General features: G+C 44.6%; 2 protein-coding genes and 1 pseudogene across 7 annotated transcripts; 1 reads left to right on the forward strand and 2 right to left on the reverse strand.

Moving 5' to 3' along the window:
* Positions 1–4,189: 4,189 nt before the first annotated feature.
* On the reverse strand, positions 4,190–13,989 carry Fastkd3 (FAST kinase domains 3). Of its 3 annotated transcripts, XM_034523686.2 has the most exons (7): positions 13,859–13,989; positions 11,195–12,658; positions 10,913–10,998; positions 8,202–8,376; positions 6,662–6,731; positions 5,518–5,632; positions 4,190–4,595 (listed from the first exon to the last, which is right to left on the reverse strand). In XM_034523686.2, exons 2-7 carry the CDS (start codon positions 12,633–12,635, stop codon positions 4,497–4,499), a joined length of 1,986 nt encoding a protein of 661 aa, XP_034379577.1. In that variant the 5' UTR covers positions 12,636–12,658; positions 13,859–13,989; the 3' UTR covers positions 4,190–4,496. The 3 variants fall into 3 exon arrangements, 2 of the variants coding, with proteins under 2 accessions (XP_034379577.1, XP_076772457.1); XM_076916342.1 differs by having other exon boundaries at positions 4,190–5,632; XR_004608756.2 differs by lacking the exon at positions 4,190–4,595 and having other exon boundaries at positions 5,552–5,632; positions 6,662–6,841.
* A 51-nt stretch (positions 13,990–14,040) lies between these two features.
* Mtrr (5-methyltetrahydrofolate-homocysteine methyltransferase reductase) lies at positions 14,041–35,643 on the forward strand. Of its 4 annotated transcripts, none has more exons than XM_034523622.2 (15): positions 14,041–14,139; positions 15,065–15,229; positions 16,764–16,917; positions 18,522–18,639; positions 20,702–21,074; positions 22,385–22,507; positions 24,708–24,861; positions 25,979–26,067; positions 27,124–27,304; positions 29,615–29,657; positions 30,332–30,518; positions 31,511–31,629; positions 32,091–32,183; positions 32,284–32,466; positions 34,711–35,643. In XM_034523622.2, exons 2-15 carry the CDS (start codon positions 15,101–15,103, stop codon positions 34,853–34,855), a joined length of 2,091 nt encoding a protein of 696 aa, XP_034379513.1. In that variant the 5' UTR covers positions 14,041–14,139; positions 15,065–15,100; the 3' UTR covers positions 34,856–35,643. The 4 variants fall into 4 exon arrangements, with proteins under 4 accessions (XP_034379513.1, XP_076772458.1, XP_076772459.1 ...); XM_076916343.1 differs by having other exon boundaries at positions 14,110–14,549; XM_076916344.1 differs by lacking the exon at positions 14,041–14,139 and adding an exon at positions 14,597–14,736 and having other exon boundaries at positions 34,711–34,898.
* Positions 35,644–36,949: 1,306 nt separating this feature from the next.
* LOC117724058 (small ribosomal subunit protein bS16m pseudogene) lies at positions 36,950–37,514 on the reverse strand (annotated as a pseudogene).
* Between the last annotated feature and the right edge of the window lie 33,384 nt (positions 37,515–70,898).

Genomic DNA, 70,898 nt, shown 5'->3' on the forward strand with positions numbered 1-70,898 from the left:
TTTCCTCCCCTGAGTTGCTTCTGTTCAGAGTATTTTATCATAGCAAGGAAGGGGAATGAGCATGCATAGAAGGCAGGCTTTGTTTGGGGAAATGGCTGCAGGTGTAGGTACTACTGCAATGGGCCTTTCAGCCTGGGATCAAGATCAGACTCAACTACCAAGTCTCACAATGTTCCAGAAACTAACAAGATACACAGGGCATCTCGACAGGTAGCCTTGGCCAGTGAGACCTTGGAGCCAAGGAGCAAGTTTGGTGATATGGCTTAAGAGAGGATATAGGGGATCTGGCTAAACCCACCTGGCAGAACACCTCAAGAATACAGAGCAGGAGGCCAGGAATCCCCTGGGGGATTGTGGATGGTGCAGATCTAGTGAGGAAGGCTGAGCATGGATAGGAGTTGGGGGGGGGGGGGGTCTTGTTACACTAACTTTGGGTTCTTTTGCCAAAACTGAATGGTGCAAGGAAAATGAACAGACTGCCTGAGATGACATGTGGGATGAAAGACAGCTATTGATTCACCTCAGTGAACCAAAGCAACAGTCACATCGAAGCATAACTTGGAGAATAAATGTGTTTACTGGGGTTACTTACAGAAGCAAAGACAATAATCTGTGTCACCGAAAAGCCCAGCCCAGGTGTCAATTCACAGAAGCTCAAACTCTGGAGACCTCTGTGTGACTGAGAGACATCTCCACAGGTTAGAGAACGTTCTCCAGGCAGCTCAACTTACTCTTTTCTCCCCCAGCAGCCTGGCACTGCTTCTGTAACCTTAGCGAGGTGCCCTGTATATCTTGTTAAGTTTCAGGAACTTTGTGAGACTTGGTAGTTGTTTAGGTCCTGAGTTCATGAGCATTTTTCCTTCTTTCCTGGAAGGAACATTTGAACTTAAAACTTTCAGGTCTATAAAGAGACTCCTCTCCAGAACAGAACATTTGAACCCACAGGAAACTGCTAAACAGCAGGAGAAAATTCAGAATTCTGGGCAAAGCTGACCAGACAAAGAATTTGTGACTTTATTAGACTGAAAGCTCTCCACGGTGTGGCCACTTGCACTTTTTTTTTTAAATCTTGGATGGCTCAGGAGGTACTCAGAAAGTACTTGATGACAAATAAAAATTGCTGCTTTAACCAATACCTGACACTATGAATGATGCTGTTATGCTTACAGACAGGAGCATGTTGTCCCTGAGAGGCTCCACCCAGCAGGTAACTCAGACAGATACAGATAACCACTGCCAAACAGTGGGTGGAGCTTGGGGAATAGAAGGATTGCAGCCCCAAAGGGAGTAGGAACTCCTCAGGAAGACAAAGAAAGTCAACTAACCTGGACCCTTGGGGCTCTCAGCATCTGAACCACCAACCAAAGAACATACACAGGCTGGACTTAGACCTCCCTGCACATATGTAGCAGATGTGCAGCTTGGTCTTCATGTAGGTCCAGAACAAATGGAATGGGGCTATCTCAGAAGCTGTAATGGGATATGTTCTTCTAGCTGGGCTGCCTTGTCTGGCCTCAGTGGAGAGGAAGCCTCACAGAGACTTGAAGTGCTGGAGGAAGGGGGATATCCAGGGCTCCCCCACCTGCTCAGAGGAGAAGGGGAGGGGGTGACTGGGAGGGGGCAGTGAGTAGGATGTAAAGTGAGTAAAACAATAAAATTTAATAAAAAAAAATGTTGCTTTAGCTTAAATTTCCTCTAAATTTGAGTCTAATTAGGGATTGGAGGCTTGTGAGTTATTTAGGAGGTAATTCCAGGGGCCAGAAAAAAGGGCCAGGACAACTGAGAAGCAGGAGAGCTGGATCAGTCCATCAGGTTGGGCTGGAACCTGAAAATTGCATGTCCTGAAACCCTGAGACTGATTGGCATCTGAGATTCATGCTAATATCCCTCTCTCCCCACTGTGCCCCTCTCTCGCCCCCCCCCCCTCTCTCTCTCTCTCTCTCTCTCTCTCTCTCTCTCTCTCTCTCTCTCTCTCTCTCTCTCTCTCTCTCACACACACACACACACACACAGAGGTTTCTCCTTTAGTTCAATCAATGCCATAAACTTTGCTGCCCCCTAGTGACAGCCTAAGAGAATATCACTGCCACTTCCAGAGTCTACTTGCCTAACTAACAATTTTCACCTATTTTCCTTTTTCACTGCACTTTCAAAATATAGCAAGATTAGACCTTATTCAAAATCGTTAAATATGTGCTACTAAGAGCTACTGCCTGGATATGCCTGTGGTCACAGCAAACAGAAACAGATTCAGAGGCATGGAGACTCAATGCAGAGACCTAGACATGACGGTGCCAGATTCGTGCCACATGGTGAAGCCAAAGACTATTTATTAGCCTATTTTAAAAACACAAGCACTCTCAGGATTAAAATTCAAACACAGCCAGGGCTAATTCTAGGTTTCCTTTCTGGGAATGATCTCTTTAATTTGTACCAAGCAATTTGCACCTGTGCTGTAGATCCCAACTCAGCCTACAGATGAGTGTGAGCCTAGGCAGATGGGTTCTCCACGTGCTTCCGGTGCTTCCGGAGTGCCACTGCTCTGTGTGAGTGCCTGGTATGTGTGACTATGATTTGACTAGTGTAGTCTTTACAGGCTTAACTTTCTTGTGGTGAGCCTTAACATGGCTAGAATCCTTATGTAAGAACACACTTCAAAGAGAAGACGACTGGTCAGAGGAAGAGGCAAAGACCCAACACACCCCAGTGGAAGACGGCCATTTAAAAAGATCTCTCTCTCACACTCACTCACACACACACACACACACACACACAAAACGGGAGGTAGGTCATGTGTTGATGCCAGGAACTGACTAAGATTCCCCAAGGCACTACAAAGTACATGAAGCAGTAAAGCATTCTCTCCTAAGTCCTCAAAGACACCTGTCTTGCTGACACCGTGACTCTGGACTCCCAGCCTCCAACTGTGAGGGCTGATACTTGATCCCACCACCGTGACCCACACACTTCATGGTATTGTTATAGACTCCCTAAGAGCATAAACCAAACCTTGTCCTGATTGACTTTTCTACTGCTTTAATAAACCCATAACCAAACAAAAGCGAGTTGGGGTAAGAAAGTACATTTTAGCTTATAGGTTACAGTCCACCATTGAGAAGCAGGGAAGGCGCTCAGGCAGGAACCCAGAGGCAGGAACTGAAGAGAGGCCGTGGACAAAGATGCTTACTGGCTTGCTTGCTCCCTAGTTCTGCTCAGCTAGCTTTTCTACATGGCTCAGGAATGGCACTGCCCACAAAGGGCTGGGCCCCTCTGCATCAACTAGTAGTTAAGAAAATGCCCCCACAGGGAAGTCTGACCTGGGCAACTCAAGTTCTCTCTTCCCAGGTAACTGTCACCTGAGGCGAACCTCTCCATCAGTGTCCAATGTGGCTCAGATCCTGCAGGCCAGAAGCATGTCCTCATAGCTCAGACAGATTGTACGGGCCACAGAGGGTATCTAATGTATGGCTCAGAACCCACAGGCCAGAGGGATGTCCCACTCCCACAGGCCTTTTCCTCAGGTGCTGAGGCACAAGTTCACGACCAGCAAGTGAGGAAGTGGAAATGAAGCCAGGAATCAGGATTCTTGAACAATTCTTCCTACACTGTTGCTTCTCAAGACCATGCTGAAACAGTGTACTTGGCACTGCCTAAAGCAGAAGGCACCAGAGACATGGGACCAGAGACACGGGAGTATGACATCAGGTGCTCAGCAGAGTGCAGAACTTAAGTAAGCTGCAAACTGTTCCTGTGCGATGACACGAGCCCGGCTTTCCAGCTTGCCTCACACCTGAGCCAAGGGAGACAGATCAGGGCTACCAATGCACAGGAACTATGCAGCTCCCTCCCTCCCTCCCTCCCTCCCTCCCTCCCTCCCTCCCTCCCTCCCTCCCTCCCTTCTTCCCTCCCTCCCACCAGGTACCCCTAGCCCCAACCTACACAGCTCTGCTTCCCTGCTTCCAACCCTCACCAAACATCACTCCCACCAAAGAAGGAAGATAAAACTTCTTCCTTACCTTTATTAGAAACAGAAAACGCAGCTGGGCAGTGGTGGCGCACGCCTTTAATCCCAGCACTTGGGAGGCAGAGGCAGGCGGATTTCTGAGTTCGAGGCCAGCCTGGTCTACAGAGTGAGCTCCAGGACAGCCAAGGCTACACAAGAGAAACCCTGTCACAAAACAAAACCCTCTGAAAAGCATATCTTTATTAGCAGATAATTTTTAAAGACAAGACGGACAATTGACATTTACTTGTTACATTGCTTTATTGCATTTGAATGATCCTTCTGGATGCAGTGAAGGCATCTAAGATACTAGTATTAAATTAATTTCAAATTTACCACCAATATACATATACATGGTATAAAAAACCGCAGACCCTTTTCAGATCCCAAGTCTGTAAACATAATTTCCATATAGTGGCTAATTCATAGATTAAACTGTCTCTCTTATGAGTATGATCTTTTTCACTGTGAATCCTGAAGCCAGCTTCCTTTGTTACCAGTGGACAGTGGAGCTTTGAGAAAATAGCTTCCTTTGTAAATATTCCACCAATTCAAGTCTTGACGTAAGCAGCTCCAGCTCATGATAGGGAACCTGTGAAAGGAAAATGACCATTAAAACTCCTGGCGACTCTGCTGTCCCTCCACCTTGGTTCTTACATCCTCCTCCACCAGAGGAAGGACAAAGGTCATACCTGACATCTGTACCTGGTACAGAAAACCCACCGGAAAGGCAGGAGGGAGTAATACTAACGAGAAGTGGATCCATGTTTACTACAACCCACCAACGGACCTCACAAAATCCCTATTGAAAACATAATGTTGCAAAGACTAAGGGTAGATGAAGACCCTGGAGCCACCTTGCTAAATATATCCACTGAATCAGACAGAAGCTGAGGCAAAAGCTACTCCAGCAACAGTAATTCTGGAGGCAGAGTTAAGCATGTTGATAAGGAAATAGGTATGTACCACTTTGGAAAACACCAAGATTTGAAACTACAAAATGTGAGTCAAGTAATTTAAACTGAATGAACAAACTCCGAAGATATAAACTAGACTGAACATTCGTGGTCGATGGAGTGTCAAGTCACTCACTGCTATTTAGAATAGAGGCTGGACCTGTAAAATCCATGAGCAGACGATGTCGGGGAGGGTTTGGGAGTGAACACCACTCTTGCTTAGATCAAAGATACAATCGATACCCAACTTAGGCCTTTTTAGTACACGGAATCAACAGAACAGAACAGAAGCTAGCACTGCAAAAGTGCAACTAGGGGCATTCATACAAGATCTGAACAGACAACAGGAAGTCCACCATCCTGCAGGATGGAGCATCTTAGGCAAGCCTGTCAGACTTGCCTGGCCCCGCCCTCTTCTGCTTTGGACCTACTCTGCTCACAGGTTGCAGTTCTCTCCAGTAAAGTCTGTACTGTGCGTCCAGGTACATAACTGAAAAAACAAATTTTGGTAACATACGCGACATTTTGAAGGGAAAACAAAGGCAGGTGATACCATACCCGAACAACCTGGTAACCAAGTAACCGCAGGTGCCTTTGCTTAATGGCCTCTTTTCCAAGCAAGTGTTTACTGTCCAAGCAAAATCGCTGCGGCCCATCAACACACAGTGCCACCCTGAAAAAGCAAAAGTAACTGTCATTCATGAAACAGTCAACGTGTGCCCGTGCTGGCTAAAAATTATCTAGCCCTATGTTCACTATCTGTAAATGAATCATGAATAGGTTGCCCTTTAGTCTGCTGAAAATGCATTTCATCCCATTACTCTTCACTAAACAAAAGGACTTTTCCAAAGCTGATCGCTCAACATTTATTTTCACTTGTTTTCCTTTTTATTGAAAATAGATTCCTGTCGGCAGTGGTGGCGCACGCCTTTAATCCCAGCACTTGGGAGGCAGAGACAGGTGGATTTCTGTGTTCGAGGCCAGCCTGGTCTACAGAGTAGTTCCAGGACAGCCAGGGCTACAGAGAAACCCTGTCTCGAAAAAACATAAAAGAGAGATAGAGATAGAGATAGAGATAGAGATAGAGAGATAGAGAGAGAGAGAGAGAGAGAGACAGACAGACAGACAGACAGACAGAGAGAGACAGAGAGAGAAAATAGATTCCTTTCTCATGGTGGTCCCCATGATGGTCTCCTCTCCCCCTCGACTCCTTCTAGCTCCTCTACCTCTCCTCTCTTCCAGACCCACTCCCTTTCTGTCTCATCAGAAAAGAACAGGCTTCATAACAACCAAACATGACAAAATACGATGAAGCCTATCAAAGTTGGACACAGTAACCCAACAGGAGGAAGAGTCCCAAGAGCAGGCAAGAGAATCAGAGACCCACTTGTTCTTACAGTCAGCAATCCCACAAAAATACCACGCTAAAAGCTGTAACCTGTACACAGGGGGCCTGGTGCAGACCCATGTAGGCTCTGTAACATATATTCAGGGACCTGGTGCAGAGCTAAAAGCTGCAACCTGTACACAGGGGGCCTGGTGCAGAGCTGGGAGCCCTAACATATACACAGAGACATGGTGCAGACCCTTCAGTCTCCACGGAGCTCAGTGTTTTAAGTTCCAAAATCATGCTTGTCGATCTTAAGAAAAGCATCAGTTTGCCAGCTCCAGTCTCTAGCTTTGAACCCACGCCTTTCTTTACCTTTTGTGGATATCCTCATCCACTGTAGACGGCAACACAAATCCATCTTCATCTAATTTAATCTCAACATCTGGCAAGAGAAAGGAAAAATTCCTCGTGTGATTCCCTCAACAACACTATCTTCCTGTGTTCCTCGTGCTGGTTCATGTCTTCCATACTGCCTTTATCAGTGGGCCGAGGCTGCAAAGTAATGGCCACAACCAACGGTGAGAACGGTTATTTAGTTGGCCCTACAGACTACGAAAGCCAGCTTTGAACTAAAACGTCTCAATCACTCTGAAACAGTGGTGTTTCAAGCAATCTACAGAATGCCACGAACATGTACATGTACTCTTTCTGCTTCCTCGTGGAACAAGGGGACTGAATCTTTCACTGCAGAGTAAAGAACCAGGCAGTTGCAGGGTCACCCCTGCTTACAGGTCTGCTCTCTTCCCATGTGTCTTAGTCAGCATTTCTATTGCTGTGACAAAATATCATGGCCAAAAAAGCAAGTTGGGGAGGAAAGAGTTTATTCAGCTTACACTTCCCCATTGCTGTTCATCATCAAAGGAAGTCAGGACAGGAATTTAACATGGTAGAATCCTGGAGACAGGGGCTGATGCAGAGACCATGGAGGGGTGCTACTTACTAGCTTAATTCCCAAGGCTTGCTCAGCCTCCTTTCTTACAGAACCCAAGGCTATCAGCACATCACCCACAATGGGCTAGACACTCCTCAACTGATCACTTAATAAGAAAAGTCCTTCTGGCTGGATCTCATGGCGGTATTTCCTCAACTAAGGCTCTTCCTCTCTGATGACTCCAGCTTACGTCAAGCTGACACAAAGTCAACCAACATAGCACGTAAAGAAAGCACCCCACATCCGACATGTGGCTCACGAGCATGCCACATCCGCTTCCTTCCCTGACAGACACTACCATCCACTTTGTACAAAGTCCCGTCAGAGAGAGAAGTGAGATGTGTCCTAAGCTCATCTTTCGTGATTATTCTCTTTAACTCAACAATCTGAGAGAACAGCTGGGGCAGAGGCACACGTGGGAAGAATGCCCTCCTTCACAAGCGCTGTACAACAGGACTCTGCAGCCGATGAGGATCTGTTCTGGGGCTGTCTAATCTAATCATGTAACGAGCCACGTGTCTACCAAGTGTGGCTAGGGCGCAGTGTGGTAAGTGTGAGATAGCTCCATATGCTGAAGCCGCCACGGAGAACACAGACCTGGATCACAGCAGCTAGGATGTCACTGAACACTCACAATGCTACTATCCATCAGTCTTGGAGGTCACTGTTCCTTCTCTCATTCAGCAGATGAGGAATCGAGCAGAAAGGCTAAGGTGCCCTGCCCAGGACATCCTGCTATTGTGTGGCTAATGTGTGAACTCAGTTCTGGCTCTACCACAACGCTGCTGGCCTCTCTTCCTGCTCACCTTCAGGTGAGGGAAGGCTCCGTCCTGCCATCTCACAGATGTCTGGCTACTAAGTCCACATATGATTCAACATGGACGGGATGCTTCTGACAAAACAAGCTCCCTAGCTACTTACCTATGGTGTAACAATAGGGCGTCAACACTTTTGAAGCAAAATACAGTCTTGATCCTAGAAGATCAATCAGTCCAATCACCACAGACTTATAAAGATGGAGATCCATGGGCGTCTCTAGGGAGCAGCAGGGTGTGAGGAAGGACTTCACTTGATACTTAGGAAGAAGTCTGGGGCCCTAAAATTCATACATGTAAACATAAAAAAAGAAAAATCAGACGTAAGGCCACAGCGTGAGTTGAAAGCTACTGGGATAAAGACTGACCTAAAATTACTTTATGTACATGGTATGTTTCTACAAAATGGGTACATAAATTTTCTCAAATGACAATACACAAGATCGCTGCTATAGCTACATTTTTTAAATGAGTTAAACACACACACACACACACACACACACACACACACACACACACACACACGGGAGCACGGGTTCAACGCTTCTTTGGAGCAGCATGGAGCTGCTTCAAGGTCATAATCACTGTCAACTACAGTTTTAGTTTGTTTTTTTGAACAAGGATTTCTGGGTTTAGCTGACCGTCCTGGCCTCAACAGATCTGCCTGCCTCTCCCTCCTGAGTGCTGGGATTATAAACATGTGCTGACACCAGCATTTGGCTCTCAACCCAAGTTTTCAACAGCAGTGGTCTAGTTTGCTTTTCTTTTGCTGTGATAAACACCGTGACCAGAAGCATGGAGAGGAAAGGGTTTATCTGAGTTTATACCTCTAGGTCCAGTCCATTATTAAAAGTCAGGGTAGAAAGCTCAAGCAGGAACTGAATCAAAACGCACCAAGGAATGCTTACTAGCTGGCTCCTGTTCAGCTAGCCTTCTTATACAGCCCTGCCTAGAAATGGAGCCAGTGAGCCAGCCTTCCCAAATCAACCAACAGAACGTAGCACAGATATGGCCAACCATATTCTTCAGCTGAGGTTACCTCTTCCCAGGTTGTGTCAAGCTGATAAAAACTGACCATGGTAAGTGGAGAATGTAGTAAAAGTGACATTTCACTTTCCAAAGAAAAGGGAGTGAGATAAAACAAGGCCAACCCCTTTGTTTTATCTCACTCCCTTTTCCATCATCTGGAAAACAAGATAACCTTTACCATCCATGGAAGAATACAAGTCCCAGGTGGTAAAGATGCCTGTGTACCCTCTTCAATGTAATCACCACACACACACACACACACACACACACACACACACACACACACACGACTGTGAGATGAACATGTTGACACATACTGTGCAAGAGCCAAACATGCAGATGCCAACACAAACAAATGACATAAATTTTAAAAGTACACATATAAATACCTAAATTGTAAGTGTGTAAAGAAAAAAATAGCATTTTAAAAGCTGAGTCAGAAACAAGATGCTACTGAGATAGGAAACTGAAAAGTTACAGAGGTAAGTTTTTAAAACCTCTGCATAGCAAAATCATCAATATTGCTTTAAAAATAAAAATTAAAGAAAAAAAGAAAACACATACAGTTCTAGTTTGCTTTTCTTTTGCTGTGATAAAAACACCATGACAAAAAGCATAGAGAGGAAGCGTTTATCTCAGTTTACAGTTGTAACTGTTAACCTTTGTCTCATACAGAATTAAAGCGGTACAAAGACACCTTGCAGGAAATCTAAATTAACAACAAACATTTGAAAGCACGCTCAAGGCCATCACTGCTCATCCACATGCAATTTAAACACAGGGCAAAGGACCACCCACACTGCAGCAGACGCGTGGAAGTCATGGCTGCCCCTGACTTCTGCTGCTGGGCACAGAAGATGCGTATCCCTGCTAGGGGGAAATGTCCACCTTTATCCAAAATTCATTCAGGAACCACCTCAACCCACCCGTTTAAGAATCTAGTTCAAAGGTTTTTATAAAGACTCTAGGATGCTAAGACATGCAAGAATGTTTATTACAACATTGATGACAGAGACAAACCAGCAAAAACCTGAAACCCTTTGAGTGGAATGCCAGAACAATGCCACGAAATTCAAAGCCATGGCCTAGGCTCCATATCCAGGACTCGGGAATGGCCGCCACATGCTGGACAGAAAACAAACTGCACCTCCTCTGTTTGCCCCATGGCTTCAAATGGGAAAGCAGCACACAGGGCGTGCACACTGTTTACCTAAATCTGGGCAGAGAAACTGCTGTTGACACTACGATTTCAAGGGTGTGGGAGTAGACAGACTTAGAGCAGCCCAAGGCGCTTTAGAGACTAGAGTCCTGGTTTGATTCATGGATGTTACTCTTCACATCAGACACCTGGCTGTGTGAGCACAGGGCAGTTGTGGGAGGCAGGCCTGGGGATGCCATTTCTAATTCTACACAAGCTTTGTGAGTTATGAGAACGGGGCTGTGTGGACTACAACACGTTGGGCGTGGCTTAAGGAGCCGCTCAGAAGTAACTCCGCCTCTGTGCAGTCCAGAGTAACACAGCAGTGACGATGTGAAGTGCGAGAGCCTGCTGGGCTCTGGAGTGGGAAACCTCTCGTGTCTGATGAAGTCTAAGGAACTACACGGCCAGAGACCCATCTTCTAGGACAAGAGTGAGAAAACGGGACAGGAGCCACAAGATGGGCATGACTAGTCCAGCCTAAGAGAAAGTTCTGCTGTTTGGCACCAAGGAAATTGAAGATGTCAGAGAGCACAATAGATGAGCAACCTGGGGACATAAAGCCACTCCACTCATGTCTCTATTCTCACCTTATAGAAAGGACACTCTAGGACGGAGGTTAGGAAAAGTTGGGTCAGCTGTGCCAGGCTCAATCTGTCCAAATATGACTCTTTACCTGAAAAAAAAAAAAACAAACAAAAATCACAAACTGTTGGTTTGGAATGTTGGCATGTCAGTGAGGGGTTCTGATCATCAAACAACACAGTTACTCCTGAGGCAAGCAGTTTTCAACGACACCAGAGCTATGGGTCAGTGTAAATAGTGCCCGAGCACATCCCAAGTTATTACAGTTAACTTCTTAACCGCCTCACCTTGTAGCCGCTGAAGGAAAAAGGGGCTGAAGATTTTTGACATGAAGTTGATGGGATGGCAGCCAATCAGTGCACAGGAATGGAGGAGCCGCAACAGCATCTTTGGTGGAAAGTGATGTAACTGAGCAGAGAGCACATTCTCTACCTTCCTAAACAGGGCAGGGGCATTTGGCGGCAAATAATTGAGCTTTCCAAACGGCTCGATTAATTCAGAAATCTGACTAGGTGAGAATTTTTCCGACTGGCAAACAAAGATCTCTGCAACTACATCGAGGATGGGCTTGGAAAGAATCCGCTTTCTGCTGCAGTACTCCATCACGGAGATGGCGACGGCGGGGTCCAGGGCGAAGCACAGGGCAGCCACATGCTGCTCTAAGGCCTCTGTGAAAAACCTGTCACTGTGTCCGAAATAAACAAACGCCTCCAAGACCTTCCTGAGCTCTGCGTTAGTAAACCGGGGAATGTATCTCACCACGTACTTGCCCAGTTTGATCAGCAGTGGTCGTGCGTGAGTCTGGTCCAGGGCCACTAAGGCACTGAGAACATCGCTTATGGATTTAGGGCTCAGGTAGGGAACTACTGAAGGGGAAAACTGGTTTACTGTGTTTAAAAACGTCTGCTGTCCGTCTACTTCTTCAGGACACGCCTGCAGAATCCTATAAATGGACACAATGTCCTCTGGAGCAAATGTTTCCAAATTTTCTCTTTGCAGATGAGAGATAACCAGTTTCAGGGTCTCACAACTCCCACCCTGAAGCTGCACCAGACTTTCCCCAAGAACACAAAGATGGTGGACTTCCAGGCTGCCTCTTCGTAGGCGACGCTGGCATTCTGCCATGAGACTCAGGATCAAGTGACTTTGATGATCTACAGGTGGTAACAACAGCAGAGACTGCAAAGCCGCCACCAAACCAGCATTGGTCAGAGGTGAGGGATCCCGCTCACACCGAAGGCACAGAGCCTGGAAGACACGGTTCTCCAGTACTCCTCTTGGCAGCCTTTGCTCACCATCCCTGTTCCCTATCTCACAGATCCTGAGCAGAGCTGCTGCTGCCAGAGCGACAGGCAGGGGGTCCAGGGTACTTATGAAACTCAGCACTTCTTCAAAGGAGGAGAAGCTGTTCAGTCTCCTGAAAACCATCTCTTCATCCTCGTTTTTAAGGCTCTGTTCTGGCTGGTTCCATTCCTGTGGTTGAGAGACCCATGGCTCCCCGACTGGATGAAGGTCATTTCCATTTTCTGAGTGGAAGTTTTTAGAGTATGTGTGATGGAATCTGACCCTGGACGGCTCAGGTTGTAGAGAACAGAACCAAACACGGAGGTGATCTTTGACTACCTTTTGGGCGTGACTGGCAGGGTGAATTTTCAGAGCAACCACAGCTCCAGGTATCCAAAAAACAGACGTGTGACAAAAGGCCCTCCGCAGGGTGATAAACGCCATGCCATAGGATTCACAACTCGTTACTTAGCATAAGAAAAAAAAAAAAACATGGTCAAATGCTGAGAAAGACAACATCAACGTTTAGGAAAATAAGAATGAGTATCCCACGACAAAGATTGCAAAGCAAGAGCCCTGCTAAAATATTTTTAAAAGCCAGGCCTACTTTTCCTCAAGAGCCAGGAAACAGAGAAAACCTGGGAAGGGGGTCCCCAATCTCCTGGCCCTGACCTCCACACCTAATTGGCTGACACCCAACAGTTTCATCATAACTAGCCAAGCCACCTGTAGAAGACATGCACACCCCTTTCTATGCAGTGCACGAAGTTTTTTTTTTTTTTTAATGAACTATGCCTTAAATCTAAACTCCTTGAGTCATATGTGTATGTAAGGATTTCAGATTAATGTTTTACCACAACGTACCTTTAGAAAGCTTCCCTCTTCAAGGACCACGTTCTATGGGCAACGTGAAGGGAGTGCACTAACGCATGCCTCCTCTAATACGTAAAAGTTGGTTGCTGATTAAATAGCCCCCAAACCCCATAATCATATTCATATACATCGGTTACTACTCAGGCTTTCAGGGCCACGTGTCTCTTCAAGTTTTCAAAAGAGCCTATTTTCTGATTCATCGGAACTCACTGACTTAGCTGCACTCTGGCTCATTCTGAAATTTCTTTTCTGTGGCCCGTGAACACCTTAGTGTTATCAGGTGCACTGAAGCATCATAGGGCTGACTTCCTGTGTCCTTACTACGTCTGGGTGAGATGCTGGCTCCTGATCATAGCTGCGATCGCTGCCCACCCCTTACTTAAAGTCCTGCCCATAGGCTAGGTTACAATAATTTAGTTAGTCTGGCTGAAGCTTTCCCAGCTAAGGGAAAACCACCGTGCCCAGTGAAGCTGGGAGCCAAAGAGCTGGAAATCAAGTTCTACCTCCTTTCAAATCTCAAGACTCACGTGTCGGGGAAGGAAAAATCAAAGTTGATATTTACGAGAGAGGAGGAGCAGCCGGCAAGATTCAAACTCCGGGTACGAGCCGGGCAAAGCATGACAATATGAGCGGAGAAGCGAGGAAGGTGGCTGGGCTGGGGATCACGCACTGGTTAAAACAATCACAGAAAAGAAGCGGAGCAGGGCAACCGCAGAGGCAGGCGCCGCGTGGCCGGACTGGAATCCACGGAGCACGAGTGGGGAAGCCGGGGGTCCTGACCTCGCGGAACTTACCGAGCGGCTCCGAGCCGCAGCCGGGACAGGACAGACGCGGAGCTTCCGAGTCCCGGGAGCGCCGTACACCGACACAGTCCCTTACCCATAGGACATTCCGGCGCGTGCGCGGCACTAAGGCACCGCCCACATCCGGCGCTCAGCGATTGGTCCAGGTCCGCCCGCATTTCTATTGGTGGTCGCGCGGAGCATGCGTGCTGTGCGGCGCGCGCGTGCGCATTGTTCCTGGACTGTGCCTGCCTGATGAAAACGGGGTCGCGCGCAGGAATTCGCGCCTGAAGGTACACGGCCCGGGATCTCGGGAGCGAAGGAAGCCGCGGGGAGCCGGGACTCGCGCCTGCGCAGTGGGATGCGGTCTCTGAGTCTCCTGGACCGATGGGGGGTTCACGGGGTGCAGTGAGGAGGAGTCTTCTCCACCACCTTTTCCCAAAACCTCGTGAGCCCACACGGGTCGCGTCGCGAGTCACCCATTGGTCCCGTCAACTCTGTAGCTATGCTTCCTAACGAACCTTTTCAGTTTCTGTGTCCTAGCTCCCCAGCAGATAAGCCACAAGTGCTTAGAGACTGTAGTTGGTTCACTCACGGAAAGATAATTTTATACAGACTGGCTACCATTCAGCGTCAGCCACTGGATAGAATGGCGGAGTGTGGAATCCCAGTGCCCTTTATTTTTCTCTTGGTTATCTCCGGGGTAAGGCATGGATTAGAAATACCGTCTCTGTGTAAAGTCCATGTACAGTGACTACTGATTTATGCAACGATGCGAACTTTGATGAAGACCAGTACTTTGATTAAGATGTAGCAGGAAACACGAATTCCCCAGTTTTACGGGAACATTGTACAGTTTAAAAATAAAACCGGCAGAAGCAATAGCCTTTGTAAGTGACACTACGTTTGAGCTTTGCTTAGTCCCTTCACCATTCAGGCTTATGATCCTAATTCTTAGTACGAATGAGCAGAAAAGCAGATCACTCCTACAGGTATGCACTTCTGAATTACAATACCCAAAAGTAGCTAGAAATCTGGAGTGGATTTCACCCAATCGAGAGTCTCACTTTTGTATATCTCCTGTCTTAATTCTCTCATACTGTGGTTCATTTAAAATTAGAGATAAGAAACAAGTTTAGGGAAGGCTGTTTCAAATTATGTTTGCGTGTTCTGCCACTTCGTTAAACAGTATCCTTTTCTTCCCTTTGTGGTTTTTAGTCTCATGGTTAGAGTTAGAGCCGAAGACCTGAGGTGATGAGAAGGTTTTTGTTACTGTATGCTACACAGCGAGGACAGGCAAAGGCCATAGCAGAAGAAATAAGTGAGCAGGCTGTGTCACACGGGTTTTCTGCAGATCTGCACTGTGTCAGTGAGTCGGAAAAGGTAAGTAAGGTCCGCTATTCCTGTGCATTTTCCTGCACTTTGTTGTGGAATGAGGCTATATACCTGTTGCAACCGGCTCTGCTCTACCTGGCTTGAGACAAAAGACTTAAAAAGCCTGGTTAGTTACTATGTTGCAGCCTGCTCCGCTCTGCCTGGCTTCAAACTGCCACTCCTGTCTTCCGGTCAGGGTCTAGAGGGAGAGAGAGGATGAGGAGAAAAGACGCAAGGCATGGAGACAAGACAGACGTTCTGATCAAGTCTCTGATCAAGTCTCCTTTATTTGAAGGGAAATCTAGGGTAGTCATACACTCTTGCCACGCCCCTTGTAGGCGTGGATATGATGTAAGCCTTGGAGGTGTGGCTAGCATGTGGATAGCTGCTTTCTAGCCACTTTCTGCTAAAAGTTGGCTCCCAACATATAACCAGGCTTGCCCAAGCTAGCCTTGAACTCACACTCTAGCTCTGGCAAAACTTGGAGGTGAGATCCTCCTGCCAACTAGCTGAGATTAACACAAAAGTATATGTTTGAATTAGGTTAAAAACCTCACAACCTCACTTGCACTGCAGCCTGTCTTCACTGGGATATCTCGTGTTGCTCCTGTGTTCTTTCATTTATTAAAAAAGTGTGTTTGCGCCGGGCAGTGGTGGCGCACGCCTTTAATCCCCAGCACTTGGGAGGCAGAGGCAGGCGGATTTCTGAGTTCGAGGCCAGCCTGGTCTACAGAGTGAGTCCAGGAGAGCCAGGGCTACACAGAGAAACCCTGTCTCGAAAAACAAACAAAACAAAAACAAAAGTGTGTTTGCTTATTGGGGCAGAACAGGGCTCTTTGTAGACCAGGCTGGCCTTGAACTCTAGAGAGCCACCAGCCTCTGCCTCCTGAGTAATGGGATTAAAAGCATACACACAGCCATGCCTGGCAGTGTTCTGATGATTTAATTCTGGGTACTCAGTGTCCGTTATCTTTGTTTCTGCCTCACCTTGACGCTGTAAAACCCCCTTTGCTCTTTTTACTTTCATGTGTGTGTTTTGTGTGTGTGTTTAGTGTGTGTGTGTTTAGTGTGAGATAGATACATAGATAGATAGATAGATAGATAGATAGATAGATAGATAGATAGATAGATATAATTTTACTGCCTTGCTGCTCAAGGTAAAATGTCCCCCTGATAATTTAATGGGCCTATTTACTTCTCATGTCTTCCTGAAGTACAGAATTCGATAACAGCCTGGGGGAGATGGGGATTTTCTTAGTGTACTATGTGGAGGGAAAAGTATTAAACTCTCCCAGCCTCCTGGTGCCATCAGCACAAGTGAACTAAGAAGGCAGTGTTCCTTTGAGTTACTTGGCAGCGTGATTGAGGCACCTAGTCACAGGACTGCTCACTGCCGCACGTTTATGGTAACTTGGCCAGAAAAAAAAATAATTAGAAGGAAGCATGCCAGACAGGAAAGTGGGCTCATGACCTCTGGTTGCTGTGCCTTGATCTTGTCAATGTGCTAAACCACAAACCTACAGTATGCATCTTTGTTTTGTAGTATGATCTGAAAACAGAAACTGGCCCTCTGGTGATGGTTGTATCCACGACAGGGACAGGAGACCCACCTGACACAGCCCGCAAGTTTGTTAAAGAAATACACAACAAGACACTACCCACAGACTTTTTTGCTCACCTGCGGTATGGATTATTGGGTAACTATTTCACTTTTACTATATGCAGTTACTACTTTGATATATGAATATATCTTTCAAAATCTTGAAATAAAATTGCATGGGTCTTTTTATTTTTACTTAAATATTACATCTATATAAAATATAAAAGTGTCAATCATTCTCCAGTTTGTACCCCAAAGCAGTGCTCTGATCCTCTCCTCCCTCGGTCCTGGGAATGTTTGTGGAATCGAACCCGGAGCCTTGTACTGAGGAGAGCACTTTACCACTTATCTGCAAACACTGTGCAGAACCTCACCAGTAGCCATGGAATGTTTTCAGAACATTTCAGAAATGTTTCAGAATGTTCACTAATGTCCAGGCCTCACTCCAAACCTTCTAAAACAGAAGTCTTTGAAAGAGTGAGCCCTTGGGATATTTCATATTTAACATAACAGCAGGTCATAAAACCAAGTTATGTTCTTTTGGAATGTTTTAGTTATGTTCCCTAAGGGCCTGTCAGGAGTTAGTTGAGCAGGCAAAGCAGCTTGCCACCAAACCTGATGACCTGAGTTTAGTCTTCAAAACCCACATGACAGGTCCTGCAAGTTGCCCTTTAAGCCTCATGTTCTACCATGGTGCACATGTGTATGCACATGTGTGTGTCTGTATATACAGGATACATTTTAACTAAAAAATAGAGGGGCCAGCAGAGAGACTGTGGGTCCATATTCTGGCCTGTCATCTGTGTGATTCATCTTTGATGAATATGCTTGGGAGAGTATCTAGCACAGAGAACCTACCCTGCATAGATTTTCCATTCTCACCACAGCCACAGTTTGGTATATGTGTATGTAGTGTTACAGATTTTCTTGAAGCTTTTCTACAGAGATCAGATTGAAGCCCGACCCAGCCGTTCTTGTCAGTGGTAGCCCGTGTCTGTTCCCATCACATGCTCACTCTTGTCACTGTTGTCAAGCCATGGGGACAATTAAACTGAGAAGCTTAAGTTTTCAATCTTGAATTTTCTGGCAGATGTAAAGCATTAGCTTTCTCAGTATTCGAGACTGGAGCAGTTCTTTAAAGTGACCTGACAGAGGTGTGTACACAGCCTCTGCTTGTCGCACAGGTGTGCCAGGGTATGCAGATCAGAAGTGGCAAATACTGTTGGGGGAAGATCGGTATTAGTAGGTTACATGGTCACTACCATAGCTGCTGGGTGGTATTGTGGCTTCAGAACCATCATGGCATGTAAGCAAGCAGATGTGGCTGTGTTCCAGAGAAAGCTTCCTTACACACACACAGAGTGTGTTTGGCAGTTGTTCAGAGTTGGGAAAACATACAGTACAGACGCTGGGTTTCAAAGCCAGCTTTACCTGTTTCTTCAGATTCCTGTATTGTTATAATAACTCATGGAAACAGAAATGTTAAACATGTATATTTCTTTGGCCAGTAGCCTGTATTTGCATGATATGCAGTAGAAAAGCGTTTCATACTTAAGATTACGGGAGAAACAAGGGAACGCGGATCTGTCCGCTACACCTGATGAATGTGTAAGAGTGTGGGTAGTATTAAGACATTGTGTGTTGCCGTCTGTCATCTCGCTGAGCCTTTGTACTCGTTGACTATGTATTCTGGCTCTCTAGGTTTGGGTGACTCAGAGTACACATACTTCTGCAATGGAGGGAAAGTAATTGATAAAAGACTTCAGGAGCTCGGAGCCCAGCATTTCTATGACACCGGACACGCCGATGACTGTGTAGGGTAAGGCAATGCACATCTGGTTTTTTCAGTAAGCTCTACACAATGATGGAAATTGTACGTTTATAAAAGACATTTGCTTGGGTTTAGAACTGACAATCATCTGAGAGTCTCATTATAATTTCATCATTTTAGCTCTGGGACCCAGGAAGGTTGGATGACTAGACCATGGTTGGCCTGTGTCATCCATCTCCCATGTCCCTCTATACCCCTAGTACCTGTTAATGGAAAAAGACAAGTGCCCAGCACATCTTACATGCCTCTCAGTATAGACAAACGTATTTATAAGAGTGAGCATTTTCTCTGGCCACATTGGTATCACCTATATGTCTTCTCTCTGCCCTGCACATGGGGCCACTGTTTGCATCTCCTCTTGTGGGACGAGCCCTGCAGGCTGAGCATCACTGACCATGGCATGGCTTGGCTGTCTCCTTCCATCACAGTGGCTGCACCATTAGCCTCTTGCCCTGTTTCCTGTTTCCTGCGGTTCGGTATTTAAGCTTGTGCACAGCCTTCCCAGTCCTCCCAACGTGTTTCTTCCCAGTCGTCAACATTGTCCCGTCAGTCTGCTGCTGAACCTTTGACTGTCATTGCTGTAGCCAGATAATGGTGCACGTTTTCTTGTTGTGGTGGTTTTGTTTTGACCAGGTAAAAAACTGAGTGAGTTTCCAGTCACTGTGCTTAGTAAATAACCTGTTCGTAGAAGTAATGACATCAGTAATGTTGTGCTTCTCTCTGGTGGGAGCCTCTCATGTTTGCTCTCATCCTGCCTGGTGCCTTTCACGATTTCCTTCAGCTGCAGCCAGTTTCCACGTTACCTGCTCATTCTGCAGCTTCATTGTGAGCTTCATTGTGAGCTAGGTTTACTTGTTGGAGAATGCTTGTATCCGTCCTTTACGCTGTCTCTAATGCCACACACAGATGTCTTCAAAGGATCCTGGGTCACTTACTCGATCAAGAGTTAAAATTCCTGAGGGTGTCTCTCAGTAGTTGTGTGTCTTCACCGTTGAGCCCAACTGCTTTATTGTGTCTGAGGTTAAGGTGTCAGTAGAAGACATTGCTGTGTGCTGTCCCTCCAGGCTGAAGCAGAGAATGCATTTGCACTCATATGCCTAGGTTGACATCTTCCATCCCTTCTGGGTGACCACAGCTCTGGTCACTCATGTTTCTGTGCCTGTGGTAGATAATGACAGGGTGTACTAGAAAGCTTCAGGGCGTGGTCAGGCAGATGGATGCTCTCGGCCTGTAATACTGTGCTTCTTCACAGTGGGCACTGGGTGGACGTGAGCTCCCTTCAGCATTACTGGTAGCGTCATCTTACTCTCTCAAGTACAGGAGTAGTGCTTTACGTGTAACTTACCATTGAACGTGCGTTCATGAAGACTCCCCAGGATAAATGCAGTACGAAGTCTGTGAATTCACAGTCGGATCCTGGGAAGACAGAGACGTGAGATGAGCTTAGTCCTAGCTCATGTGTTAGTCCTAGCTGAACTTCTGCAAGTTAAGAATGAATGTGTGATCAATTCAAGTTTCCTTTTAAGAAATTGATTTAAAGATGTAAAAGACATATTCATAGACTGGTAGGAAGGGAAGTTTGTATTTAGTCAGACATTTACTTTGGATTGAGGATGATTTCTTGGTGATGCCTGTAGGAGAAAGATCAATCCGTGTAGTAGACAACGTAAGTGGTGCCTTCAGCTGACAGAACGATACTTATAACATGAGAATGGCCGAGCTCTGCTAGTGACATCAGGATTGACCCCATCTGTAAACTGCTAGCTCCCTAAAGCACAGATGCCCAACTATGAGAGTAATTATATTCCTGTTACCAGGGCAAAACAGCTTCTCATGTCAGCTCATTTGCTCCGCATGCATGCTCAGATTGTACAGAGTGTGTATCTACACAGTGCTGTGCTTTTGAAAATGTATTAGTTGTGTTTTTAGTAGTCTCTAGTGCTCCTAACGGTTGCATGTAGTCCTCTGCCGAATGCACCAACGACTGCTGTCTCATTGTTACACGCAAACGGACAACCTAGGCATTTAGTTTTTCTTGCTTTTCATCCAGTTTAGAGCTTGTGGTAGAGCCGTGGATTGATGGACTCTGGGCTGCTCTCACAAAGCACTTTACGTCACTCGGAGGACAAGAAGACATGAGTGGTGCACTCCCACGGGCATCAGATGCCCCCTCGAGCACGGCTGTGGAGCCAGAGTTGTTGCACATCCAGTCACAAGTTGAACTTCTGAGATTAGAGGATGAAGGGAAAGGGGATTCTGAGCTTCGAGAACAAAATGAGACAAACAGGAGTCAGCTGAGTCGGATCGAAGACTTTGACTCCTCACTTGTCCACTCGGTTCCCCCACTCTCACAGACCTCTCTAAGTATTCCTGCTGCACCCCCAGAGTATTTGGAGGTCCATCTTCAGGAGTGTCTTGACCAGGTGAGAGATTTGCTTCATGCTCTGTGCTTCATATGCTGCTGAACTGTGAGTGTTGGCCTTGTGTTCTGTTTTTCACATCAGAGGTCCTCATCTCCTAGACCCAAGCAGCATCTCCTCTGTTGTGCCTCCTGTTCCTGCAGCAGATGTGCCTGTTGTACTGTGTAGTGTCTGTGGCTGCTCTCACCCGAGGTCTGCAAAGAAGAGAGCACGTACTCTCCTGCCTTCCAGAAAACCTATGCCCATCTCTGTCTCAAATGGCTTGATGTTGCAGACGTCCATTTCTGTCTCTGACAAAGCCTTTCCTGGCGCCACTCTTGCTCTGTCTTCACTTTGCGTTGCTAAGTGGTCAGCTTGCTCACATCGTCTCTAAGGTGCTGAGTCCATCCAGCACCGAGGGCAGAGCCTCGGCATTCCGTCCTATCCGGCTCTCCCAGCCTTTGACGTCGTACTCCCCCACCCTGCACTGACACTGCTCTTACGCTGCAACTCCACCTTCCTTCTGTGACAGTGTGGAAGGTCTCACCACCCAGATGCATGCCCAGATCCAGACTCCTGTTCTAGCGGCCTGATTACACTACTCTAGCACTGGATGCTACTGATCCCAAGAGTCAAACTGTGAGGTGTTTGTCTTGGCAGTTGTGTCTGGGCTGGTGGGATAAAAGCAGGATTAGACACAGTGAGAAGCTGAGCATGGTCCATTCTCAGCAAAGGTTTCAGCATCTCTTGGGATTTTGACTTGGGATTTAGGCTGCTCTCCAAGGGGAGGTGGCTGAGGCAGGCCGTGGCCTTGGAATGCTGAGTGCTTCCTGCAGCTGGAGCTGAGGGCTGAGCCAGTGCTGATGGTAGATAATCTGAAAGTCACATTCCAGAGTCCCCCTGACTGGGCCTCCAGCATCCAGCTCTGACTTGCCCCCAGCCTTCCCAGTTGTACAAAGTTGGTTGGCTGTCATTCGTTAAAATGATTGCTATTTTTAAATGTAATAAAATCAAGTTAGAAGAGGAATTAGAAGATACCACAAGAAATTAAGTTTCTATGCTGTTTCCTAAGACCTGTGCTGTCGGTCCTGGGGCCACTAGTTACGAATGCTTCTGAAATACCTAAAACCAAGAATACCCTTCCTACATCAGGCCTGCTCGCCGGTGGCCTTGGCTGGGTGGCTGTAAGCCCCAGGGCTCCGTTTGTCTCAGCAGCTTTTTAATGTGGTTCTGGGGATTGAACACTGGTCTTTGTGTTTGCACTTTACTAACCAACCCATCTTCCCAGCTTGGACATTGCGTCTCATTGTATTTTATCCCATTTGTTTCTCCAGGAGGGAAACCAAGCATCTGTGCCGTCAGTGGATCCAATTTTTCAAGTTCCAATTTTGAAAGCTGTTCAGCTGACTACAAATGATGCCGTAAAGACCACTCTGCTGTTGGAGCTGGACATTTCAGTAAGTTGTTGCTGGGCTCTTTCTCAGCATGGTTGCCCTTTAGGTAACAGGGACAGCCCCTGACCCCACAGGCAGATGACAGGGACAGCCCCTGACCCCACAGGCAGATGTTCTCTACTGTCACTTTTCTGGAGAGATTCTAAAACCTTTTCAGATTCTCCAAAGAATCAGAACAGCTGTCCCTGTCATCTGCCTGTGGGGTCAGGGGCTGTCCCTGTTCCTACACCCAGGAGGAGGAGGCATTTCCTGCGAGACGCCTGTCTGTCCTTTCCTCCTCGCCTCTCTCCTTTCCACTTTAGAGCAGGGGTGAGATGTGACTGGCACGGACAGTGCAGAACATAACACTGTTGTCCTGGTCACAGCCATGAGAGACTAATGGAGTCAGATGCCATTCACCCATGTCAGGCCCGCAGAAAAAGCTGTCCACTTACGGTCAGCCAGCGAGGAGGAAGAAGGTTGAGGCTGGATGGTCAGGAAAGCACTGACTTCTCTGGCAGCTGTTCTGATTCTTTGGAGAATCTGAAAAGGTTTTAGAATCTCTCCAGAAAAGTGACAGTAGAGAACATCTGCCTGTGGGGTCAGGGGCTGTCCCTGTCATCTGCCTGTGGGGTCAGGGGCTGTCCCTGTCATCTGCCTGTGGGGTCAGGGGCTGTCCCTGTCATCTGCCTGTGGGGTCAGGGGCTGTCCCTGTCATCTGCCTGTGGGGTCAGGGGCTGTCCCTGTCATCTGCCTGTGGGGTCAGGGGCTGTCCCTGTCATCTGCCTGTGGGGTCAGGGGCTGTCCCTGTCATCTGCCTGTGGGGTCAGGGGCTGTCCCTGTCATCTGCCTGTGGGGTCAGGGGCTGTCCCTGTCATCTGCCTGTGGGGTCAGGGGCTGTCCCTGTCATCTGCCTGTGGGGTCAGGGGCTGTCCCTGTCATCTGCCTGTGGGGTCAGGGGCTGTCCCTGTCATCTGCCTGTGGGGTCAGGGGCTGTCCCTGTCATCTGCCTGTGGGGTCAGGGGCTGTCCCTGTCATCTGCCTGTGGGGTCAGGGACTGTCCCTGTCATCTGCCTGTGGGGTCAGGGGCTGTCCCTGTCATCTGCCTGTGGGGTCAGGGGCTGTCCCTGTCATCTGCCTGTGGGGTCAGGGGCTGTCCCTGTCATCTGCCTGTGGGGTCAGGGGCTGTCCCTGTCATCTGCCTGTGGGGTCAGGGCTGTCCCTGTCATCTGCCTGTGGGGTCAGGGGCTGTCCCTGTCATCTGCCTGTGGGGTCAGGGGCTGTCCCTGTCATTTGCTTGTGGAGTCAAGGACTCTATATAGTCATTTGAACTTCATCCATGAGCCCGTCTGCATCTGCTCAGTCTGTGAGGGATCCTTCAACCATTAATTCAGCCATTTTTCTTGAAGAATGTCCCAAGAAATGAAAGCAGAGCATTTCAGGTTGTCTGTGAGAGTTCAGTAGAGCTTTCTGATAGAAAAAAAAAAAAAAAAAGAGTTGACAGGCATCTTAACCGAGTGGTTTTATGTTTGTTAGTGACAGAGTCCATGTATCTTTTAAATGTGCCAGTGTGGTGCGTGTGTGTTGTGTGTATGTGGTGTATGTGTTGTGTGTTTGTGCCCTATTAGGAATCTTCTGGAATGCTTTTCCATCTCATTCATTGAGGCAGCCTCTCTATCAGACCCAGAGCTCTCCAATATGGCTGGTCTCCACAAACGGCTTGCTGTTAGATGGGCTTGCCATGTGTCCGCCTTCCAAGGCTGGATTTACAAGTGGGCACACACCCAGCTAGCATTTATGTGGATTCTGAAAATCTAAACTTCAGTCTGTAAACTTACTGGCCAGAGCATTGTCTGTTCCTGCCATGTATATTTTGTTTGGGTTTTTAAAGATTATGTCTCACTCTGTAGACCAGGCTGGTCTCAGAATTCAAGACATCTGCCAGCCTCTGGCTCCCAAATGATGAAATCAAAGGTGAGCACCATCACACCCAGGGCATGCTCACACACACACACACACACACACACAGGTCCTTTCTGGAGTAACTACTGATGAAAGTGTTTGATTAATTGGACTTATTCATTGGGTTCTCTTTTGGTTAGAGCTGGTTTGTGAGTTTCTGTACTAAGCTAGCCATGATGAAAACAGCTTTTGTTACTCTATACCTTAAACTTTTTTAATGCATTGGATTTTTCTTTTCTGTTTCACCTTGGTTTTTCTCTAGAAAATAGAGTTTTCCCATCAACCTGGAGATTCCTTCAATGTCATCTGTCCAAACAGTGATTCTGAAGTAGAAAACCTGCTTCAAAGGCTGCAGCTGGCTGATAAGCGAGCACACCGTGTCAACTTGAGAATTAAGACGGACACCAAGAAGAAAGGTAGGATGGAAGGTAGACACACCCAGCATCCTGTGTGCTGGCTGCACAGATGCTGCAGCTCAGCCACATGCCATGCCTGTGCGTGTACACACACACACACACACACACAGACACAAATCACACGTGCACACACGTACACACAAGACCACAAGCAAGCCCTGGTGCTGACGGGCTCTTGTCACTGTTCTTTCTCACAGTGACTGGTGTGACGGACTTTACTTGTACTGACCACTGTGGGCATGAGAGGAGCCTGAGCCTTTATGTAAAATTCCCATTCTGTTTATTTCTCATACTGACATTATATAAAAATATTTTTTCTGTATATAAAAGAAACTTTATGGGCTGGAGAGATGGCTCAGCAGTTAAGAACACTAACTGCTTTTCCAGAGGTCCTGAGTTCAAGTCCCAGCAACCACATGGTGGCTCTGTGGTTGCTATCTGGTGTGTGTCTGAAGACAGCTGCAGTGTACTCATATAAATAAAAATAAATAAATCTTTAAAAAAAAAGAAACTTTATTTTTTAAAGTATTAATATTGCATATAATCTTCAATTTTTTCAGTCCTAAAGTTCCTGTTTTTTCAAAAAGAGTTGTTTTTATTTTGTCTGGTGTGTGTGTCTGTTTCTGAAATATATTTGTGTCTGTGGGGTGTGTGCTTGTGTGTATGTATGTGTGTGTCTGATATATATGTGTGTCTGTGGGATGTGTGTGCGTGTATGGTGTATGTGTCTGTGGTGTGTGTGTGTCTGGTGTGTGTGTCTGGTGTGTGTGTCTGGTGTGTGTGAGTGTCTGTGATATGCATGTGTGTGTGTTTGTCTGTGTGTGTGTGTGTGTGTGTGTGTGTGTGTGTGAGAGAGAGAGAGAGAGAGAGAGAGAGCGAGAGCGCGCGCGTACCTGGTTGAGACCAGGTGGAAGTGGCCATTTTCTTTTTCCCTAGCATATATATATTTATTTCGGCCAGTCACTGCTTGGACATTGCCACAAGTCACATACTTGGTAGCATTGCAGTGCAAAGTGTTGCAGCTAGCTGTATTTGGTGAATGCAGAGCATGTTCTGAAGATTTGTTTGTGGTTGTGTCTTTTCTCTGGCCTGACACTCTTCCTGCCTCACCTGCAAGGAGCTGCGGTGCCCCAGCATGTGCCTGAGGGGAGTTCTCTCCAGTTCATCCTCACCTGGTGTCTTGAAATAAGAGCAGTTCCTAAAAAGGTATGTCTCCTCGTCCTCTCTGAGGATCTTGAAGATGGACAGGGCTCTGTTGAGGACCCTGTTCAGATGTCTTTCTAAGGTCGTGAAAACGGGTCTCCTTCAGTCGCCTTTTCATCTGACATTAACGCTGCAGCCTGGGAGTCTTCCACCCAGTGTATTACTACAGGTCTGTGCAGTGCCGCCTGGTTTCTGCTGGATGGGACCGTGAGGAAGTGGAGGGGCTGCATTGCTGTGTATAGGAATTTTGAAATAGACTGAGCCACTAGAGGTCACTGTCACACCAGGAACTGCATTTAAAACATCCAGTAAACTAAACGTTTCCTACACATTCTAAACTGTTTTACTAGACTTGAATTATCTGAGCAGAGAGACTGTGGTAATTAAAGACAAACTTCCACACTGCTTTGTGGACGTGCCTACTGCACTGCTGCTCATGGGAAGCAAACAGAGTTCATTTTAATGAGAACTTCTTAATTTTAATTAATTCAGCTTTGTTTTAATTTTGCCATTTTTTTAAATTTTACAAAGTATATGTAAATATATTTTTACTATGCAAACTATGCTGTTTAAGAATATCTATATGGATGTGACATGGGAAGTAAAAGTTTTGTAACTGCTCCCTCAGAGTTTAAGTCTGTGTGTTCTGGTGTGCAAAGATGAGGGTGTTTTTAATGGGTGCACTATAAGTTGTTGGCTCGATCATGAGTATATATATCTGGGCTGTTTCTACATTTTCTATGGAGAAAACTAATGTCAAAGCAGAAATTTCTGTACTGTGATAGTCTTTGCACACGTGCTTTAAACATTTGTGTAAAATAAAGTCTTTAGAACTGATATTTTAAATGTTTTATATTTTAAAACCTTGCAATATTTTCTGCTGTTTGAGCTTGTTCTTTTTCGTTTCTTTGATCTTTTATTCATTTGCTTGCTTGCTTGCTTATTTATTTATTTATTTATTTATTTATTTATTTATTTGAGACAAGCTCTCACCCTGTAACTCTGGCTGGCCTGGAACTCAGGGAGCTAACCGTAACCACAGCTGGCCTCTTTCCTCAGGCGTTTTTGCGGGCACTTGGGGACCACACGAGCAGTGCCCCTGAGAAGCGGAGATTGCAGGAGCTGTGCAGTAAGCAGGGAGCAGCTGATTACAACCGCTTCATCCGGGATGCCAACGTCTGCCTGCTGGACCTACTGCACGCCTTTCCGTCCTGCCAGCCTCCACTCAGCCTCCTGCTAGGTAAGTCGCCCTTCCTTCGTTGGCCCCAGGCCTCGTGCACGATCAGTGAGCCTCTGTGTTGTGAAGAAGGCTGGCGTTCTGTGAGTCCTGTGCAGATACAGTGTGGACATGGTCAAATGGGGCTGGAGGGTGACGAATCAGAGACCCGCTATGTGCTTTGTTTTCAGATTATAGTGACATCTTTTAGAGGACGAAGTCCCTCTTCCTTACATTCTCATTCTTTTCTTCTTTGTTAGTTTTTTCCTTCTATTAGTGTCACTGTCATTTTCTCTATTAACTTATCCAATTGTATTCTTTTATTTTTATTTATATTTATTTTATATTTATTTATACTTATTTTTATTTTTAGCATCTTTTCTAGTTTATTTTTTTCAGTGAGGGCTTTTAGCTGAGTTTCCCTAGCAGTGAATATTCAGAGGGAAAGAATGATCCTCATGAAAGCCAGTGAGCATGTGGTGAGATTGCATGAAGCATGTGCTCTGGGTAAATGCAGGGACAATGCATCACGTGTATTCAGAAGTACAGTGTTCCAGAACAACGAGGCATTTGTAAAACAGGTTGACACAGCTGGGGCATGGGGAGCCATCCTGCTCACAGGGGCTGGCCCTGCTTCCAGGAGTGATGGCCATGAGCCGCTGGGATCCTGCAGCCTTTCCTACGTTCCTGCATTAGCTTTTCTGTAGTGGGGCAGAGCCTGATGTCACCATTCACGTGTACGCCATGAAAACATGTGTAGTCCTCTAGGTAAGCCACCAGGAGCCCTTTCAAGGCCTGCGCAGGGAATGGCTAGTCAGGTCTTGCTTTCTCTTCCCATGATGTCTTCGTGTTCTTTTTCTTTGTCTTCCTCCTAAAGTGGTTTTAAAAAAATCATTACGTGAGGCTAGTCTCCCCAATTCTGTCTAAGCCAGCCGGGCTGGTGCTTTCTGGCTTAGTGGTATAATGGAGGTAGGTGGTAGAGGCTCATGCCTGGCCAGAATACAGGTTAGGAGCTAGAGGGAGTCATTGGGACCTACAAAATTGAAATTTTCCATTTCTTTAACCAAAAAAAAAAAAAAAAAAAACCTTAGAGAAACCCTGTACTGATCTTTGTTTTCCTGCTTTATTGAGGCCAAGTTTAGAAGGAACTTTTCAACATTTTGCCCAAATAAATTAAAAATAAAACAAATTATTCACAAAAATTCCAAAATTTGTAAGCAGGTATTTGAAATAGGGACTATTTACTGTTGCTTTTCCATGTGTTGCTGTGTGTTTTTAAACCACTGGGATTCTGTGGCAGTTGTTTTGAGAAAGTCTCCCACCATGCACTTAAGTTTCTGTTAAGTATATTAACACAAGAAGGAAAAGTACGTCTTTCTCCTAAGTATTTCCTAAAATATCTGTCTTTGGTATTTTTGAGGCTGTCGAGCCCCGCTTGTCCAGCAAGGAAGACGCGACAAACCGGATTCTTCTCAACAGCCTTTATTGGAAGCGTTCTTTTAGGTTTCTGGAAGAGACTGACTCGAATGCCCAGAACAGGCTGCTTATATACCCCCAGCCCTGGGCGTGACAAAGCACATTGGAGGTGTCTGATTGGTCAATTTGCAACGACTCATTAGCATACTCATTAGCATACCCGCCCGGGCGGGGGTGATTGGCCAGGTTCGTGGTACCCTAGTTGTACCTCATTTGCATGCCCCGTTTGGGAGGGGCTGGAGTCAAGTTCCTAAGTGCACTGCCCATGCGCAGTGCACTGATAGTTCTACCTGAGAGCCTGAGTAGCCGCCATCTTGGAATGTCAGCCCGTCAGCTGCTCTGAGGCTGGGGCGCTGCTTCTCTCGGCTGGCAGCCACAGCCGCTTTTAGTCAGTGGCGCCGAGAACAAAAACGGGCAGCCGCTTTGAGTCTGCGGCGGCGCCGTGAAAAAAAACAGCAGCTGCTTTGAAGCGGCGGCAGTGCCACCACTTTTCAAGCTGACAGACCTGCGGTGCCTTCCAGCTGTCAGGTCTGTCAGGTCAGCTGCCTACATGAGGCCTTGACTTTATTTTACATCTGTAAGTTCTGGGATGGGTCTCTCCAGATGGTCCTTAGACCATGAAAGCAATGAGTTTGCTGACCGCAGGCTGTTCATGCTCTGCCCTTACTAAGCTCACCCAAAGACCAGCATAGGGGAAGGAATCCTGACTTTAGAGTTGAACACTGTATCACTATGTACTGCAAAATATTATAAATGAGAACATTTTGAATATTCTAAACAAGAAAGTTAAATATAGGCGTGGATTTTCTTTTGTTCCTGTTTCAGTAGGCCTGAGCTAATTGCTTGTTTTATTTTTAGAGCATCTTCCTAAACTCCAGCCTCGACCATACTCGTGTGCAAGGTATGAATACTTACTAGCATAATATTCAGTTCCAAAATCAGGGAACCTGAACATCCAGCTCTCTAGTGACTGGGCCAGTTGCTGAGAACTCCCCTGCTCTGTAGAGCTCAGTGTGAGCTGAAGAGCCCCAGGGCTTCTGTGTTGTGGGAGTCACAGTTAGGGTAGATGGGCCATCTAATGTTCCCCGTTTAAGACAGTGGACTCCAGTCTCACGGTCCTTGGGCACTCCAGCCAGTCTGTGCCTGCAGTGACAGTGCAGCATGAGCCTGTGGGAGTGAGCTCCCTGTGTTTCTTACGTTGTTTGCATGTAATACAACATGGGTAGAGGTTTCTGAAGGTGTCTCCTGATGATTCTGAACTTTGTGTTTTCTTCACTTACTTTCAAATTTGTCCTCTTAATAAATAATACCCAGTGTATTAGCCCCTTGTCTGCATGGTAATAAAATCAGTCAGGTAAATACTGAGTGGGGAGTCCTGAAGGAAGAGCCTTGGGGCGTCTCACTTTCTACAAACCTTACTAAACATAAAACTGGAAACTCCGGAAGTACCTCACTATGGGGTTAAGACAGCTCTTGTGTAGAGCCGTGGCAGGTGAGGCCCTAAGCCCCACTTGGTGAATGAGAAAGCATCATTCATCCCTGTGGATACGGCAGAACTTGCCTGTGTCTCTGCAGCTCCAGCCTACGCCATCCAGACAAGCTCCACTTTGTGTTTAACATCATAGAGTTTCCATCAAACACCACGGCAGCCTCACTGCGGAAGGGAGTGTGCACGGGCTGGCTAGCCACACTGGTTGCTCCTTTTCTTCAGCCAAACTCAGATGTTTCAGATGCAGACAGTGGTGACACTCTGGCTCCTGAGGTACTGAACCAGTGTGATTTCAGCTTTGCTAAGTTAGGCTCGCACCTTAAACTTGCAGATGTTTGCTGGCTGTTCTTGCTTGTCTTGTCTGTAGAAAATAATGCCTTTTCTGTGGGACAGTGCTGAACCTGGAATGACAGGGTGGCAGTGCGGCCGTGGTGCCTCCTATTGCTGCATCCCAACTATGCCTGTCATTTAGAACAGTTTTAAAAATGCTTTAAAATATTCTCTGAATATTTCCTACATTGTGTACTATGTACCCTGATCACCTCCCCACCACAGCTTCCCCTAGCACACCCAGCCACGGCTCCATCCTCTTCGTGTCCTTATTTATGCATTCCTTTGTTCAGTGATTTTACCTTACTGACTTAGTGCTGTCTGTATGCTTGAGAGTGTGACGTCATCCACTAGGGCATGGGGACACACCAAGGGGCTACAGACGCAAAGCAAAGTGACTCTCCCCAGCAGCCATCTAAAGAGATGCTTGCACTTGCACCGAGCCTGCCTTCCTCTTCACACTCCTTGCTTTATCTTTCAGTTCACAGGTTAAAAGCAAAACAAAACTATGCTCAGGAAAAGCACCTGTGATATGGGTAAAAAAGAAAATATTTGCCAGGCAGTAGTGGCGCACGCCTTTAATCCCAGCACTTGGGAGGCAGAGGCAGGCGGATTTCTGAGTTCGAGGCCAGCCTGGTCTACCGAGTGAGTTCCAGGACAGCCAAAGGCTATACAGAGAAACCCTGTCTCGAAAAACCAAAAAAAAAAAAAAAAAAAGAAAAAAGAAAGAAAATATTTGCAAAGCAAACTTTTCCTTCCTCTGGAGTATCAGACATGCTCATGGCTTTAGCAAGGGGCTGTGCTGCTGATGAACTTCAGGATGCTTCTCTGGGGGGTAACACACATGCATCTTCACAAGATCATCCTGGTTATGTATGTTCACGCTCACATGCTTGCCTTCTTTCAAACTCACTGCATCTGTTTCAATATTCCAGATACCTATCTCCCCTCGGGCAACAAATTCTTTCCACTTACCAGATGACCCGTCAGCCCCCATCATAATGGTGGGTCCAGGAACTGGTGTAGCCCCCTTTGTTGGCTTCCTCCAGCACAGGTATGTATTCACTGTGGCTGCAGAATGCAGTCCTTGTAACCACAGGTGGAAACAGTTGCCCATGCTGTTCTTCAGGGTTGTTTTGTTTTTTGTTTTTTTTGTTTTTATAGAATAATTGAGTATTGGTTGTAAAATGTTTACTTTGGATAGTTTTTACCTAGTATCGGGTACTGTAGTGATTTGTCACCATGAGGAAAGGAAACAGGACTTTTTAGCCTGGAGGGAGGCTTTGTAATTCAGGCAGAACATCTGCTCAGTGCAAACAAGAGTCCAGGGTCAGTCTGTAGTGCTGTAGCATAAAAATTCAGATAACATCCAAACATAGCAAATGCTGATATTTTAAATGAGTCGCCTAGAACAGTGCAAAGATGGATTTTACAGACCTGTTTGTTGGTGATATTTCCTGTTGAAAGATATTTATGTATGTGCTCATTATATCAAACACTTCCTTTTTACATTAGAGAAAAACTCCAAGAACAGCACCCAGATGGAAATTTTGGAGCAATGTGGCTGTTTTTTGGCTGCAGACATAAGGACAGAGACTATTTGTTCAGGTACAGGATGCTGCTGCTGTGATTGGACAGCTATAATTGCAGACTTATAATTGGCATTGCTAACCCCACCTTTAACTGACCGTGCGGTGTTGTATTGCAGGGAGGACCTCAGGCATTTCCTCAAGACTGGGGTCTTGACTCACCTGAAGGTCTCGTTCTCAAGAGACACTGTACCTGAGGAGGAGGAAGCTCCAGCAAAGTATGTGCAAGACAACCTCCAGCGTCACAGCCAGCAGGTGGCCAGGATCCTCCTTCAGGAGAATGGCTACATTTACGTGTGTGGGTATGTAGCCAGGTCGGAAGACCCAGCTGCAGCTACTGCAGATGGATTAGGGGCCAGTAATCAATGTGACACCATTGCTTTCACATCCGTCACACATGAGCACACAGTGAATAATTCCAGGGCCCAGTTAACAGCCAGGGATTCTTTTCAGAAAGGCAGTGGTGAACATTGGCTCTTGCACTGGGGAATGCTTTGCTTTGGGCACATGTTTTTAGCATCTGAAAATCTGAATGTTAAAACCTTAACCACTTAAACTGTTATCTCAACATGAATTTTGTTGTGCTGAAGAATTTGTGATTTGCAGCACTGAGTTAAGCAGAGCAGAAAGTAGAGTTTGACTCTGAGAATGTCATCAGATTAGAATCTTTTCTCTAGGTCAGTGTGGTGGGCAAGTAGGCAGAAAGCCGGAGTCACTCCTGCAGTTACTAACAGTCACTCCTGCAGTTACTAACAGTCACTCCTGCAGTTACTAACAGAGTCACTCCTGCAGTTACTAACAGTCACTCCTGCAGGTACTAACAGTCACTCCTGCAGTTACTAACAGTCACTCCTGCAGTTACTAACAGTCACTCCTGCAGTTACTAACAGACTCACTCCTGCAGTTACTAACAGAGTCACTCCTGCAGGTACTAAGCTTTATATGCATGCTTCTGTGTGAGCTTCAAAGACAGCACCCTGTGGACTGTTACAAATTGTAGAAACTTAGCTCTAAAACTTTCAGCTAGATAAGGAAAATTTGAAGTGAGAAATTGTATTTTTATTCTAAAACACCCTCAATCAGCCAAGCCCTTCTGACCTTGTCGCTGTGATGCAGAAGATGAAGTACTGGCTCTGCCTGGGTGATGTGACTGCAGCCACACAGGACTGATGGAATGGCACATGCTTGTCACATTCTGCCTGCCTTTCTTTCTTTAACTTTGTTCATAGCTTTAGCTTTCCAAAGGCTGGTTTTAGCTGTCTAGATGACCTCATGCCCTGGGAGTCTCTGGTTTTGCTGTCTAGATGACCTGACGCCCTGAGGGTCTCTGCTTTTGCTGTCTAGATGACCTCATGCCCTGGGGGTCTCTGGTTTTGCTGTCTAGATGACCTGACGCCCTGAGGGTCTCTGCTTTTGTGTCTAGATGACCTCACGCCCTGAGGGTCTCTGGCTCCCCCACATGAAGACCACCGCAGAGATCCACACACTGTGTTGGTCTGTGTTCTCATTTAGCTTTTGTTGATGTTCTTGACCTGCATGTTTGTGATGGCATTTTGGTCACATTGAGACTTCAAAATAGTGTCAGGCTTCTAAGTAGCAGGTGCAGCTAAACACAGAAGTGCTGGGAACTGGTGACTGAGAACATGGAGACATCACAGATACCTCCAGACTCTTAAATTCTCCTCTGCCATAGCCCCTCCAAGTCACGGAGTCTCAACTTTCCTAGAGAGCAACTTTCCTGGCGTGTTCAGAGATAAAGGCTCAGAGTCACCTCACCAGTCACAAATGGAGTGGGTGGGCAGGTGTGGAGGACCATCAGGCAGAGGAGGGAACCTGTCGGAAGCCAAGTGTGAGGCACTCAGCTGAAGAGCCTATTGAGATGAGGGCAGAGAGGACCTGCAGGTTTGGCAGAGGGTGGGCCTGTGTGGATAGATGCTGGAGTAGTTGAGGAAAAGATAAAGAAGGGGACAGATCTGGCTCTTTAGACAACGCCCAAGATAAACTGTGACAGGACAGGCTATATTCCAGACATCTGAAGGTTTTCCTACAGTTCCTTCATCCAGACATTGCCATGTAAGGAGACATGAGGTCCACTCCCTGACCTCAGACAGTCTTAACATGGAGTTAGCAAGGGACAGGGACATAGGTGCAATGCCTTCCCTGCCTTCAAGAGCTAAGTTTGGTCCTCAGTGAAGGAGCCTGCCACTTCACCGCCACTTCATGAGCATTAAGGTTTGGGACTACGAGAGCCTGGGGGTCTATTGTACACTCTGAGGAAAAGAGAAGGGGGGGACCTGAATGTGAGCCAGAGTCCAGCTCCCTCCTGCAGTAAAACTGAAGGCTGCTCTAGGACATTGGCGCCTAAGCCGTGGACCCATGTGGTCAGCTCTATTTAGAGTGGCCACTGGTCAGTGCTGGATATCTGGAAAACATTGGGAAGTGAGGAGAAAACAAAGATGGCAGGATCAGAGAGAACTGGGGATGTGACTAGGAGGGTTTGGTTAAGGAAACGTCCTGTTTTATAAAGTCTGCTATTGTGTCTTTAGAGATGCCAAGAATATGGCCAAGGATGTAAACGACGCCCTTGTAGAAATCCTAAGCAGAGAAGCTGGAGCTGACAAACTAGAAGCAATGAAGACACTGGCGACATTAAAGCAAGAAAAACGGTATCTGCAGGACATCTGGTCGTGAGACTGGAAGGGAGACACTTGGGGTTTGTTTTTGTTTGTTTGTTTTTTCTTGAAGTGCCAAAGGACAGTTTTACAGAAGAGGAGTCTTGGAGGAGGCTATGTGGGGAACGGCTTGCTTACAGATACAACAGGTAGAGCCGCCTGACAGTCTCACAGGTCGTTTCCCACACCTTATCTGTGGCCCTGCCCAGCACCTCACTACGTGGAGGGGAAGAGGCAGCTCCCACCTGGCACCCCATTGCACAGGGGCGCTCCCCAAGAGGACAGAGAGTGGATGGCTCACCTGTGCCTGGGCGCGTTTGGAGAGCTTGTGGACATATTGTCTTTCAATGAAGTATATTCAAAGGATATTTATACAGGTGACTAACACAAACACGCAAAGCATACTTTTGCATGTCTTTATTTAATTGTGGTTTATTATCAAAATTATATTTGTGATAAAATATTTTAATTTTGAGATAATCCTTACAAGAGAAGGGTTTTATGCTACTAGAAATATATTTTGAAATACATTTGAAATTGTAATCTGCCGTTCACATCATGTCAACTTTAGTGTCACAGTCCTGCAGCTTAGGGCATTTGCATCCCTGACAAAGGCGCCACGTGTATATCTCAATAACACTGCGCCCTGTTCTTCTCATGGACTCCATGTCTGCTCCTCACTGATAGACTTGGTTTTTCCCCAATACCTGACTGCGCTTCTGTGATTCAGCTCAGATTAAATAACTCCAGTTAGACTTCTAATACCAAATTTACTTGCAAGCTATGAAAATAAAGTATATAAAAGGATTCTGTGTTGTGTGTATAGCTGCTGAGACAAAAACTGGGACAAAGCAACTTAAAGAGAGATGGTATTTTAGCTCACAGTTCTGATGTGCAGTGCACGGTGCTGGGGACATTATGGTGGCAGAAGAGGAGGCAGCTGGTCACATCCCATCCAGTCAGGAAGAAGACACAGGTGCCTCCCAGGCCTTCTCCTCTTCATATACTCTAGGATGCACACACAGAGCGGGGCTGCCTACATGTAGTGTGGGTGTCTACCTCAGTCAGCCTAAAGGACCTCTCAAAGACACACCCAGTGTGTAAAGATCCTCTCGTTTAATAGTTCAACCTTAAAGTCACATCTCCTGGTGAGAAGTCATCAAGAGACTCCTTGGTCATTATAAGAATTAAAGATTTGAAAAAGTAGTACAAATATCCAGCTTGGTGAGGCTTTGTGGCTGTTTGTCCTTCTCTTCCTGTCTTGCATATTTTATTCTCACTATTAAATGTTTCAATGTGCAATAAATAAGATAGGGGTTAGGAAAACACACCACTCAAATCCTGACATTTGTAGGTTGTACGCATCAGCCACGGCAGGCTGGGCCAACACAGACAGAGAACAGTGTTCCTCAGTTAAAGGCAAGTGCCCACCTGTCCCTGCACTCTGATGCATGACCACAAACGACAGACCCAAAGGGCAAAACCAGTTGCCGTTGAGAACAATCAAGACTCGGTTTCTGACAGGACATCCAGGTTTACGATCTGGGCTTTCTTTTGGTGTGCCTGATGTAGTCTTTTTTAGTTTCAAACTATGTGTTATGACTCTCAACAACTGGTATGTCTGGTGAACCACCTTTCACTTGAATTGCTTTTTACCACTACGTTTTACATAAATACTGAAAACTAGGCCAGATTTGGTGACATACACCTGTAATCCCATTGTTAGGGAGGCTGAGACTGGAGAATCAGCAGAAGCTTAAGGCCCTCTCCATTGAGTCTCTATTACAAGAGCCACAAGAAACCCTTGAATGCAGTGTACATACATAGTTTGAAACTAAAAATGCTACATCAGGCAAACCAAAAGAAATCAGATTTAGGTGGGGTAAAAGGTGGCTCAAGGCCAGACGGTGGTGGCGCACGCCTTTAATCACAGCACTTGGGAGGCAGAGGCAGGCGGATTTCTGAGTGCGGGGCCAGCCTGGTCTACAGAGTGAGTTCCAGGACAGCCAGGGCTACACAGAGAAACCCTGTCTCAAAAAGCAAAAAACAAAACAAAACAAAAAAAAGGTGACTCAAAGGGAGAAATCCTACCAGAGATATTTTCCCTATAATTTAAGAATCAGTGGGAAAGAACATGACTTCTTAATATGTGTGCAATTACTTTTTTTTTTTTTTTTACTTAAAAAACTACACTTATTGATCCTCAAACCCAACACAAAACTCCATGCACAAGTTTTATAGTCCCTGACCTTGCGGCCACAGCTGTGTCCACTCAAGTCAGCTTGCTTCTGCCTCTTTGGGCTCTGCTTTCTGAGACACTAAGAGGACCTCTTGTACTCTCTTCCTCCAGAGTCTCTCAGCATTGGTGATCATCATCGGATGCAGGGGAAAAAGCCAGAAAGACCTAGGAGTTTCTCCATAGGCTTAGAGAGGTGAGCCCTACAGCCAATCCAATGCTGGATCCGGGCCAGGTTGAGGGCAACTAGTTTTTCTCCATCACTGTTGGGTAGTGGATCATAGGAGCCCAACTGCTCCTCAAATCGGCCATTCCTGGGACACTTGTTGTGAGCAGCCACAATGCAGTAAAAAGGCCGTTTGGTGCAGCCACCTAAAGCAAGGTGTATGGTTAGGTGGCCCCCGTGGTAGGCTTTGCAGAAAAAGGTTGTGAGGTTGACCATGGTGCTTCGGCAAGCGACTCGTTGGCCGTCCTCCTCTGTGTGCAATTATTAAAGTTTCACAATAGTTAAAGCTAATGTTCATGACTAGAAGCATGAAAGATGTCGGTACATATCCCACACATGCATAAAAATCATTAGAAAAAAAAACAATGTTCTCATAACATGAAATTTTAGATGAATTAGAAACATTCCCTGAAAAAACACACCAAAACATTAGTCAAAAATAGGAAGTAATTAGCTTTCTGTTCCTGTAACTAGCACCTGTGAATATTAGCCTGAAAGGCATCAATCAGCCTGTCATAGCTTGGACCTGTCATTGGAAGCATGTGGTGAATCAGCATATGACGAGAAGGAGAAAGATCCAAGTCCCAGGTCACCTTAGAGGACATTCCTCAGCAGTTTGAAAACCTCCCATGAAGCTCACCAGATTAAAGGGCCTGCCACCTACCTACAGCTTTTACCATACAGGCTTTTGTGGGACTTTACAGAATACAAATTATAGCACTTGGATACCTGTATCTATCTTAAAAGGTGAATTTCTAATTAAAAATTTAACAAAACTCTGGAACACATGGCTTTAGTGCCATATTTGGGAAAGAAGAAGGAAGGAAAGAAGGAGGGAAGGAAAGAAGGAAGGGAAGAAGGGAGAGAACAGAAAGAAGAGTAGGGACTAGAGAGAAGGCTCAGGACCTCCATGAAAGCATTGCTCCTCAGAAGACCCATGTCAGACCACTTACAGCCAACCACCTGTAACTCCAAGAGATCTGTGGAATTTAAAGTTAGCCTTGGCAAACCATTCCATGAAACAGATCATTCTCAGATACACTGAATAAAGAAGACCGCATAACCATGGTACTGAGATTTATAGTTGAGGAAGTTCCATAGCTTGATTTAGATCTTGTACAATGTATACACCTATGGAGATGCTCTGTACTGTAACCCTAAACTATTAAAAACCTGAAGAGGTAAAGGCACTATGTAAGAAGAGTTGTAGGACTAAGTGAAACTTTTTCTTAGAACGTAAGGCTGACTTAACACATGTGTGCCCACCCACAGCACACACACATGCACACATACACAAACCAGTGTAATGCGTATTTACAAGGAGGGGAAATGGTCCTTAGGTGATTGAGGAAATACCCAGACCCTGCTAGTCCTTGAGTCTGCCACAGCTGCCTCAATGCTGTTTTAACTAGAAAACAGCTGCATAAAACACACAAAGGGTTAAAATTTTGTTTTAATAAAGTTTTCTCTATTAAGAGTCATATTTTACAGAACTTTTCAAACAGATGAAGAACACTTTAAAATAAGACTTGGAATCTATTCTTACCCAAAATTCTCAGTAAATTGGGAATGGCCTTAGTGTGGTTTAAGATCCACCTGTCTCTAGAATGTGGAACAAGAGTATCTACCATCCCAGCTTCAGTTATTAGAGCAAGAATCTTGGCCAGAGGAATGCATCAAGAAAAAGAAATTTAAAATTTTTCAAACTGGGAAGTTTAATTCTTATTGATGCTGTCATTTATACAATTGTCAACTGTTTTTTAAAAATCTACAAACTATTGTTCTTAATAAATAAATTTGTCAAGACTGTAGTAGGGTCAGTATCTAAAACTTTTGGTCCTCCACGGCTTTGAGATGAGAATTGGCCTCTAAAACAAACAAACATACAAACAAACACCACTGGGATATGACTCCATGGTCAGAAATTTGAGCCCATCCCCAACCTCTAGAGAGGGAAAGGGGCCTGGAGACTCTAGTCATCAAACACCAGTCTTGCACCATGCCTAGGTAATGAAATCCAGGGTTTGAAGAGCTTCTGGGTGGGTGACGCACCTTGGTGGTGGACAGTAATTAGCAAGAGAAAGCTTGGAACATCTGAGCTGGCCCTTCCCTTCCTATCCCATACCTCCTGTAGGTCGCAGCTCTTCCAATAGTCTGTGCCTGAGCCATATCCCTCTAAGAAGTCATCTGTGGCTAAGCACTTTCCTGCTTCCTGTGAACTGTTCTGACAGATTGCCAGGCAAGAGAAGAGACTATGGGAAACGCTGGTTTTTTAACGTGGTTCAGAAGTGCCTGTGACAGGTACCAGTTGTGGATGGTTTCTGAAATAGAGACAGTCTATTGATCCAAGCCCTGGGGCTATGGTTTCCACATTATTTCTGGTCAGTGTCAAACTGTAATTGAATTATAGGGCATTGTTTGGGCATCTGGTGAATTGATAATTAAGTGAAGAGAAAAACTTTCATATTTGATGCCATGCAGGTTACAAATAAACATGGCATGATAGTTTGAATGTAATTAGTCCCCATAGGCTCATAGGAAGTGGCACTATTAGGAGGTGTGACCTCGCTGGAGGAAGTGTGTCACTGTAGAGGTGTGGGCTTTGAGGTCTCCTATGCATAAGTTATCTATGTCCAATGTGGCACACAGTCTCCTTTTGCTGTATGTGGACCAAAATGTAGTGTCGTTAGCTTTTTCTCCAGCACCGTGTCTGCCTGCACACTGCCATGCTTCCGCCATGATAATGGACTGAATCCCTGAAACTGTAAGCCAGCCCCAAAGAAATGTTATCTTTTATAAGATTTATCATGGTCATGGTGTCTCTTCCCAGTAATGGAAACCCTAAGATATGTGACTTACCAACCCTTTAATTAAGGAACTTACAACCAAATGGAGGTTGGTTTTTTTATACTCCTGCTTGTGACTATAAATTTATAAAGAATCTTAAATAAGACTTAAACCTGGATTCCTTGATTGAACTTCGGGGTATTCCTTTTACCTTTGTCTCCCAGATGCATTAAGCTGAGGACTTCCTGACCTCGGTGTTGTCCTTACCCATGGACACCTGGGGCTTCTAAAAGGTGCTTAATATCTTCCCTAATGTCAAACCCTGGCCCTTCGTTCCAGGAATGTTTTAGTGAGTATAATGAGTTATAAAATTTCCCAAAATTGCTCTCACCAAAGGATTGCATTTCCTTTTAATCTTGTCTCACTCACTTCAATGGACAAACTGAAATAATGAGAATATCCACGTTAATAAAATTAGGCCTTAAGTTCCATAACCATGGTGCTTCTTACGGTTAAATTATCTTCTTAGACTTGTAGTATGCCGTGAGTGACCTGCTAGTTATTCTTCTATCTGCCTGTCATCTATCTGTTATCTATTTGCCTACTTATCATCATCAATCAATCATCTACTTACCCGCCTATATTATATTATTGCCCGTCAATAGCTTTATCTTTCACCCATCTATTTAAGTGTTTTCTTTATCCCCACTTATCAAGATATGAGTGTGCTTCCTCCTTCCCTGTTTTTTTGGTTTTGGTGAATGGCACGTGCAAGTATGCTTCAGGATATAGTTAAAAAGCACTGTGGTGGAAATGGAATTACAGAGGATTTGAAGGCAGGAAAGTGAAAGAAACTGCAGGTCCTCGGAGAGCAGAGAGCTCTCCAAGCATAGCAGTTGAAAGCATGGCTAATATGCCCAGCTGCATCTTCAAGACCTGCTTAGCATATCCATAGCATATCCTACCCTTGGAAAGATGCTTAACCATATTGTGTTCCAGACTGTTGAATAGTGAATGTATCTGCCTGTCTTAACGTTTTACTGCTGTGAACAGACACCGTGACCAAGGCAAGTCTTATAAAGGACAACATTTAATTGGGGCTGGCTTACGGGTTCAGAGGTTCAGTCCATTATCATCAAGGCAGGAAGCTTGGCAGCATCCAGGCAGGCATGGTGCAGGAGGTACTGAGAGTTCTACATCTTCATCTGGAAGCTGCTAACAGAATACTGGCTTCTAGGCAGCTAGGATGAGGGTCTTAAAGCCCACAGCCACAGTGACACACCTACTCTAACAGGGCCACACCTTCTAATAGTGCCACTCCCTGCACAGAGAATTTACAAATCATCACGCAGCCTCATGGTTAGTATGCAATGCTAGATGAGTTTATTTGTAAAAATCACTTAAGATAGTCCCTGGCATTCAGCAAGCCACATATATGAGCCACCACTTCTTTTAATTACAGTCTCATACATAGGTTTTGTTTCATGCATATTATATATTTTTTTTTTTCCTATAAATCACAGGCAAGGTATCATGTAGGATTGCTTGGAACCCTATAATGTTGTATTTATTGATAAATATTTTAAAGGTTCAGATATAGAAATGAGCGTTCATGGATCTCTAACCAAATTTCAAAACCAGAGCTGATAAGTTAAGCATGGTTGCATGATGAACACTCCCGGCACACATCTCGACAGCCATGGAGAACCAAGCCCTGAGGTCTGCTGTGTTCTGCTTCCTCCCCCATCTTCTGAGTCACAGTCAGCCTCACTCAGGTGGTGGAGTTTGCCTGATGTGGACATCCAAGTGAGTTATTTCCAACGACATTGAAAGGGGGATAATTTAACTGTATTTGTAGTATGTGGCTGACTGGGTACGTCTCCCCTATTTGAGAAGGGGCATCAACCCAAAGCTAATGAAAGTGATATTACTTATATGGACATAAATCAGCTCTTCTTTGCTCCATGTTTTATTTAATGTTAACATCCTTCTTTTTAAATGTAGTCGGTTGACATTTCTTGGAAATCCAAATGCTGCTTTTGATACCCATTAAATTTTCATGACTCCTGGGTCTGATGTTTTCTTAAGTCAGGACCATTTTCATCTTTTCTTTTAGTGTGTGTGGGTGTTAAGCGATGCATCTTACTGTGTCTGGTCACTATCTCTCCCAGAATTTATTTGTTACACTGGTGTACCACACACACACACTATTCTCAGCAATGCCTCAGGCAGGCAGAGAAGAGGAAGCTAGTTTCTGATCTGGAGGTCCCCAAGGGCTGCCTACCTTATCTTGCTTTCTCCAAAGAACATGGGAGTGTTGCTGGATGCCTATGTATCCAGCACAGTGTCAGAAACTCTTCAAGGGTCCAGTGAAACTCTGAGGTACCAGTTGTTATTCATATTGTGACTCACAAAGTCCTGTCATTTTTATTGTGATTCACAAAGTCCAACCCTCTTCTCTAAGACCATGGTGGCAACAGGAACCACCAGCATCTGTATCAGCATTTGTACCAGCATCCGTATCAACATTTGTACCAGCATCCATATCAGCATCAGTACCAGCATCAGTATCAGGTTGTTGGGCTCTGAGTCCTTCATCTTTTATGAAGAATATTTCTTACAAGATTTCACTCACAAACTAATGTGGAACAGTGCTAGGTTATGGCCGACTCATCTTGTACTATTTTCCTTCTGGATATGGTTGATGTCTTCTTTATTCCTTGTAAGTTTTAAAGCCAGCTTTACAAGTTCACCACACACTCCTGTGGGAGCTTAAGACCTGAATGTCCTGGAATCGGTGGGCTGTGTAAGGCTTGAAATCTTCGCCATATTGTGGCTTGCTGCCTGAAAAATGGTACTGCTCTCCTATTTGGTGTGTATTGTTGTAAGGTCTTCCAGTACCGTTTACAGTCTTACACAGTCTCTCCACATCTTCTGTTGGTCAGAGACGGACTAGATGTTCTGCAGTGCCTAGGCCATTTCAGTATTCAAAACGAATCATTAGAATTTGGAAATCTGCCTCGAAAAAAGTGTGAGTTAGATAATAACTAATCATGGCAACTTATTTATTCGTTGAATAATGTTAATCAATTCACTAAGCTATTCAATAATGTTGTACGATTAATTCTGGTGTGCTTTCTTTAAGTTAAAGCTTTATTTTATTTTTACATTTTCCCAATAACTTTTTCAGAGTTAGCATTTTTTTTCTAACCATTCACACATCTCTTACATCGTGTGAAAAGACTTGCTACTAAAGTGTTTTCAGTCAAACGTGGAAGAGAGAGGTGACAGGCGTTGCTTAGTGGTCACCGAACATGGACAGACAAAAACCAATTCTGATAAATATGTGGAAAGCGCAATCAAAGACAATGAAATGCAGTTCATTAAGGTGTAGCACAAATTGTGCCTTCCTTTAAAAATCTGACGGTGATTTTAAAAGAAACCAGTACTTTTAAAACTTTAACATTTATTTTCCTTTTCTCTAGTGTCTTTCTTCTATAGGCATTGATGATGTACAATAAAAGGAAGTTTCCACTTTTATGATCCCATTATTGTAAGAAGCAACCAAACCGAAGCCATTTTGACTAAAACTTCCGTTTGGAATAGCGGTCAAATAAAGTTTAAGTTCCCGAGACCTCCCTGGGTAACTGACATCTCGCATGGCAGAAAGAGACATGTACGTGGATAACTTACATCCTGGTTGGTAAGTTGAGGCATAAATGCTAGGCAAGTCACCCCACCACAGTTGAATAATCCAACCAATAGAATCAGGACAACTGTACCACAAAGACATGTTCCTAAAGAAGTCCCCTATCCCTAAACCTGATGGGTGGGATAACTTGTCACATGTGTTTGTGGATTTCAGGCTTAAATCTGTATGACATTCTGGCTCGGGGTCACAGTTCAGCTCCTGAGTTTGTTCTGCAGCCCTGATGGATCAGTAGAGGTCTTTTCTTTTTTCTTTTTTTTTCTTTTTTTCTTTTTTTCTGATCAAAGCCCGAAGTTTAATATTCTGCTTTCAAATATAAAGGGGAAGACCCACCCCTACCACCAGAACCCCTCCAGTCTCTTAAGCCTGCATGGGTGAGGGGATTGGCATGGGTGAGGGGATCACAGCCCAGAGGAGTCTCAAGGCAAGTTCAGCAGACACTCTATTCTTCTCAGCTCCTGTAACAGACTGTAGGCCACCAAGGTGGGTAACACCTCCTGGGTCTATTGTTTGGTCTGCAAGATCCTTCAGGCCTTCTCAAGGCTGGGGGAAGGGCACAGTTCCCCCCTTAAGTTTTTTTTTTTTTTTTATTAGATATTTTATTTACACTTCAGATGCCATCCCCTTTCCCCATCCCCCCCCCTTAGAAAGCCCCTATCCCATGCCCCCTTTTCCTTTTTGCATTTATACATTTTTTTTTAAATACTGTTAATCATAAGCGTTATAAGTTTGGAATTGTTCAATCAGAGGTGTAACCCACTGACCAACCTAGATATAACAACTATCTTTGACTGGTGGAGATACATGAATATCTGCCTCCCTGTCTCCCCCCTCTTTCTCTCTTTCATCACCTAGATTCTCCTCTCCTCCTTCTCCTCTTCTTACTCCTTTTCTTCCTCTCAGTACTCCTCCTACCTTAGCTCCTCCTACACATCACCCTTCCTGTTAAAATGAAACTTTTCTCTCAAAATACAATTAGAGCATAATTATGCCAATTTGTACCAGTGAGGTACAAGATAGTCCTAATACCCCGTCCATCCTTTTGTTGACTAACCAGCACCTCTGTCATTTATCCTAACTAAAACATTTAGTTCTGAACCTGGCTTTAGGATGAATGTCAGCTGACGACCATCCACTCAAATCTTTTCTCTTATGATAAATAGCTGTAAGTTTTCAACCCCATCAGAAATCCAGAATGACTGAGTTAACTATAATTGTGAGAAGCACAAAGCATAGCTTCTAAAACTTAGCCAATTTATAGAGACCTCTGAACACCTGAAAAGCCCCTATACTACCGAACGTTGGAGCATCAAATCTTCAGCCTTCTGGCCCAGAATCATCTGACAGACCTTGGTGATGCAGGATTATTAAGGACTGATTACTCTGTCTAGGCAGATATAATCAGTCGACTATTCTGCATGTGTGTCCTCTTCAGGACAGTAATTTGTCTGTAGATGGAGAGAGGCAATTCTTGCCTAGTGGCTGTTACCACACAACTGGAGTAACTCCAAGGATGCTCAATTTCTTCTTAGAATCCACGACAGGAAGCTGTCAGGAGCAGACAGGTCTCTAATCAATATGAACATTAATATATAAATATTTGTAGCATCAGTTCTATGGACTTCTGATGTTTTGAAAACCAACTATCCATGTAAGGTAACCTGGACTGTTGTCTGTTCACTCCTCTCAGCTATTTCTAAATAAATTATGGGAAACACCCTAACAATAAACTCAAAAATATGAATTTGCTATAGTCCCTTAACTCATAGGTTAACTGTCCCAAATCAGTTAAAAAGGTTAAAAAAGGGCTGGGTCTAGGCATTGTATTCCTAAATGTGTTATACAGGCACAATGCCCATGAGCGTATCAATATTCATCTCATTTTTATATTAATAAGAGGCTCGTACCAATGAAAACCTTAAATTTGAGATCAAAGTAAATTTTGTACCATTTAAGAAATTATAACTTCATCTTGATAATAATTATACAGATTTCTACCAATAGGTTATGGCTATGCAATAAGTCCTAGCTAATCCCCCCTGTTCCAACAAAACCACTACTTGTCCCTAGAAAGACAGACCATTATTAACCACATTAGTCCCCAAGCTCAGGGAATAGGGGCGCTGACTCTTCTTTAACTTCTTCAAGCTGATTAAGGGCGTTGAGATTTTAGAAGAGGGGTTGGGGGGAAGAGTAAGTTGATAAGCCTCTGATGCTGTGTCTTCACTGAATCCAGATGGAATTCCAGGACATCAGAGGTTTGGGCAGGTCTGCTCAGTATGCTTGATGAGTAGATACACCAAGGCTGTGTATTCTGCAATATACAATTCTCAGAACAAGTTTTAGTATCAAGAAAAAAAAATTTCCCACCCCCAGGGGGCTGACATTTTTTTTTAAAGATGTTGGTTCTGAAGACTTTTTTTTCCCCCGCTTGTTAAAATTGGTTGTAGTATTTACATTTCAGATTTTATCCTCTTAGCCTACTTCCTTCCACCACCCAGAAACCTCCTATCCCATCCCCCTCCTCATGCTTCTATGAGGCAGTGACCGTACCTACCCCCCCTCACTATTCCCTCCCCACCCTCACATCATTCCCCCCCCACCCCGCTGTGTGTTCATTTTTTTTTTTTATGGGACCAAGAAACTCCTCTCCCACCTATGTCCGACAAGACCATCCTCCCCTACATATACCTCTGGAGTCTTGGGTCCCTCCCTATGTGTTCCCAGGCTGGTGGTTTAGACCCTGGAGGGCTCTGGTTGTTTGGTATTGTTGCTTTCCACCTGGGGTCAATAACCCTTTCTGTTCCTTCAGTCCTCTCACTAAGTTCTCCATTGGGAAACCCCTGATCATATCAGTGGTTAATTGTGAACATTGTCCTCTGAGTGTGTTAGTCTTTGGCTGACCTCTAAGGAGACAGCTATATCATGTTCCTCACATTATGCACTTCCAGCCATCCACAACAGTGTTTAGATTAGGTGACTGTACATGGGGTGAATACCCAGGTGCAATGGTCTCCTGATGGCCCCTCCTTCAGTTTCTGTTCCATGTTTTGTTTCCCTATTTGCTCCCTTGAGCATTTTTGTTTCTCGTTCTAAGTAGAACTGAGGCATCCCCTCTTGGTCTTCCTTCTTCATGAGCTTCATGTGGTCTGTGGGTTGAGTCTTCACTAATCCAAGCTTTTGGGCTAACATCCGTGGAGATATGTTTGTGTAACTATCTTCTTTTGGAGTTTTTGGAAGATTACTTTCTTGCTTTTTCTAGGTTATAGTTTCCCTCCTTGTGTTGGAATTTTCCACCAATTATTCTTTGAAGTGCTGAATTTGTGTTGAGATACTGTGTACATTTGGATTTGTCATGGAATATTTTGGTTTCTCCATCAATAATGATTGACAGTTTTGCTGGGTATAGTAGTCTGGGCTGGCATTTGTGTTCTCTTAGGGTCTGTATGATATCGGTCCAGGATCTTCTGGCTTTTATGGTCTCTGGTGAGAAGTCTGTTGTAATTCTTATAGGTCTGCCTTTATATGTTACTTTGCCTTTTTCCCTTACTGCTTTTAGTATTTTTTCTTTGTTTTGTACATTTGATGTTTTGACTATTATATGGCGGGAAGTATTTCTTTTCTGGTCTAAACTATTTGGAGTTCTGTAAGCTTCTTGTATATTTATGGACATCTCTTTCTTTAGGTTAGGGAAGTTTTCCTCTATAATTTTGTTGAGGATATTTACTGGTCCTTTTAGTTGGGAGTCTTCCCCCTCATCTATACCTATTATCCTTAGGTTTGGCCTTCTCATTGTGTCTTGGATTTCTTGTATATTTTGGGTTAGTAGCTTTTTGTATTTTGCATTTTCTTTGACAGTTGTGTCAATGTTTTCCATGGTATCTTCTGTACATGAGATTCTCTCTTCCATCTCTTGTATTCTGTTGGTGATACTTGTGTCTATGACTCCTGATCTTTTTTTTAGGTTTTCTATCTCCAGGGTATTGTCCCTTTGTGATTTCTTTATTGTTTCTACTTCCATTTTTAGATCCTGCATGGTTCTGTTTAATTCCTTTTCCCGTTTGGTTGCATTTTCTTGCAATTCCTTAAGGGATTTTTGTGTTTCCTCTTTAAGGGTTTCTATCTGTCTACCAGTGCTCTCCTTAAGTTCTTTGAGAGTGTTATTTATGTCTTTCTTAAAGCCTTCTATCATCATCATGAGAAGTGATTTTAATTCTGATTCCTGCTTTTCTGGTGTGATGGGGTGTTCAGGGCTTGCTCTGATGGGGGAGCTGGGTTCTGATGATGCCATGTAACTTTGGTTTCTGTTGCTTATGTTCTTGCGATTGCCTTTTGCCATCTGGTTAACTCTAGTGCTGCCTGTACTTGCTGTCTCTGACTGAAGCCTGTCTTTCTAGTTATCTTGCTTGTGTCTGATCTCCTAGGGTCCAGATGTCTCTGTGATCTTTTCCAGCTGTACTGATTAAGTGGTACCCCTAGGATGCCTCAGGATATGGTGCCTCCAAGGTAGTATAGTCCAGCTAGGTGTCTGCTATTCTGGGTGCAGTGTCTCCTCTAGAATATCTCAGGATATGTTGTCTGACACTCTAAGTTCAGTTGTTCCTCTGTGGCTCTGGATTGAGTGGACCTTCCAGTATGTCTCAGGTGGAATCCGGGGTCCACACAACAGCAGACCTGGCAGAGGTCTGATCCAGGCCTCAGATCTGGGAACTAGTTTCTAAGACACTGTCCAAGTTAGAGCGCCTGGGATCCCTGCTTCCTCTGGGTTCTTGGAGGTTGGGGACAGAGCTGCCACCCAAGATCTGCTCAGTGCTCTGGCCCAGACTGGAAGGAACCAGTGTTCCGGGCCGGGAGTGACTTCCTGGGTCCTTTTGGTTCCCAGTTACTCCCTGTTTAGGGTGGGCCCTGCTGTCTGCTTACCTAAGATACTGCCTGAGTTCGAGCACCTGGGATCCCTGCTTCCTCTGGGTTCTTGGAGGTTGGGGACAGAGCTGCCACCCAAGATTTGCTCAGTGTTCTGGCCCAGACTGGAAGGAACCAGTGTTCCAGGCCGGGAGTGACTTCCTGGGTCCTTTTGGTTCCCAGTTACTCCCTGTTTAGGGTGGGCCCTGCTGTCTGCTTACCTAAGATACTGCCTGAGTTCGAGCACCTGGGATCCCTGCTTCCTCTGGGTTCTTGGAGGTTGGGGACAGAGATGCTACCCAAGATCTGCTCAGTGCTCTGGCCCAGACTGGAAGCAGTAGAGGTCTGAATACAGTATATTTTTGTCATCTGCTTAAATATTTACCAAGATGAATGTTTGAAGATGCAGTCAGCTCCCGAGTGTCTGCTGCTGTCCCTGACTGGTCAGTTTTGCTACCCAACTCAAATAAAGATCTTGCTTTGCTGGACTCTTGGGACTGCTTAGGTCGTATTGGATTTTCCGACCCCAACATTATTGATACGTATGTGTCTTGTTATATAACTGCCATTGAAAAGCAGAGGATGGCAATTAATCAAATGTACCAGATGTGTTAGGTCAGAACATGGGACAAAGAGAAGACCATGGGGATTGCACAAGGGAGAGCCCCCTGCAGACAGGAGTGGGGCTTCATTATGAAATGGTGTTAGAATACAAAGATAGTTAAAGGGTTCACCATTGCTATCATGTGCTGCTCCCCTGCTAGAATACTGAAACTGGAGCAGAACAGCCCTTTCACGATTTCCAGTTTTTGTTTTGCTGGTTTTGGTTTTGTTGTTTTTCAAGACAGGGTTGTTGAGCTTGATAGCTTAACAGAGACCTGGCTGTCCTGAAACTCAATTTTTAGGTCAGTCTAGGCTCAAATTCACAGAGATCTACCTCCCAAGCCCTGGGATTAAGGGTGTACACCACCACACCCAGTGCTATTTCCAGTTTTAAAAAGTACCTCTCCTTAAACTCAGGATCTCACACTGCTTAGAAACACCCGGAACTTGGGCTGGAGAGATGGCTCAGCACTGACTGCTCTTCCAGAGGTTCTGAGTTCAAATCCCAGCAACCACATGGTGGCTCACAACCATCTGTAATGGGATCCAATGTTCTCTTTTGATGTGTCTGAAGACATCAGAAGAAAATGTCCAGAGCTGAGTGTGAACCCGAGGAAATGGTGACATCATGGAACAGGAAACAGAAAACAAAGGGGCTTTGACTCACAGTGTTCTGGAATCCACCTTTTGCAGAGACTGTTGAATATTTACCGATATAGGCAATGTATTTGACATTTTAACAAAAACAGCCATGAATTATGATGGTGATGATTTATTAGATTCAGACATATAAGATACACAGCGTAAAAATATATTTATTGGGGGTTTTCTGCCCCACTCTTTCCTGTCTAGCTCCTGAATAAGAAACACAGAAACCTGGTATTTTTATTAACAAGCTGTAAGCCTAGACTGGCGGCTACTAACTTACATCCCAGCCAGAGACTGCGTGATACTTGCTTTTAAGTCTCGCCTGGCTTGCTCTATTCTGTGTCCTCAGGGCGAGCTTCTCTTGGCCACATGCTCATGGTCCATCGGGCCTCACAGACGACCTTCTTTCTCCATCTTCTTTGCTACCTCTCCTGTAGTCTCTCCGGAGACCCCTCACTCAATCACAAGTACCGCCTCCCTCTCTCTCCTGCCCAATCACAGGCTCCAGTCTTTTATTACCCAATCAGCCCCTGGCTGCCCTACTGAATACTAGAGGGTTCTCTGGTACTGAGTGCTGGCTCGGAGCTGTAGTAAACTGTTCCCACCCTTTGTCGCAGGATTATGTCATATGCGCTAGACCAGGGAAAAGTCAGCATCAGAAATATGACTTCCTCTGAAGGAGCTTCACTTTTCCACCGTTGTAAAGCGTAAGTGAACAGAAACAAGGTGTGTCCGGGCTACACTGTATATGATATGGTGGGGCCCCAGATGTTGATATGAATGAAGCACAGGTACAAGCGTGCACTATGCGAATGTAGATGTCCCCAGGACGATGCTCCAGTTTTATCCCGAGTCTCAATGCAAGGCAGTATCCTCCTGCTCCCGTCAAGGTCTCCCTTCTCAAAAGCAGCTGAGTTAAAAAAGAAAGGAAAAAAAAAATAAGAAAAAAAAAAAAAATAAACAGGAAAGCCCAACACCTGTAGATGGTTAGTCTCAATTATAAGGGGCTCTAACGGCAGAGCATGGCAAACATTGCAGACAGGTTTTTTCATTTTGCCCCTTTTTCCTCTAGAATCCTTGCTACAAAACATTACATCCCTAAAGCTAGCCCCCAAGGTCCATCCCCTTATTTGGCCACAGACTCATCCCTAAGACAAAAATGCCAAAGTCTAGCAAACAAAATTCATTACTTGCCTAGTATGTGCAATCAGGACTTACCAACTCACCTCACCACAGACTCCCCTTCTCCCCTTAAAACCCACTCCTCTTGTTCTAGCTTCCTTGACTCTCCTGTTCCCTAGCTTTCTTCCCAGCTGCTCCAAGCCTTTGCAGACACCCCTCCCCCCAGCTTGCCTCTCTGGGGTCCTAAATCTCCTTTGTGCTGAGAAGTTGGTGTCTGGGTTTGTCCTGCGGAGATTACATTCTGTGGTTCAAATACATGATGAATTGGGGCTTTTCAGTTCTCGCCTTCCGTGTGCTGTGAAATTGTTTATCAATGCTGCAGACACGCCATGGGCAACATGCTTTCTCCTGGCTGAGCTAGAATGTGGGAGGCCCTCCTGGGTCTGGAAGGAACCCTTGGAAGGAACACGAGCCTATACGGTTGCTCTGTCACAGCCTGATGTACAAAAGGCTGTGTAGGCTGTGGAGATAAGAGTTGGGCATACAGAAACTCCACCACCCTCAGATGCGGGGTCTTTGAGGCATAGATGTTGACACAAATCTGGATGTACAAGAGACGGAATGGGTCTTACTTTAGAGCTAACAAGTGCAAGCAGAAATGTATTCAAAGACAATGCTTTAAGGTGCTTAGAAAGAGACGTAAATGCATTGTCTTGTTTGTTGAGAAATCCATCAAGGTTTGCACAGAATTTCTGCCATGGCAGCCAACTGGGTGGCCAGTGTTAGCATTTTAACATTTCCTCTAGACTCCGACCAACAGTTACCTAGTCTCCCTCCAGCCTCTTCCCTTCTATCTCTTCTCTTCTCTTCTCTTTTCTCTCTCTCTCTCTCTCTCTCTCTCTCTCTCTCTCTCTCTCTCTCTCTCTCTCCCCTTCTGTCACTTTTCTTTCTCTGCCTCTACTCCCTTCCCCAGACTCCCTTACCATGTCCCAAATAAACTTCATTTTATACGAGACCTGTCCTATGTCTGATACCTTGGGTGGGGGGGGGGTACCTCAGCATGGGTCCATCCCCTTCTCGCTGCCACCACCTTATAAAACATATCAGTCTGCATCCCAGCTCTTGGCCAATCTCATAAGAAAATCTTGTTGCTAGCAAAGAGCCACAGTGCATAAAATTAAAGGAAAAAAAACTGAACAGGCACAAGGCACAGTTCTCTGTATAAAAAAATGTGCTCCTATTGAGATCTTTCATCTTAGCTATTTTTAGTTGTGTGAAACACAAAGATGGAGTGAAGATGTCATCTGGCTGCAGCTTCCCGGGCACCTGCAGGAATCATTCGTCTGACTGATGAGACACGTCTGCAGACGGAGACCAGCGTACACCTTCCATATGCAGCCATGACGTACGAGCCATCAGCGTGGTGGAGAATATTTTTATCAGGACCCAGGGAAGTCCTGGCAGCTAAATAGAGAGACAGGAGAGCTTGGGTGAGCCCAGCCTCGCTTGTCTTCACTACCTCTTCCATCTTCAGTAAGAACAGCACAGTTCTAGCGGCTGCTGCTGAAAGGACTGCAGGATGCTTTGCTGCAGTCATGAGCTGTACCACCACAGCCTCCTCGACAAAGCAGAAAATGCCCAGGTTTATGAACTCCCTTTATGGTCTTACCATGCAGTGAATGAGCCAGGGATAAGAAATGAAGCCAGTGCCAGAGAGTAGCGAATACTTGTGGACAGTTCTAGTGGTGACGCCTGACTGTCCAACCATTAGCGCTGAAGGCCCTGGACTCCTGTGTCAGAAACTGTGCTCTCTGTAATTCCAGTGTGTTGAATGTATGTGTGTTGTGTGTTGACATACATGTCTGTTGATTGTGGCTGACTGAAGTCAAGAGGAGATAGCCTTGGTTCATGTGCCAGGTCAGGAGGGAAGCCAATCTCCCAGGGCGGTGGGTTTTCAGAATATGGTATCCAGAACCAGAAATGGGAAAAGCGTGGGGTTTGGGGATATGTGAAGAACCTTTAACTTCTAACACATTGCAGGCAAACACAGAGGGATCTCCTTTCTCTGAATGCTCAGATTCCCCCTGGGCCTCCTAGTCATCCCAGGATGCATGGAGAGCAAGCAAGCCTCAACAAGCTCATGCCCTCACGTTGTACCTTGGGCATCTAGTGAATAGTGATGAGCGACTCACCATGATATAGAAATGGTGGCTCTGCAAACAACCGGAGATGAGGTCAGTGAACCAGAGTGCACATACTCCTGGTTCCAGGTACAGGGGACAAATCTTCACACTCTGATGTCCCAGAGATATAGAAAGACTTTGCTTTGACCCCAACAACGTTGCTGATGGCCAGCAGGCAATCTGTCCCCTGGTGGCACATGTGTCCCAGAAGAAATTCTCTTTGCCTCACTTAGGCTGGAATACCCATACTCCAACCCTTATAAACTACTCTCCGAATGCTAGAAACCAAGCTGAGCCTCTCTCCTCATGACTACCTGTTATGTATCCAGGACAGAATTGTTGGGGAGGGGCGGGGGGATAGGAAAGACTGAAGTCGGGAGGAGGAGGATGGGAGGGGCTGGCACTCTTTGTCCCTATACTGCACAGTTCAGTATGGTGCACATAGTTCCGTCCTTGGCTGCCTCTTACTCTGCTCGTCTATGCCTACTGCCTGTGGTACCAGTAAAAGTCCCATGATGCAACTGTCACAGAAGAGGCCGTCACAGTAAGTAATTGGCAGTGACAGCTTAGCGAGGTGGACCTCAAAAGCGGGTGACCCTGGGGCTGCCAGCGTGGCTCAGTGGCGTTGACACAGATGGATCTGTGCAGAGGGATAGGGGAGACCTCCTGTGATGAGCCGAGTCTAGCTTAGCATTGCCTGAGAAACCATGTGTATCCCCTTGGGTGCCTAGATCACAAACAGGGCGAAAACAATAAGTGAGGATTAGATACGTCCAGCTTTCTCTCACCTTCCAACTGACTTGCTTCAAGTCCAAAGCAATTGGGAGCGAGGTTGCACTTCATAAGAATACCACTAGATGGCAGCATGGGACAACTTTTGCTTCGTATTCATTTGTGCCTTCTCTCCCCTCATCCCCAGCATAAAGTAAATAAATAAATCAATAAATAAATAAATTTTAAAAAGGTTTTATAATATAAGGTTATAAGGTGGCTTTTCACAATGCCGATATGAGCTGGAGTGTTTTTATTTTTTTTCCCACTGGTCTCTTAAAGCACCAATTTTCTTTTTTTTTTCTTTAATTTATTTTTTTATTAAATAATTTTTTATTTACATTTAAGATGCCATCCCCTTTCCCCATTTCCCCTCCCTAGAAAACCCCTGTCCCATGCCCCCCCCCTTCCTTTAAAGCACCAATTTTCAAAGCAGTCATTTTGTGTTCCCTAAGTCCCTAGGATGAAGGAATGGATCAGGCTTCAGTTTGCACTCAGGGTCAGCTTAAACGGGGCCAGCTATTCACCCCCAGTAACCTGAATTTATTCCTCTATGAGCTGGAGATAACGGTGCCACCATTCCAAGGCTGCTATGGGAGTTGAATGAGGTCATCTATATAACGCGGCGATAGCACAAGGCTCGCAAGCCTCTGCAATGGATGGGTAGGGCGGTCAGAGCGAAAGTCACAGAAGCAAGTTAACCTGTAACTGCTGTTCGCCGAGTGTTCCTGAGCTACTTCTCTTGGGAACTTAATGTGTAGAAGCAGACTTAGAAAACAGAAAAATGGTTTCCAGTTTAGAAACTAAATAAGCCTAAAGACAAATAAGTAATTTGGGGTGATATAAAGGAGAAATATATTTTCCCTGAGAAGATTTTTCTAGTCAGTTTCTGGCATAATCTGCTAAGTGATATATTTCTATCTTTCACATTCCTCCCAGGAATCCGACAACACAACTTGCTTTTAGAAGAATGAAGGAAAAACCTAATGTGTCTCAGAGAGAAGCTCATCCCAGCGTCGGTTTGGCCAGCCTTAATCTCATCAATGAATTCCTGCAGTCTTAATAATTTTGTTCTCAGTGTCCCCCGTGTGCTGAGGCCTGAGCTCCATGTCTCTCCATGCTCCCAGATCCCAGAATGAGGCATGATACATGACAAGCACTTTTGAAGGTAGCAGTGTCCATCCCTGCCAAAACTCACATGGATTAAAACAGAAATCTATACAGCACAGAGTTGAAATTCAGTGTGCAATTCAAGACCATGGCCGGGAACCATGGCAGGTCATGGCAGTCGCCTCTGACAGGAGAATTCTCTTCAGTTTCTTTCCTTTCTTCTTCTTCTTCTTCTTCTTCTTCTTCTTCTTCTTCTTCTTCTTCTTCTTCTTCTTCTTCTTCTTCTTCTTCTTCTTCTTCTTCTTCTTCTTCTTCCCCCCGCCTTCCTCCTCCCCCCACCTCACACTTCCTTCCCCCCATCCCCCCTCCTCCTTTTCCCTGCCTCCCTCCTCCTTCCCCACCTCCCTCCTTTCCCCCCACCCTCCTTCCCCCACCCTCCTTCCCCCCTCCCTTCTTCCCCCCCGCCTCCCTCCTTTCCCCCTCCTTCTTCCCCCCTCCTTCCCTTCCTCCTTCCCCTCCTCCTTCCCCTTCTTCCCCTTCCCCTCCCCCTCCTTCCCCTTCTCTTCCTCGTCATCCTCTTCCTCCTCCTTTCTCCTTTTCCTTCTCTTTCTCCTCCTCCTCCTTCTCTTTTTCTCTTCCTCCTACCCTTCTAATATTATCTCTCCCCTTCCTCCCCATCTTCTTCTCACCTCCTCTCTCTTCCCCTCTTCTTCCCCCTTTTTGCAATTGTAATTATAAAAGTCCCTGCTCAGACAATAGCCATAGTAATTCATAGAATAAAAAAAAAAAATGACCACTGCCAGTCTCTCAGTTCCCTCAATCTGGGTGACACTGTGTGGTGCTCCCACTCCAGCCCTCCTGTGGTGACTTACACGTCCACACATCCAATCTGTCATCTTCACTAGGACCTCTGTCACAGAGACCCTGCTTTGCGGCGATGTTCAAGATTCCTCTAAAACCTTCTGGGAACACTTGCCGTAGCTTTAATTTCTACACATACTCCTCTTCTTTGCATTTATTTTGGCTGGCAGGAAGACAATGAGAGACTAGTACTTTTATGCTGCACCACATAACTTAATTGCTCGGAGAGAAATCCAGTGTCAATGACATCAATTACAGCTTAGACTCTTTTATTTATTTCTGGTTACAGTTGAAGTTTGCCAGGTTTTCGATAGGAATCTGGCTTTCGACTGACATTGAAACTTTTCATAATTGAATCCTCAGTGTCGTTCGGGGTTATTTCAGCCTAGAATTATGGTTAGTTACCCAACACAGTTCCTACTGCACATAGGTACTTGTGTGAGAAAAGAGTTCTCACAGAAGGCTTTGCCAAATAGCTCCTGGAACTTTGATTGACCCTGAGGGCTTTGTTACCTAAATGGTAGGAGCTCTGAATTCTAAAGAATTCTGACAGGGAGTCAGGCTCTGACAGAATAAAGATGAATTGTTGCCAATCGCCTGAGCATCCACCACTTCAAGATTCCCCACTTTCCTCTGGGCTGTTTTCTATGCTTCTGACTCTTGAAACATGTAAACACCCTGATCTGCCTGAATGTTCCACTAACCTGTTCAGTTAGGTTCTCACTGCAATAGCATTAACGTTAGAGGAAAATGGGGGTGGAGGGTGGGAGGTTGTCTCCAAGGGTACTGAGCAAAGATGCTGAAGGTACTGACAGGGAAGTGAATACTATCAGTGCAGTGGAGACACCATGGGCGTAAGTAATACCAAATATTTATACACCGGATTCCATGTGAGATAAAATATGCAGTTGGTTCCTACCGGTGTCATTAGTAATTCAGTGGATTGGTTGGAGTTGTTTTTAATTCAATAAATATTGAGCCAAAGTGTTCATGTTATCTGCTTTAAAATCATAGTACAAACAATCCCTTAGCCTGCTGGTAATCTGCCTGCCTTAGTCCTTTTGAAAACCATGAATGAGGTATGCTGTCTCAGCCCTGCTGTGTTTCTGTGTTGGCAATGGTTTCTGAAATGTGGCGACTACATTTCATGTTGAATGAATTGATACAAGGCGACCTTCACAGCTCTTGTATGGGTTGGGACAGAGTTTGAATGCACCTTCTTCTCATATGTTTTCATCTATGTTCATATCATCTTTATGTTTCTCAAGATAAAGGCATAGAGTGTAGAGAAGTGGGGGGGGGTGGTGGAAAAATGGAGGACACCAAGAACAAGCAAGAGCTGGCACAGTATCTGTCTCTTTCACACTCGGTCCTAAATGCAAGACCTGGGAGAGTCTGAAGCTCCAGGACAGCCTTCTCCACAACAGGTCTATGGGCCACATGAAGAGTTCAGCATGGTCATGAGGAGTGATCAAAAAGCTGGTGGTGATTTTGTTCCCTCTGTGAGGCCCAGACCTTCCGGATGGAAGAATATAGAATAAGTGAGACTACCAGCATCCTCAGGTGACGTGGGTGGCTGTGTCAGGATCCTGTGCACGGCAGCAGCATGTGACAGTTAGTGCATGATGTAGTGCAAAAAGCCGACATCCTGTTGGTGCACCCAGCTACGTGATGAAACTTGGTCCAGCCCACCTACACTCTACCACTCCTCCAGGACAGGCGATATTTATCTAGAAGTTTTATTCATCTAAAAGCAAGTACTTTCAAGTTTGGAACACATTTATTGACTTGTCAGGACAGTTCGGCACCGTAACCCTGTGCTGACCTTCCTCAGACGTGCAGGCCATAATGAGTCGGCTTGTGGTAGAAAGAGCTGGCTTCTCTCTGTACAGCCCAGCAGGAGAATGCAGAAGGGAGTCCTGAGGCTCTCCTGTGCATTTGTCATGGAGGCTTACCATCCAGGAGATGGGAACAGCTGCTCAAGCGCCAGCAAAAGGAAAGAACTGAGCATGCGCAGAAGGGAAGCTGTTCAGACCCGGGAGCTGCGCAACTCAGACAAAGGGAAGTCTTAGAGAGGGAAGTGGGATGCTGATGGCATTTGCATAAGAACAGAAAACAGAAAGCTTATAGGAGCTGAGCATGTCTGTGGAGAGAGTGAGAGGATGGAAGCCGGGAAGGTCAAGACTCCTGTTTAAGGATTGGGCATCTCTGTACAACAGTTACCTCTCACTGCTGCCTGCCCCAATTCTTGTCATTTGTGGTCCTCTTTTTTTCTTGACAATGGGAACTCCTGCGGAGCAGAGTTAGGTGAAGTGATTACCAGAGGAGCTGGAGTGGCTGTGGAATACAGAGATGAATCGTTTCAATGATGCTGGGCAGAGAATAACAGCATCCATAGAACCTCTAAATCCAGTCGTACACTGAGGGAATCAGCACCCAGTAAGATGCCCCTGAGAAGCAGATGTTCACTCACAAGCCCAGAGGCCACCATTGCAGCACAGTCAGGAGACACATGAGAGGAAGAAGGAGGCAGAAGAGGAGGGCTTGGTCAGGAGCCTGAATTGTCACCCCTTGGGCTTAGCCAGGGTCAACTTGCTAACCGGAAATGAGGACATGAGGGAGGAAAGCGTCTTCCCTGAGTCCGTAGGAACCCATTTAGTTTTTACCTCACTCCCATCACTGTTCACTTCCCAATTTAGTCAGGCTGTCTCCTAGAAGCTTTTCAGAACATGGGTTTCAGCGGGATGATAAAAGTAAAGAGGGACCTACTGTTTGTGTGAGCTTTTGAACTTGAGCGAGTTTTCATTTGTGAGGATACCGAGTCATTTGGGATCAACAATATTACCCAATTCAAGTGGAGACTGGACCTTGCCCACGTTTAAGTCCACAAATGGAACAAATTAGATTTTTGGAAACAATGAAGAAGAAAGGGCTGAAGGGATGAATCCAGGACATGTTCGATCTTGCTGTCATCCTGCCTGGCCCCCGACACTGATGTTTGCAAATGCTGACAGTATGAAGTTGGAAACCCTGTCATTGTGTCTAAGCTCAAGCAGATGCATTAGGAAGAGGGTTGGCAGCTCTGTTGCTTTGGGGAAGGTTATTGTATCTGCTAGTTACCTTGGATTTTCCATGTCGTGGTAAGATAGGTCTTGAAGGGAGAAAGTTGCTCTACCCTGCTTTTATGCACCTTCCAAAGGGCTATGGCAGAATACCTTAATTTGGGGGCTTTCTGTTCCTGTGCAGTTCATTCTGATAACATTAGAGTACATACCCAAGGCATAAAAACAATGAAAAAAGATATAGTCATATTTCTAAAAAGTCTGAGTTCTTTAAACAGAATTGTTTATTAAAACAGGAAATTTCTTAATCCCAGCACTTGGGAGGCAGAGGCAGGCGGATTTCTGAGTTCGAGGCCAGCCTGGTCTACCGAGTGAGTTCCAGGACAGACAAGGCTATACAGAGAAACCCTGTCTCGAAAAAACAAAACAAAAAACAAAACAAAACAAAACAAAAAAACAAAAAAACAAAAAAACCCAGGAAATTTCACTAATTAGAATAAAGGTAGAGAGGTCGTGCTGAAGAAACATTTTGTTTTCCACGTTTAATTTGGTATGATTGTTGACTTACATAATTTAATGAAGAGTGAGCCAAGACTCAGGAGGGCAACAGTCAGGAGGTGATAACCAACACTGAAGAACACTAAATGTTTGCGTTTGCTATCTATGAACTTTTCCTAAAATAGGAGATACCAACCTTTATTATCAGAGATGTAAACTGACTAAAAGAAAGCACATCCAACCAATACAACTCAGATTGAGAGTTAGTGTTAAATCCCTTGTTGCTCGAATGTCATCATAGATCCATGAAAATAAGGCACAAGAGTGGCCTGAAAAGAGTCAGATTGATCTCAAGTTATTTGGCCAAGTACCGAAACAAAGTTCACCACTCCATAAAAATACACCAGTCAGTTTAAAACTCTGTTTCTGCAATGGGTTCACATGTGTTAAAATAAAAAATAAACAGGAAAACAAGACCTGAACCAAGAAAAATAGCAATAAGCAGAAATGAAAGGCAATGGCATAATTAGCCATCGTAGTTGTTTGTAATTGTTTCTTACAGTGAGGCTCCAGCCCACTTGTGTTGGCTTTTGTATAGGGTGTGAGGCAGGAATCCAGCTTCTTGCTTTTTTTCTGTTTTCAAGTGACAGTTTAGTTTTCTCTGCACTGTCAGTTTAAGAGTCTGTCCTTCAGTAACCTGGTCTGTCACCACCCTTAGCAAGCATCATTAAGCCCCGTGGGTTCAGATTATATACTGATAAATAATCTGTGCACATATCTATCTAATGCACACATGCATAGATAGATAGATAGATAGATAGATAGATAGATAGATAGATGGTGATAGATCTTATTTGAAGAATGACTGATATACAAAAAACTAAACATTTTATTGTATGTAATTTAACATGGTATCAACAAAGTTAATGTATTAACTATTTAAGTATCTCCCATAGTTATGTCTTTTAAAAATAACATTCCTTATCTTACTTTTATGTTAAGAACACAACATAGGATCTACCTCTTTAACAAATTTAAATGTGTCTAGGATTAAATTGTTAGGGTGGGTATCATGTTCCCAGTATATTTCTACAATTTATTCATCTAATATATATATATATGTCATATATATATATATATATATATATATATATATATATATATATATATATGTCGGGTAACAACTCTGCTTTTTTCCACAGAGAAAGAATGCTAGCATGACCTAAGGTTGGTCATTCTGTGAGTACATAGTTTATCATAGAGAAAGCATTCCCTGCTCCCGTGTGCTATTCCAAATACCAGCGCCTCCTTTATTTCTGAGGCAGAAAGATATTCCATCATGTGTGCACACTGTGTTTTCTTTATCTCTCCATTTGTTCAGACTTGAGTTGTTCCTTACCTGGGCTGTTGTTAAAAGGGCTGAAGTGAGCATGGGAATCCCGATGTCTTTGGGGGACTCTGGTTGGAGTTCCTTTGTGTATTGTTGGATCACATGGAAGTTCTGGCTTGTTTTGTTTGCTTGTTCGTTTTTCTTGGACCTCCATTACTGTTTTCCATAGACACAGTACCATTTTATATCCCCACATTTTCTCAGTCTATCTTGTACTGCATTTCCTTGCTGTTTAATGATATTGGCAAATCCTTGATGGCCATTTGTATGTCCTTGTGAAGAAGTGTCTTGTTCAAGTTCAATTTATTTTCAATTGTGTCATCTGTTTTCCCTACTGATCTTTAGGAGATCCTTACATATTTTGGAAATTAATCACTTGCCCGAACCCACGGGGGTTAATGATGCTTGCTAAGGGTGGTGACAGAACCAGATTACCAAAGGACAGACTCTTAAACTGACAGTGTAGAGAAAACTGAACTGTCACTTGAAAAAATCAAGAACCTGGATTCCTGCCTCACACCCTATACAAAAGCCAACACAAGTGGGCTGGAGCCTCACAGTAAGAAACAAACAAACAAACAAACAAACAAAAACTAGAAACCAAGGGGGAAAACCTTTTGTGGTGGTTTTGGAGATGGCTCCATGGATTTCACAACAAAACCAGAGTTAACAAAAGCTGCCAGGGGAGAGCTCCTGTGATGGTCAGGTCCCATAGAGGAGATATGGAGTTGGGAAGGGGGCATGAGTCAGGTACGTGGAAGGGGGAAGGGGGAAGAAATGGTGCAACATGACTGACTAGCAGTCAGAGTGCCTCTTTATTTATACAGAACTCAGTAGGTGTCTTACAGTTTTACTGCTGTGAACAGACACCATGACCAAGGCAACTCTTAGAAGAACATTTCATTGGGGCTGGCTTACAGGTTCAGAGGTTCAGTCCATTATCATCAAGGCGGGAACATGGCAGCATCCAGGCAGACATGGTGTGGGAGGAGCTGAGAATTCTGAAGGCAAACAGAAGACTTACTCTTCAGGCAGCTAGGAGGAGGTCTCCTTGCTCACCTTCCTTGATCACTAACTGAGAAAATGCCTTACAGCTGGATCTCATGGAGGCATTTCTTCAAAGGAGGCTCCTTTCTCTGTGATAACTCCAGCTTCTGTCAAGTTGACACACAAAACCAGCCAGTATAACAGGGATAGATTCATGTTGTTCTAAAACATAAACCATATCAGTTTTGTCCCCAGACATGTGTTTTAACTTCCTCTTAAGTCATAAATTTAGTCATCATTGATAAACCATGACAGAACAGAATTATATTTTACAATCATTTTCCCTCATCAGCCCTGTAACCGAACTTTTAAGAATCTTGTATTTTTAAGGGCACTAGACAGAAAGTCTGGGCAGATTGCCATGACCCAAGAAGTGTATTATCAACTTTTAATGGTTAGAGAGCTAACTGTTATTAGGCCTAAGAAAAATCTTCAGGCCAAAGTTTCTGCAGTTATTATTCAATGTCTGCCATGATACAATGTTTACATCTTTGTAGAATGTATTTACATGTCTACCTAATCTTGGTATTCTTTTGTTCTTTGGTCATTCAACACCACAGTAGCTACAAGAGCTAACTTTAAGAAAGAGAGCTCTGAATAGTTCATTCTTTTATCATTGTCCTACACCATACTTTGTCTAACAATATAAGCCCTGTGTAGGGCAGAGATAACTCCAGCCTGCGGCAGGAATTTCCCTGTTTAATCTATTTAAATATTGGTGCAGCAGGAGGCCGCTGATTGAAGAGGGAAAAGGGAGGCAGAGTTAATAGTTCCAGGGGGTGGAGTTGGGGAGGGGGGGAGACAGAGAGGGAGAGAAGGAGCCACAATAGAGACGAAAGGTCAGGGTGATTCAGAACCAGCATGGCTTTAAATAGCCCCAGGTAGTTACGAATATCTTATAAGGCTAGAATAATTGGAAAAACTTGTCTGATCTAGTTGGGCAGCTTGTATCACTATCAGTTGGACCAGGAATTATTGTGAGGGCATCTTGTGAATTGAGATTTTTTTTTTCTGAGACAGGATTTCTCTGTATAGCCCTGGCTGTCCTGGAACTCATTCTGTAGACCAGGCTGGCCTCAAACTCAGAAATCCGCCTGCCTCTGCCTCCCAAGTGCTGGGATTAAAGGCGTGCGCCACCACCGCCTGGCGAGAATTTATTGATATGTGAGTCTGACTTGTTAATTATAAGCCTCTAGAGTTTTGTTTCTATTGGGTAAATGGGTGTTGTGGCAGCTGACCATGGGTGGACAGTCGTTGTGCGGGGCTGGCATGTTAGCGAGGAGAACACGGGACCTCCGGCCCCCACCGGAGAGTTGGCAGGCAGAGTAGCCCAGCGGGACCATGCTGGGACAGAGAAAGGCCGGCAGTAGTGCAGGAAGTCTGCAGGTTCACTTTTTAATATTTCCCACAACACCAGCCAATCTAACTTTGTTGTTGTACTTTTTCCTCAGAGGCATACCATATGTGGCCGCCAATCTTGTATGTCATCTAATTGCCTGAGTGTGTAGTAAGAAGAGGCTTTTAATTTGATCTGCTGCCAAAGTCTCTAGCCCACCAAATTTTGTTTATTTTTTTAAGTTTACTTGTCCTTGTTCCTGAGTAAATACGGGGTAGATGTTCCAAACATATCTTGGAGCCAGAGCCCCGTAAAGAACTCTCTGGCATTTTTATTTACGTCTCAACCTCTAGGGTGCAAAGACCTTCAAGTAGAGCCAGATAAGGATAATTCCCTACGAGCGGTCAGGCTGTATGCTCAAGAATTTCCTGGGGAAGCTTTAAAGCAGTACTCCTGGAAGAAGACATAATGACTCAGAAGACATTTGTCCAAGTTGTACAGATATTAAAAAACCCCGCCCCCAGCATGCAACGCGTGGAGATCAAGACCCAAAGTGGAAAACCATGTGATGGTTATTGCATCACTCGGCTCAGCTTGGCTAGGTCTTTGCCAAGCAGCTATGCTGGCTTCGTGAGTTTCACTGTTCCCATTAGATATGGCTGTGCCAAAAAGCCAAAATAGAAAAGCAGTATACATCAAAGTAAGACTCTCACTTCCACTAAAGAAAAAGCCACCAGAATGAAAAGCCATTCATAACATGGGAGATGGTATCTGTGACCATACATTTGCACTGTTTATTAAAGCAGCTAGTCTCCCTTAATTCTCACTGAAATGTCACTTAATTTTTATAGTTCTATATAAGCATATATTACAACTGCAAATTGAAAAGTGATTTCATTTCAAAGAAAAACTTCTCTGAATTTGCCACTCTGCTATTCATTCGGTAAGTGATACTTCAGGTTTGAGCATACAATGTAAGCGCTAATATTAAACCACACCCGCAGTCCTAGTAAGTGACTTTTTAAATATATGTCAGCCAGGATAAATAATATTGAAAATTGCTGACTGTTTCAGTTACTTTCCTGTTGCTGTGACAAAACATCACAACAATACTAAACGCACAAGAAAGCCAATACATTTATCAATTTATTTTTTAAATTTTTTTCTATAAGTGAAAAAAAAGGGCAAGTATGAGAAAGAATATCCAAAAAGTACAATTAGGACCAGAGAACAAGTCTCCTTCTGCTGCCTGTGGCTCAAGATGTAAAACTCTCGGCTCCTCCAGAACCATGTCTGCCTGCACACTGCCATGCTTCCTTCCATGATGATAATGGACTAAACCTCTGACACTCTAAGCCAGCCCCAATTAAATGTTTTCTTTGTAAGACTTGCTTTGGTCATAGTCTCTTCATGGTGACAAAACTAGCTGAGAGCTCACATCTTGATCCACACAGGAGGCATAGAGAAGCACCACTGGGATGCCATGAGTGTTTTTGGAAGCCCAAAGTCCACCTCTATTGACACACTTCCTTCAACGAGGCCACACATCCTAATTCTTCCCAAATAGTTCCACCAACTGAGGGACAAGTACTCAAACATATGAACCTATGGGGGCCATTCCCATTCAAACCACCACATTGAAATTTATAAATTTTCAATTTGAAATCCCATTTTTTCCAAATATTTGTTAATAAAAATGCATTATTTTCTGAATCTAGACGAACATACTGTATTATTATTATTATTATTATTATTATTATTATTATTATTATTACCACTCAAGGTCACAGGTTCCATGAAGAATTTCAGTACCTTTACTGTCTCCTCTTGTGAAAATCATTCTTGACTTCATAGAAATTATGAATTGATAGGTTCTACTATTTCATAGAAACTTTGCATTAATAAAATAAAAAACATAAAATTTTTAAAAATTATGAGACTATTTCTTAAATATAACCAAGGACCAAAGCCATGTGAAGCCAGTTGTGGTTATGTTTTCTGGTTGAATAAGATGAAGAGGTAGGTGGAGGCCAGGGCACTATAACTTTAGGTTCAGACTGGGCTACTCCTACACACACACACACACACACACACACACACACACACACACACACATTAAATGGGGTCAGGTGGCTCTGTGGGTAAAATCACTTGCCTCAATCCTGATAACCTGAGTTTGTTCCTTAGAATCCACATGGTAGAAGGAGAAACCTGATTTCTGCAATTTGTTCTCTGGCCTCCATATACACACTGTGTGATATAACCTCCCCACTAAATAAATAAATGTAAGACAAAACAAACCCCCAAACTTCTGAAGACTTAAGCCACTGTTTAGAACTTTCAAGTCTGGTAAAATATTAAAATCTCACAAGGGATTAAAATGTAAGGGTGGTTCCCTGACATTCCTTTAGTAAGGTTACATTAAACTATTCAATTTAAATAAATACATAAGTATTTGGAGAAAGCAATTTTCAACAGACCTTTGGATTCAATCTGTCACTGTCTATCAGACCCACTTGTTGAGATCTGAGACTAATATGGTAGTTTCTCTTTTTGATTTTTTGACACTGTTTTTTCTTTCAATCTATGTCTTTTGTCACCAGGCATTTTATTTTTGTTTTATGATGCCTTATTTTTCCTTATCTCCCTGAGGCAGTTATGTTGAAGTAATTCTTTAAAAATGCCACCGGTCAAGCTGACTGATTATATCTGCCAAGACAGAGTAATCAGCCCTTAATAATTCTACGTTACTAGGTCTATCAGATGATCCTGGGCCAGAAGGCTGAAGATCAGATGCTCTAAAGTTTTGTAGTATAAGGACTGACCAGGTGTTCAGCGGTCTCTATAAATTGGCTAAGTTTTAGAAGCTATGCTTTGTGCGTTCCATAATTTCAGTTAATTCAGTCATTCTGGATTTCTGACGGGGTTGAAGACTTGAAGTCTCATAGCCAATCCCAGCTATTTACTTTAAGAGAAAAGATTTGAGAGGATGGTTTTCAGCTGACATTCATTATAAAGCCAAGAAAAAAAGCCAGGTTCAGAACTAAGTGTTTTAGTTAGGAGAGATGACAGAGGTTCTGTTTAGTTAACAAAATGATAAACTGGGTATTAGGTCTATCTTGTACCTTACTGATACAAATTCGTATAGTTATGCTCTAATTGTATTTTGAGAGAAAAGTTTTATTTTAACAGGAAGGGTGGTATGTAGGAGGAGCTAAGGTGGGAGGAGTAAGGAGAGGAAGAAGAGTAAGGAGAGGAAAAGGAAGAGGAGGAGCTAGGAGAGGGAGAGAGACAAGAGAGGTAGGAGCCATGGAGAGCCACACAGGTATGGAGAGCAGTTGTGGGTAACAACTTTTATTTAGGTTAGCTAATTGGAATACAACTCTCTTTGTATGGGCATATTGTTATTGAGCATTCCTAAACATATAAAGCCTTTGATTAATCTTTAAGCATTAGAGTCTCATTTTCTTACTGAGCCTGCATGGATGGTGGGATGGTCTGGGCAATGCCCAGCCTTGCAGAGGCAGCATGGAAGATTGGCAGAGCCATCCCCCATGCTGGCGTCTTATGGGTGGCAGGGCTGGTGTTTCTGGCTGGCCGTTTCTAGCTGTGGCGGCTGAGCTAGGCAGAGCCACTGCAGCTTAGATAGTCTGCTTCACTGGAGGCAGTTTTTTAAAATAATTACTACAACACAGTTACTCTTACATAGCTATCTGAGCTGTCTCTGTATTTCCTGGTTTGTTCTTTCATGGTGGACTCCCTTCTGCCAGCTTCCTTATACGTTTTTGTTGTTTGTCTTGATAGTTACAAGGAGTTCATGTGTTTCACATGGTGGACCATCTCATTGGGTGATAGTGCTGTCAAGATTGCTTACTGTGGATGTCAGAAATGTTCAGTATTAACCTGTGAGATATCTAGCTGAGCACCTGTTCCTCAACTGTAGAATTGTTCCATCTTCTCCTTTGGTGGAGATTATCTTCTCATGGTTTTCAAAGTGCTGGAAGAATGGTGAACTGAGATGGCCTACAAGTTAATATGTAGATTTCCTTTTTCATTTACTTTGCTTTATTTAAAAATTTTCCGGCCTCCATTTTCCACAAAGGAGATACATCCCAACATGCATATTTGTGCATATGGAGAGCAGTGTGGTGTTGGGACTCATCCTCAGAGACACTTCTGCTTTATTCTTTAAAGCACGGTCTCGCTCATTGATGTGATGAATCTTGCTGGCCAGCTTGTCCTCTGTTTTCTAAGGCTTGAATTCCAGGTGTCATTACAAGAATTATGTCCCACCCTCCTGACATTATGTCAGCCTCTGGGATTGAATTCTGGTCCTCATGTTTCAGCCACTGAGCTATTTCCCCAGCCTTCCCCTGCATTCATAGGACTCTTATTTCTTTCATGATCCATAGCCCTTGCATCCAGGACCTTTCAGGTTCTACTTCTCAAGGGATGGGGTTCTAATCTTCTGCTGTTTGGATTCTCTGAGACGGTCTTGGTGACATGGGATGAGGGTGTGGTGAGGACAGACATACTTCTTGTATAGACGGACATTCAAGCCCCACTCTTGTTTCCTAGGCATTTCTGGGACCTGGTGGTCACTTGCTCCTTTGTCTTCCATGACAATTCTTATAATGAAGTGAACTGGATGTCAGCCATTACAGGTCTCTAAGCTGATTATCACCACCCCCTTTTGTTCTTTCACTTCCAACATATGTGGGTGCTCTCCCAGTCATATCCTCTCTGACTTTTTTTAAATAAAAAAAATAATTATGATGTGATTACATTGCTTCTCCTCTTACGTTTCCCTCCTCCCCATGTACTTTCCCTCTCCCCTCAATTTCTCTCTAAATGATGGCCTAATTTTTTGACAATTATTGATGTATTGAGATATATATACATGTATATATACTCATTAACATATTAATGCAACCCAATGAGATCATTTAGCTTTGCGTGTATGTGTATGACTACTTGATATTTAGATAACTATTAGGAAGGTCACCCCTAAGAGAGACTAATTCTTTCCTTCTCTGACTCAAAAAGGAATCATATATGTAAGAACTGAAGCTGGTGTTAAGTAACAGAAGTCTGACCCAGGGCAACAGGCCTGGGGGCCATCACTGCTACAGCAACATCATAACTCTGACATGGGCACACACAACAGTGAAGAACTGAGTTGAGGTTACTTTCACAGGAAGAGGGTGCAGTGCAAACTGAGTTCAAGGGTCTCGAGCAGATAAGGAGAATTTATATAATTGTTATTATCATGTGGTGACACACCTACGAGTCTGTGTGTATTAAAAGTGAGATATTTGGGGTCTGGAGAGATGGCTCAGTGGTTAAGAGTACTAACTGTTCTTCCAGAGGACCCTGGTTCAATTCCCAGCACCTACATGGCAGCTCACAGCTGTCTGTAACTCTTAGATCTGACAACCTCACACAGACATACATGAAAGGCAAAAACATAAACTAAAAATAAATTATTTTTAAAATATTGAGATATTTAGTAATTTCTCATCTATGGCACATTTTGGTGTACATCCATTAATTGTTTAATCAGAAAAACAAGACCATTTCTTTTTAAAATGAAAACTTAGAAAATAAGAGCAACGTTATTTTAGGAAACAAATTGATGAGTTGAAGATAGGTAATAAACCATTTAAACTAAGAGGAGACATTAGAAGTTTCAAAGCATTGCACAGAATATAAAAAAGAATAATGCCTTTCTTTGTGAGGTTTAATGGACTGTTGTGTGGATTTATAACACTCTGAGAAAATTAGAGGCATTCAAATCATTTCATTAGATTCAAAGTGTTCTCAGGTCTGAGTGTTGATAGTTCTAATCAGGCAGAAGCACACAGGCTATCTGTTCACAACCCATTTGCTCAAAGTTGCATTGTCCCCTGATATACATACATAACCCCCAACCCTGGTAAATGGGAGTTCACCGTGACTGTAGCAACTCACTGTCCATTATCACAGTAACCCTCTTTTGTTTTTTGTTTTTAAATTGGTTGTTTTATTTATTTACATTTAAAATGTTGTCCTTCTTCCCAGTCTTTCCTCTGAAAACCTCCATCTTATCTCTCCTCCCCTTGGACTCTAAGAAGGTGCTCTACCCACCCACCCACCCAGCCCCACTTCACCCCTCTAGCATCTCCCTATGCTGGGGCACCAAGCCTTCACAGGACCAAGGGCCTTTCCTCCCATTGATGCCAGATAAGGCCATCCTATGCTTGATATGCAGCTGGAGCCATGGACCCATCCGTGTATACTCTTTGGTTGGTGGTTTAGTCCCTGTGAGCTCTGGGTGGTCAGGTTGGTTGATGTTGTTGTTGTTCTTCCTATGGGGTTGCAATCCCCTTCAGCTCCTTCAGTCCTTCCTCTAACTCTTCCGTTGGGGTTCCCTGGGCTCAGTCCAATGGTTGGCTGTGAGTATCTGTATAGTGCACCTCATAATTGCCTGGGAACAACAGACAAGTTGGATGGCAGACATGCTGTAACATGAATAGGTGAGGCACCCCATGAATCATGTGTTGTCTTCATAGATGTCCTAATTTTGAAACATGAGGGATGGGAGTGATCTATGGGATGACCTTTGGTTCTGATTTTCTTCCATTCCAAATAGGAAGGGTTTAACATCTTTTTCTCTACATGTTGTATTTTTGGCTAATATTTAACAGTGGGTAATTCAGGGAAGTAAATAGAGACATCCTCCTGTCCTGGGAACTCCTGGGGACCTTTCTTGGTTACTTGTTCATTTATATCTTGAAATGTAACTGTTGAGAGAGATATTTAAATCGATGGCATCCAATCTGGTTTTTCTTAATCTGCCGCCATGTTCCCGACTAGCCTAGGCCTGTGTCCAGGAGCGGCAGCGGCCTACCAACTGCTGCTCAGCTCAGGCTGTCTGCTCAGGCGGTCAGAGACACCGGCCCTGACAGCAGATTGGACCCTCATGACTTTGAATAACATTGGTAGATATGAAATCTAAGTGTCAAGATAATTGAGATAACTTGTCTAAATTGTGTGGACGTCTTGGGATTTGAGTATTTGCTGATATATAAATCTGTTTATATAGCTATAAGCTTAAGCTTAAGAGTTTTGTTTCTACCAGGTAAATGGGTATTGTGGGTGCTGACCAAGGCATGGTCAGTCATTGTGTGGGGCTGATGTGACAATAAAGGAAACTTGGGCGCTCCGGCCCCACCAATGGGAGTTGGCAGGCCGAGATTACTTCAGTGGTAGCACGAGAAGTTTGTAGGTTCTCTTTCTTTCCTTTCTTTTCTTTTCTTTTCTTTTCTTTTCTTTTCTCTTTCTGATTTTTCAAGACAGGCTTTCTCTGTATAGCCCTGGGGCTGTCCTGGAACTCATTCTGTAGACCAGGCTGTAGACCAGGCTGGCCTCGAATTCAGAAATCCCCCTGCCTCTGCCTCCCAAGTGCTGGGATTAAAGCCATGTGCTATCACTGCCTAGCATGTGGGTTCATTTTCAATGTTTCTCCCCGCTACAAGCTGTGAATGGGAAGTCCAAAAATCTAGTAGTTGCTCAGTCCCACGAGGCTGGTT

This window comes from Arvicanthis niloticus, chromosome 19 (genome assembly GCF_011762505.2).
Source record: "Arvicanthis niloticus isolate mArvNil1 chromosome 19, mArvNil1.pat.X, whole genome shotgun sequence".
NCBI lineage: Eukaryota > Metazoa > Chordata > Mammalia > Rodentia > Muridae > Arvicanthis > Arvicanthis niloticus.

Excerpts from the sequence above, each read along its gene's own strand:
- Mtrr (XM_034523622.2), top strand. The coding sequence starts at position 15,101 with ATGAGAAGGTTTTTGTTACTGTATGCTACACAGCGAGGACAGGCAAAG. Across the intron at positions 30,519-31,510 it reads GTGACACTCTGGCTCCTGAG|ATACCTATCTCCCCTCGGGC; the intron begins GTACTGAACCAG and ends TCAATATTCCAG. Across the intron at positions 32,184-32,283 it reads GACAGAGACTATTTGTTCAG|GGAGGACCTCAGGCATTTCC; the intron begins GTACAGGATGCT and ends GTTGTATTGCAG.
- Fastkd3 (XM_076916342.1), bottom strand. The coding sequence starts at position 12,635 with ATGGCGTTTATCACCCTGCGGAGGGCCTTTTGTCACACGTCTGTTTTT. Across the intron at positions 8,377-10,912 it reads TAGAGTGTCCTTTCTATAAG|GGCCCCAGACTTCTTCCTAA; the intron begins GTGAGAATAGAG and ends TATGAATTTTAG. Across the intron at positions 6,732-8,201 it reads GCCCTATTGTTACACCATAG|ATGTTGAGATTAAATTAGAT; the intron begins GTAAGTAGCTAG and ends TTCTCTTGCCAG.